Below are 60,948 nucleotides of genomic sequence, written 5' to 3'. Positions count from 1 at the left end.
CATTTCTGGCCCCACCAGCAGGGGATAACAGCCAGGTGCAGTGTTCTTGTCTCCCTCTGCTTGGCCTCCTTGAAGCATTAGCTCCCATGTTACCTCCATCCTGTTTCTAGAGTAAGTCCAGGCTCTTTAAGCAAGCCCTGGCCCCTCCCTTTCCCCTGCACTTGGCATGTGGCACAAGCGTCTCCCACTCCTGCAAGGTCTGGAAGTCCTGTGTCGCACTACCCTTGGCCTGGTTGGCTCAGGATTCTTGTTCCTCCGTGTCCCCCACCAGCCCTCTGCTTGGTATCTCTCTCGAAGCTTGTCATGCATGGACCAGGCCTCAGCCCCTTCCTCTTCCCTGGCATAGGGTTCAGGGTCTTCTTTGGGGTTAGCCATCATTTTGGAGAGATACTGCAGATGCTTCCTTGCCACGGCCGGGTCCAGAAGACATGTGGGCCAGCATCTTTGGCTGCAGGTGGGCCACCGAGGTTGCCCCTCACCCAGGCCTACAGCTGCCCCTCCTGCCTCTCCCCCAACCAAGCCCCTGTGTGGACAGAGAGGCTGGGAGGCAACAGTGCACTTTCCACGGCAGGTCTTTACTGAGGAACTCAGGGAGGCTCCCCGACCCCAGGGCTGAGGGCCCGAAAGGCACACGGCGGCGTGGCAGCAGTGGGGGTCTCCCTCTCAGGTCGGGGCTGCCTTTGCGGACACAGCTTCCCCGCTGACCCCTCTTTGGCACTGGACTGGGCACCACGGTACCCTCATGCCTCATGGCCCCAGGGTCCGTCGCCCCTGGGGCCGGCCCGCCCCCACCCACCCTCTGGTGGTTGGCAGTGTAGGCTGGTGGGGTGGTGGGCGGGCCAGGGGCTGGCTGACTGGGTGCTCCCACTGGCGATGGAGATGTCTACAAAGAGGAATCCAATAAATTAGCTTGAAGAAGGGGATAGGGACGGGGCTACATTCTTATCATGGCTCGGTAGGAAAAGCTGTGCAATTCTTTTCCTTGCAGATTCTATAGAATGATGGGTGAGGGGGCATGAATGAGGGGCTCTGTCTCATTCTGAGGGTCTCACTTGGCCGTTTTTACAGCAACGAGGGCATCCCAGGGGATGGGAGCCTCGCTGGGTCCTTGGGATGATGGCAATAGAGGCATGGACCATGATGTCTCTGCTGCTGGCAGTGGGGTGCACCTCTGGCCACTCTCCCTTCCCCACTCAGGTCCCCAGGAAGGGGGCACGGGTTTCATGGGTGGTCCCCTGGGAGAATGGCGAAGCATGCGATGAGGGGCAGGGGAGGGGGGGCATGGGGCCAGGTTGCACAGGCGCTCTGTCTCCTTCATGTGATCCGAGGGTTGGGGCAGGGGTGGAGGGGGGCAAAGGGCCAAGCAAGAGAGAGCCAGGGCCCCCGGTCAAGTGGCAGCACCCTGGGTGGCCCCAGGACCCTGGCCCAGGATCTGGCAGAGCTCCTGGTGGCGCCGCTGCATCTTGGGGATGCCCGCCAGCTGCTGCTCGAGCCGCTGCTTCTCCTCAGTCAGGCTCAGGCGGGCGGCTGAGTCCAGCTTCTCAAACTTCCAGCCGCCTTCCCCATCGAACTGAAGCAAGTGGGTGTGGTACTTCCTGCGTCAGGAGAGGGACCGGGAGGAGGCACTCAGCGGGACCGCCAGAACCTTCGGCCAGAGTCCTTCGGGAAGGGAGGGCACACCTACCACAGGGAGGGTCGGTGGGTGATGGAAAGCAGCGCAATGCCTGCATCCTTGGCCGCCTGGAAGATCTTCCCTTCCACATCGATGCTCACAGCACTGGTACACTCATCCAGGAGGGCGTACTTGGGCCTTGGGGTAATGGCCATGTGGGTGAGGCTGCAGGCCTCCAGGGCTAATGCCCTGGGATGGCCCCAGCCCCTCAGGCGGAGGCAGGGGGAGCTTGACACCCCCATCCCCCCCATCCCCCCGGGCTGGAGCCAGGCCTCCAAGCAGTTCTGCCTCCCTGCTTTAGGAGGTCCCAGGGAAAGAGGTTCGGGGAACTCCCGGTGCCCGAGGGAGCCCAAGCACCTGGTTACTGGGAGGCTGGCAGCTCACCTGTGGTAGAACATGCGGGCCATGCCAACTCTCTGCTTCTCGCCCCCCGACAGGACATCTTTCCAGTCGCACACGGCCTCCCAACCTGGCACAGAACAAGGGTTGCTGTTCAGTTCAAGAGGGCTGGGCAGCATCTGCAGAAGGGCCCAGGCCCAAGCTCAGGCCCGGGTATGGTGGGTGTTGTGGGAAGGCTTGGGGTTGCTCAGAGGACTACAGACACGAGTGAGAACAGAACACGGCAGGGAAAGGCCGGCCACTGGGGACGTCTGCAGACACTGTATTAATCCAAAAGGACTCGGTCCAGATTTACACACATTTCCTCTGATAAGACACCAGGCAGTCCTCATCTGCAGGCCCTGAGGATGCCACCCACCGCAGGTGGACACTGGGTCTTCTTAGGACTGGTCGAGTTAAAGGGAGGTAACGAGGGTGGCCCTAATCCAATGGGACTGTGTCCTTATAAAAGGGGACACTTGGAGACACAGACACACAAGGAGGAAAGATGACACAGGGTGCAGATGGCCTCTCCCATCCCAGGAGAGAGGCCTGGAACACACCCTCCCTCACGGCCAGTGGGAGGAACTTACCTTGCCCATGCCTGGATCATGGACGTCTGGCCTCCACGACTGGGAGACAATACATTTCTGTTGTTTGCCCCACCCAGTCTCTGGTGCCAGCAAACTAACACAGGACCTAATGGGGCTAATGAAGTGCCAGTGGGCAGCAGACAGTCAAGGCAGAGCCCCAAGAATGGCTCTGGGGGTCTCTCTGGAAACCTTCTCACCCACAGGGACGAGGCCTGTGTGTCCCAGTGTGAAGCATGTCAACAAGGCTCAGGAGAGTTCCTTGGATGAGGAGGGAAGTGGGTGATTCACAAGAAACGCCTCCTGGCTTGCTCCCTCCACTCTCTTTCCAGAGAACTAGAATTTTCGGAAGGGCATGTGGCCACCCACCAAAAAAAAAAAAAAAACACTTCACTGTCCAAGTTGCCCCGATGGGAGGTTTAACCACAGAATTGAATCCTGGCCAATGGGGTGTAAGTTTACGTGTTACACATGTGGCAGCTTCTGGAACTTTCTTTAAAAGACAGCATTCACTCAGTGATTGCCCACACCTTACCTTCTCTATCCTATGGCTCGGGATATGTGATGTGACATGACGCCAAAGCAGCCACCGTGGACTGCGAAGTGACCTCAGGAATGGAGACCACATACAGCAGTGACTCGGGGGCCTTTATGGGGTGGGGCAATCCCCACCAACTGCAGCTTGCCTTCCTCAGGACTTCTACGTCCCAGTAAGATAAACTTGTAAATGATCTGAGCCACTGTTGGTGGGTAGTTCTGTTACTCACAGCTGAACTCAATGCTAACAGGGTGTAACAGCCAGCTCAGGGACCCCAGGCACTCAGGGGCACATGGAGCCCAGGTGGAGGGGAGCACTCCCAGGGTGAGCAAAAGGGGCCCCAGCGGCCAGGAGGAAGTGAAGTGAACTGAAGTTGCTCAGTCGTGGCCGACTCCTTGCGACCCCATGGACTGGAGCCTATCAGGTTCCTCCGTCCATGGGATTTTCCAGGCAAGAAGCCTGTAGTGGGTGGCCATTTCCCTCTCCAGGAGATCTTCCCAACCTAGGGATCGAACCCGGCTCTCCGCATTGCCAGGAGGAAGCTGAGAATAAAGCTTTGCAGGAATCATGGCAACAAGGGGCCCCGGAGGAGCCAGCCCACTGAATCCACTGTCTGCGGCCCCTTTCTGTACAGGTGATGACACCTGTCGGCCCTGAGCTTGAGACTGGCACCTGCCCCTGTTACAGGTGGAGGGCATGTCCAGAGGTCAGGTTTGGCTCAGTCAAGCTGCCCCTCAGTGGCCAAGGCAGGACTCTGACTTCTATCATTCGGCTTTCAGTACAGAAACCCCAAAGCCGGCAGCTGGGCCACCCTCTCCTCCTCCGGGTGCTGTGGGCATTTAAAGACCAACCTGAGAGGCCCCCAAGTACTGGCCTGTCCCTCCTTCCTGTGGTCTCTTCCCAGGGGACACAGCCCCAGGCTGGAGGCAGACACGTGGGAGGGCAGGTGTCCCCTCCATTTCCACTGTCGCCATGCACCTGCCAGGCTGCCCTGCCTACACCTGGGCTCTGTACTCTCACTGAAATGCCTAACGTACCTGTGCATTCCCTGCCTGGCCCGAGGGGGCCTTGCCTGCCTGAGCCCACCGCCCAGAGACAGTGCCCCACAAGATGCCACTGCCAGTGTTGGTTGCTTTCCACGCTCAGTCTGTCTGGGGCTGTGTGCTTCCTGTGGGTCCTCCACCGGGGTGAGGCTCTCCCGACTCCATTGTGCTTTGGACTCCTGAACATTGCTTGGGGTCATTTTCACCCTGGGAGTGGTGCTAGGAGGGAGGAAGGGGCAGCACTGGTGGGGGGGGGGGGATGCCCCTTCCCCTACCTCCTTCCCGCTGCAGGATGTGGTTCAAGTGCACGATGTCTAGGATGCCTTCCAGATGCTCCTCAGAATAGCCCTTCCGGCGCATGTCTTCCACCGAGTCGGGGTAGATAACCTGGTCACGCAAGGAGCCCACGGACATGTAGGGCCTGCAGGAGAGCCGGGTGGCCATGGAGGCAAGGCTGGCACCTCGGCGGGGGACCGATTGGAGGGAAGCACACCCACCCCCTGGCAGGCTCAGACACACTCACGTGTGCACATGTGCCCCACGGTGGTAAGGCTTCTGGGCCAGCAGGTGGGGGCAGGGGGCTGGCAGGTGGAGGTGCCCATCCCCTCCGACCCCAGGGGCAGCCTCTTGCCACCCTCTGTCCCCTCAGATCAGAGGGGGCGGGGGGTGTTGCTCACCTCTGGGGGATGTAGAACATGCGCTGGGGCGGGGGCTTGTAGAGCACACCGCCGTATGTGGGCCACAGCCCACCCAGGATCCGGAACAGGGAGCTCTTGCCGCAGCCATTGGGGCCAGTGATGAGCAGGTGCATGCCTTCTTCTACCTGCAGGGGTGGCAGGCAGCTGTGGGCATGGCCCAGGCCCCCTCCCCTCACCTGTGGCTGACCTGCCGGCCTCAGGTCAGCACCTGGCCCATGCCCACTCTCCATCTCTGGCTGCAGCATGGCAGGGCCCCCAGGGCAGGCTCTGGAGTTCAGCTGCAGGGCCCTGGCTTGTCCCTGATGCACGCCAGAGACCACGGGGACAGCAGGACAGCCTGTCCTGCCGTGGTCCAGCAAACAGTCAGTGGCGCCCCCCCCAGCACACCCGGAGGCCATGTGGGCAGTGAGTGCTTCAGGTTACGCAACGAGCCTGACATCTGCTGATCTGGAGACACCTGGTGGGGGGCTGCTGTCTGCAGGGTAGAGGACGGCACTGAAGGCACAGCTCCCCGATCCGATCCCCACCACCACCACCTTGTGTGATTTCACCGTGACACCCCGGGCCTTCCAGCCAGGGTGGTCCTCTCATTATCCCAGAGCACATGTCCCAGGTGGTCTCCCTCGCCCCCTTCCCTGAACCTCTGCGATCGCCCTTCCTACCCTATCACCTGGCTGAACAGAGCCAGGGGCTCCCTGTCGCTAACCTAACCAGAGCCCAACTCCACCAGTGGCTCTGCCAGGATGGAGAGCCCCTGGCTCAGCCCCCGGCCCCCACTCCCTCGCCTCACCTCACCTTCTAACTAGCTGCCCACCTGGGCCTGCCTGGCAACTGTTCAACTGGGATAAACCGGCCATCAGCAGCACCCCAACCTCCCAAAAGTGACTACTCCCAGGGGTAATGGCAATCATACCACTGCTCTGTGCCCAGCCTCCAGCTGGCCGCCTGCCCACCTGCCTAGAGGCTCCTGGGTGAAGCTTCATGTGATTTCTATGCCCCCAGAGCTGGTGAGCTGGGGTCCTTGCTGAACCTGGAGAGCCATCTGACCCGGGCTCTTTGTAACCCTTAAGGGCTTCCCTGATTACCTCTGGTTTACAGTGCCCAGCCTGGAGCTCAGGGAACATTAGGTGAACAAATGAATGACTTCCATCCCCAGGACGACCCTTCAGTCCATCACTCCGTCCAAAGCCCTGGCACATGGGTGACTGGTGGCTGTCGGCCCCCAGGGAGTCCTGTCCACAGACAGCCTGCATCGTGGATGATAGCTCTCCCAGGGAGCCAGGCCATGCCCACCACTCACTTTCCCTGGGTGCCTCTCACATCAGATGGGTGGGACTGGAAGAACTTCCACCAACCTGGGACCAGAGTTGGACCAGAGTCCCCAGGTCCTGGGCTTCTCAGGGACGGGGTGGGGTGTGGGGTGTGGGGTGCTGGCAACAATACGGCCAGGAACCTGTGGGTGACTCCTGCCCAATCCTGGTAATCACAAGGCTCTTTTATCAGTTCTGACTCCATTGCCCCAGAGTTAATAGGTAGACACATTGCTCTTTCACCTTCAGCTTCAGCTGCCTGCCACGTAGACCTGGGGTCAATGGCTACTGACAACAGAAGGCAGGCTGACCAGGCTGGGTCCTAAGGGCTGAGACTTGTGGGTGGCTTGTGGGTGCAGAAGGCCAGGCCCGGGGCCTCAGGGTTGGCTTCAGCCCCACCCGAGCTTCTGGGCTGGTGCTTGGCCACGCCTTCTACTTACCCTGATGTTGAGACTGGCTACCACCACCTCCCCGGTGGGCGTGATAATGGGGATGTTCTCACACACGATGCCCTGTTCCACATCCACCACTTGGCCTGGAGAGAGGGTGTGAGGCAGAGAGAAGGGGGTGGAGTGCTCCCCCACCTTCTGCTGGCTTCCGTGGGCCCCCACCCCCTAGCAGCCCACCAGTGTGTGGCTTCACCGTGCTTCCCTTGCTGTGCTCGGGGCTGGGGAGAGGGACAGTGTCCGTTCCTGCCCTGCAGCGCCCCCCAACGCCAACTCCAATGCTTGGGGCCTCTTCCACAGTGCACCCCTCCCCCCAGCCCCTACTCCACTCAGGGGCCACCCTCCACCTCTTTTGCAAAGAGAAATCCTGGCCAGGGTTACTGCTCTGGAAGGAGGTCAGTGGGGACCATAACTTGCCCGGGAAGCCCTCCAGGGCACACCAGGCAGTGGTGGGAGGGCAGGGACCCGTGGGCCTCTTTGGGGAGGGCAACCTTACCTCGGATCTGCAGGAGCCCCTCCACGCGGACGCCAGACTTTACGATGGCCCCGGACCCCGCCTGCGCATCCTCCGACTCACCGGGCCTCTTGAAACGGCACTGCCGGACATCTTCGAATACCTGGAACATCTCGTAGACCCTGGCTGTGTAGCCAGCCAGCTCTGTGACCTGCAGGGAGGGTGATCCTGGCTTAGCCTCTGCCAGCAGGGGTGGAGGGGAGAGGGCACGAGTGGGGTGGGGGGAGGGCTGGGTCAGGGGCTGGACTGGGGGCTACCTCCTTGTAGGATGACATGACCCGCTCGATGGCATCCGCGGCAGCAGTGAGGAGGTTGCGGGCGATGGTGAAGGCTTCCGTGCGCTCACTCACCAGTTCCCCCTCCTTCATCACTTGGGCCGCCTTCTTCACCGCCTCCGAGTCTGCAGAGCATGGCAGGGGTTGGGGGGTGGGTGGGGAGGGGGCAAAGACAATGGAAAATCAAAACTGAACCACTAGGGGAAAGAGGAAGTCCCTCTAGCACATGGTGCTTGGACAACCGGGTCTCCACGTGCCAAAGACAAACCTCGACCTCACACAACACACAAAAACAAACTGGAAGCAGAGCCCTGGCCTGCACACAGAGCTGAGACTATGTAACTCTTAGAAGAAAGCACTTGGGCATTAGGTATGGCTCCTTGAATAGGACATCAAAAGCAAAACAGAGAAGGAAGCTTCATCAAAGAGAAAAAGTTGGGGGCACCAAAGTAAATCCACAACGTGAAAACACAGCCTATGAACTGGAAGAAAGTACCTGCAAATCATGAATCTGATAAGGGCCTAGGTCCTAGAATACATAAAGGACTTTGTCAATTCACTAGTAAGGAGATAAACAACACAATTAAACAGTGGGCAAAGGATCTAAATAAACGTTTCCATTTTAAGATACACAGATGGCCAATAAGCACATGAAAAAATGTTGATTGACCCCGTTTTGCCCTCATCTCTCCCCTTGATGCTGTATTCTGTGGCCATCCTCAATGCTGCTATTTCTCTAAAGGAGCCCACTTCTGTCTTGACTTGCTTTTTTCTTTTCTGTCTCAGTTGAGACCTCATGGGTGCCCAGTACAACCCTCTCTTGTCCATGGCTTTGACTCTCTTGATCCTTGGGTCCCCTAGAGGGGCAAGGCTTTTATACAAGAAATGTTCTCTAAATGGTGATGGGAAGCAAAACAAGCTGACTCTGAGGGCTACCTCTATCCACAGGCATAAACAGTTCTGAGGCAGGAGCCCTCAAGGATATGATGGTGAGGGTGGGGTAGGAAGGGGAAGAAAGGTTAGGGCAGGTGCAGTGGGGGGTAGGCAATGCTGGACCGCTGGCCAGAGCACCAGGAATCCAGGGCACTGGGCAGGGGAGGGGACTGGCAATTCTGAGAGTCTAACATCCCAGACCTTCCTTCCAACCATGGTCCTAGGTGGGGCGGGGGAGGGGGGAACACAAACCATCCTCTCTGGACATCCTGAGAGCTTGAAAGGGACTGCACACAAAGGGGAAGGGTCTGCGGAGACCCTGGCAACAGCAGGTACCTCCCTGGAGATGGCATAACTCTCTGCCACTGTCCTCAGTGCCCACAGCTAGACACCCAACAGCTATTCCTGGCCAGGTGGTCCCTCTCTGGCCTTCTAGCTTGGAGGTGCCGGCAGGCCAGAAGGGCAAAGTTAGCTACATCTGTTTCCCCTGGTGATCACCTGCCTCCTTACCTCATTCCCAGCACTCTCCAGTTTGCAGTTACTGGAGACACAGCAGGGACAAAACAGAAACACCTCTGGCTTTCTTGAGTCTGACCATGAAGGTGGGCACAGGAGCTGAGGCCTCTGAATCGCCCACAAAGCCTAACATGGCAGAAGCTCCAGAAAGTCCTAGGCCTGCAGAGGAGGGAACTGGCCGCAAGCGCTTCCTCCCAGAAACCACAGGTTGGTTTCCTCCTGGGTCCCTTCCCATGCTCCTGGCCAAATCAAGGCCACCCCTTGAATAGGTCCATTGGTGGAAACAATGACCACTTCCAACTAGATCTTTCCTCTTGGCAGAGAGAGACAGACAACTGAGGGTACAGAAGCCCCAAGAGAGAGGCACCTATACGGAAAGAGTGAGAGATACTTCATGTTCTGGAAATGTGCACATCAGGCTCCCTCTCTTTACATAGTACTGAAAACTCTCTAACCACCCAACTGCACAAGATACAACACCTTTTCCATCGGAGCTGTGCTTGCAGGAAAGCAAGGGAAATTCCCAGGAGCGAGAAGAGAAGCTAGCAGCTAGTGCTCCTGTGACATCCCTGGAGACGGAGATGGGAGCTGCTGTCACACAGCCACGGCTCAAGATGCAAAGTCTCCTCTCTGAACTGGTAATTATGTGTCTAGGGCTCAAATTAATATCACCTCCAAGTTCAGGAACTCCTCCACCCCAAGTGGAGAAGTTAACAGGAAATGGCCTCCAACTGGTTCATTACCTGGGAGCTCAGCTAAAACCAAAGCCAATGAGTGCTCTGGGGAATCCTACCCTCCAGTGCTTGCTAAGCCCACAAGGACCTTGAGCAAAGAAGACCGGCAGCTGGAAGATGAAGTCGGCTTAGACTCTCAAGAATTCAGACAACCAAATGGCTGGATAAATAGTGAAGTGGCTCAGTCATGTCTGACTCTTAGTGACCCCATGGACTGTAGCCTACCAGGCTCCTCCATCCGTCCATGGGATTTTCCAGGCAGAGTACTGGAGTGGGTTGCCATTTCCTTCTCCAGGGGGATCTTCCTGATCCAGGGATTGAACCCAGGTCTCAATGGCTGGATAGAGACCCTGGGATAAGCATGATTAGTATGGTAGCTGGCTGAAGAGGGGCAGTCAGAGAGATGAGAAAAGCAGACACAAACACAGCTTGAAATTTCTATTTTCAAATGTCTATTTAAAAGAGAATCAAGTATAACTTTACAGAAACATCATTGAAAATGAAAATAATTCAAATTAGATGCAGCCAAAGAGAAAACTAGCCAATGAGTGAATGGGAAAATTGGAAGACCCCTCCCAGAATTTAGCGCAGACAGTGCGAGGTGGGGAAAGGGGCAGACAGAGGCCAGAAGGAAAGAGCACAAAGAACGAGAGAGACAATATTTAAAAAGGGAACAACTGAGAACTTTCCATGATGGAAGCAATCTGAATGATGGAACAGTGGATATTCACAGGACATACAAGAAGTTTCAAGAATAAATGGAAACACACGGGCAAACACCTCCCAGAGAAACTGCAGAGAAAAAGTCTAACCAGGGAGACCATGCAGGCAGCTGAGAGCAGTTAAGCTGATGGCAGGTTTTCCAACAGAGGCAATGGGATGTTGTCAACAGGCTAAAGAGAGACCAACGGACCGCCTCAACTTCCTCATCCAACTAAACTTCAGTTGTGGAGGGGAGGGTAAAATAAAGACATTTTCAGACAACAAAATATTCTCAAAGCTCCCTTGACAAAAGCCTCACGGTAAGAACTTCTGGACGTCTGTCTGAAGGAGGGTTACTGGCCTGTGGGGAAGGGCTTTCCTAGAGAAAACTTCAGAGAAAGAGAACCCAAAAAAAGCAGAAACTCATGGGTGAAATCTGAACATGCAGTGACCCGATAAAGCCATGGCAAACTTGATGGCAGGCTGGTCCTCCAAAGTGTGGTAAGCAAGGGCTGGGATGAGGAGGAGCTATTGATTAACCCAGACTTTTCTCAAGTATGCACATTAACCTTTGAAGGGCAACCATGAAGACTGCAAATAGAATGAATTCCTTGCAAACCAGTAGAGGAACAAACAGAATCCTTCACAGTCCCCCAGGCCTCAGGCAAGAGGGCCCTGCCCTTGACAACCTGCAAGAGCTATTGCAGGTGTGGGAAAGCCCAGGTTTGAGCCAGAAAGGGGCTCCTTGAATGTACTTCCCCATCCTCCCACTGCCAAGATAGGTCAAGACAGGGCCAGGTGGGCAACAGTGTAGATGCCTGTTGAAGGGTGTTCCTGAACTGCCATCCTCGGGCTTGGCTGAGTGGGACCAAGAAGCATGAGATACTATAATGGGTACCCACATGTAGTTTGGCAGAGAGGAGCTCCAGGAGAGTGCAACCTTGGATGTTTCCTAAGGGTGCCAGCTGGGGTCCCCAGCAGTAGAAGAGGCAGGTGGGCCAGCTGGGCACCGAGCCCTCCCAAGCCTAGTCCAGTGGTCCAGAAGGCCAGCCCCCTCTCACCTGACTCTGAGTAACCGGTAGCAGTGATGATAGGGACAGCCACCATAAGCAAGCCTGAGGCGCTCCACACGTACTTCATGAGGAACTGCTCCAGCATGACATACCACAGGCGTTCCAGCAGAATGAGGTTGATCTGGGAAGCCAGGTCCTGGTAGGAGTGCTGCAGAAGGGCCAGCTCCACCTGTGGGGAAGGGGTGCCGGAGACCCAGAGGCATGGCAGTCAGTCCCCCGGGGCAACAGTGATCATCCCTGAGTGCCAGGACACACAGGCCATTCGAGGGCCATATTGGGGCTGAGAGCTGGGGCTTAGGACTGGGCCACGCTTGATGAGTCAAAGCATCGTTTACCAGAATTGGCTTTGTTTAATGGCTCAGCCTAACTGGTCCAAATGCCATGCCTCTTGCCACCTCCAGGCTGTGAGCTGGAGCAGATCACTTTCCCTGTCTGGACTACCATGGACAGAGGGACAGGTCTCAAACTCGGGAGAGGTATGGCATAGACAATGCAGCGCTGGGGTACAGCGGCAGTGAAGGGGCTCACCCCCCCCCATTTCTGAGGCTCCCACCCCCTTTCCACTGTCTCTTCAGTTGGGATGCTCACCATGCCCCCTCTCTGCCCCAGAGAGCTTTTCAACACAGGCCGAGGGCAGCCACCTTGCCCATTCTTTGAGCAACTGCCGAGGGGCCACCCTGAACAAAGGGGACGGGAGCGCAGGAAACCCAAAAGCAATAGCTGGTTTCAAAGAACGTGCTTCGGTCATCTCTACCTCCATAGGCCCTGGCCTCCCTTTCCTTTCCCTCAGTTCCTCTGGGTAACAAACTTGCACTACATCTTCCCACAGAGACAGGTAGGGCACACTCCCAAGCAAACTCATTCAGGAATCATCCTCAGTGGACAGCCCCATGCCCAAGCCAGCTGAGGACGCCAGCCAGGCCGCTAGGGGACCTGCCCTGCCTGCTCCTGCACTGGCTACCACTTGCCATCTCAGAAAGAGTGGGTGAAAAACAGGCTCTCTGGAACAGCAGCAGTTAGATGGGCTGGAGTGGCTAAGAAGCAGTCACAGCAAGGTGGCCACTGGGTCCTGGATGGCTTGGTAGGGGTGTCTGCCCTGATCCTGTCTCCCCACCCAATGGACAAGAGCTGCCAAGCCTGGAATAGTTTCCTTTGCCAATTCACCATGTCATAGCTGACTATCTATTGATTCTCACCACGTCCCATCATATGTGTATCCTCCTGTCCATGGTAGCCCAGACAGGCAAAATGACCTGCTCCAGCTCACACAGCCTGGAGGTGGCAAGACGTATGGCATTTGGACCAGGTAGGCTGAGCCATTAAGCAAAGCCAATTCTTGTGAATGATGCTTTGACTTATTAAGAAAGGTCTACCTGTGCTCAGGCTAATAAGAGGTTGGGTGTGTTGGTATGAGCCCATGTAACAACCCTTTTCCTTGACATCCCAGGAACAGCAAAATACTCGGCGGTCTGCCCTCCAGCCTGCTGATCTGAGCCTGGGCCAGTGTCCATGGGGACATCAGCCAATGGGACTGGGCTGAGTCGCGTGCCCGCACAGTGAGGGCAATCAAGCCACCCATGAAGGCCCATTACATCACACAGCCCTTTGCCCGAGGCCTCCACAGACAGGTTGGGGATGCACGCACAACCAGGCCCCTCCCACCCCTGCCGGTGAATCTTCCCTGTGAACGTGCCATTTCCTGAAACTAGCCCAGAGGAAATCTTTCAAGAAGCTAGCGATTCTCCCTTCTTCCCACCTTCCCTGTCCCCAGCCAGGTCTTGGGCATCGCTTTGCCTTTCCTGAAGTGAGCACGCCTACTCTGAGCGCCCTGGTGATCCAGGCTCGTTTTGGGAGCTGGCAGGCGTGCCAGCTGGGGCTGACAATGTAGCTGCGGGGAATGCGCCAAGTGCCTCACCCAAGGCCACGGCTGCCTGCCAAGACCCTGCGTCCCTGGAGCACAGGGGAGGAGGACGGGGGGTTGCGGCTGCAGAGCCGGCCCTTTTTCTCCTTATCTGGAGCCCAACTGGGAATGCCCCCTATCTGCTCAGGGATAAGTCTTAAAAAAAAAAAATCAGGGACAAGCTTGCCTCCCTGCCTGATAAGATGGGCTGCCAATGAGACAAGGTCGAGGACACAAGGCCATCTGACCTAGGGAGGATCCGCGGGCCTTCAGGAGCTGGATGCCATTGTACCCCTCCCCCAGAAGCACTGGGGAACCGAAACCAGAGTCGCAGAGAACCTAGCTGGAGGCAGCTGCAACCCAGGCAGGAGGAGGGGAGGGGCTGGAGCACTGGCCTGGAGTAACCTCTCCCAGGCCCCGGCTCCTGGCCCTAGCCGGCTGGCCGCTGACCCAGCCTGCTGGGGAGCTGCATGGCTGGGACCTGGGCGGAAGGGCGGCCACGCTGGGGGCAAGGTGGCCGCCGGGAGGGCAGGAAGTGCGTCTTGCAGCAGCTGCGGCTTGGGCCCCGGCACCACCGGCTGGGGCCTCAGGGAGGCAGCCAAGCCCACAGCCAGGCAAGCCTTTGGGCTCCAGAGAGGGGGGAGCTTGACCTGGAGCGCTGAGCTCTGATCAACACACCAGGCACTGCTGCTCGTTAACCTCCGCTTGGGCTGAGTCATGCCCATAATGCCCACTTGCCCGGCCGGACGCCGGTCTTCAAAGGGTCTGGGGGACTAGGAGGGGGGCCAGGCAGCAGGCCACATACTGCTCCCAGATGGCAGGAGCCCCCTCTCTGTTGGCTGCAGGCAGGGGGCAGGCTTGGAGCTCTTGGGTCTCCCATCACTTGGGTCTGTAGCCCTAAGGTTAGGACAAGGGAGGCGGAGAGGAAGCAGAAGTGACCCAGGACAGTCTCCACCCAGCCTTCCTGCTTCTCCATTACTGTGCCAATCTGGGCTGCCCACGGCTCTGGGCGTCCCCAGCCTCCCTCTCCCATGGCCGGCCCACACCTGTGCCGTCAGCCGCAGGCAGCCCCCGGCCTTCCTGCCCTGGACTCCCCCAGCCACGCGCTTTCCGGCCCCACCTCATGGCCCCCGTAGAAGGCAATCTCCTCTGAGTTGGCCACCACTCGGGAGTGCATGTAGCGCAGCTCTCCCTTGCGCCGTGCCTCCTCAGCCACCAGCTCCCCGAACTTGGGCGAGAAGGCTCGCAGCACGTTGGCCGTGAGGAAGACCACGAGGCCAGCGATGGCTGAGGGCCAGGCTGTGCCAGCCCCACGGGAGCGGGCCGCTCGAACCAGGGTGTAGGTGGTCACGGCCACGTCCAGGAGCGGCTTGGTCAGGTTGGAGTAGAGGTGGGCCACAGAGGCAGCGAAGGCCACCACGTCCTCCGTCAGGGACTGGTCTGGGTTGCGAAGCCGCCCGTCCATGTTGCTGACCCGGTAGTAGGTCTGCTGGGAGAAGTAGAGGCCGTAGGCGTGGGCCACCAGCCGGCTGCGGAAACCCAGGGCCAACTGGCCCTCCAGGTAGCGGATGGCACTGTTGATGAAGGTGGCAGGCAGCGCGATGAGCAGCCACTGCACGAGCTGCCAGCTGAAGGCCTGTGGGTCCCTGCGCACGATGCAGCGGGCCAGCCGGCCATCCAGGCGGGCCACGTACACTGACAGGAACGTCCGGCTCACCAGGGCAGCTGAGTGCAGCGCCAGCAGCCCTGTCTCCCGGCACAGGATCCTGGGGAAGAGCAGCCGCAGGAGCCACAGGAGCCGCTGCAAGAACACCCGGTTGACGCTGGCCTTGGCCACTGTGGCCACGGGGGCACCGGAGACGTCCTGTGCAGGCTCCCCAGCCACCGCCGGTGCTTGAGGGCTCCTGGCCGGAGTCAGGCACTGGCGCACCAGAGGATAGAGTTTGTGGGCTCCATAGGCCACGAGGGCCAGGACCACGGCAGTACGCTTCAGCGTGGTCACCCGCGAGGCTCGGGGGGTAGAGAGCACCGTCATGTCACCTGGGCTGGACTCACGGGACTAGGACGGGTGCCTGAGGCGGTAGAGGAGGCAGGTGGCTGCAAGGGTGGTGGCTCTGACCCCGGGCTCGTTGTCTAGGCAACTGGAGACCTCGCAGTGGTCCCTGAGACTGTCGCTTTAGGCCACCCGGGTGGTGCTGGGGCCCCTGGCGCGGGTGGGCTCAGGGCCCTCCTGGGTCGCGGCCTCTTCGGGCGGCCGAAGTGGAGGAACTTGTCAGTCCCTTGGCCCTTGGGGTCAGAGCCTCCAGAGGTCCGGGCCGAGAGGGCGTCTTTTTCTCTCCACCTCCTACTCCTCCTCCCCTGGTGGCGCCCCTCCCCGGGGTACCGGGCGCGTCCGTCCGCTCCGCAGCCCGGCTGAAGCGACTGTGACTCCGCCACCCGCCCAGAATCCCCACCTACCCACCCAGCCACCCCTCCCCAGGGGCGAGTCGGGGGAGGGGGAGGAGGCGGAGGAGGGGCGGGAGGCGGAGCCCAGGCGCGGGGCGCCCCACCCAGTTCTCGCCCCACGGTGGGGCCCCGCCCCCTCCCCGGACCACAGAGACGCGGGAGGACCGCGCGGGCTAGAGAAGCGGCACCTCGCCTTCCCGCCAAGGCCGGGGCCCTGTCGCTCCGTGCGCGCGCGCAAGGCGAGGCTTCTTCCCCAGTCCCAGGTGTCGGGAGCCTCGGCTCGGGGGCGGGGCCTCCGGGGCCCTGTGGCGGTTGGGGGCGGGCCGGGACTAGCCGGGCGCTTCCGGTTCCGGCCGCGGGGGAAGGGGCGGGGCCGGGCTGGTGGTGGGAGAGTTTGGCGGCGACGAAGCGTGCGTGGTGACTGTGGAGAACTCGGTAAGCGGACTCGCGCGCTGTGCTAGGCTCCGGGGCCGTCGAGATCCCCCGGCTCCTCGACGAGGAGGCCTGGGGCGCGAGGTGCGGGGGCGGGACCGGGCGGAGGGAAGTTGGGGTGGCGGCGGGTGGAGCCATCTCCAGGGGTGGGGGGCGACGTCGAAGTCCCTCTGGAGGAGCCAGCGGGGTGGGGCTTGGGAGGGCGTGCCAGGTCGGGGCCCTCTCTTGGGGTCTTCTGGAGCTGGGTAGGCGCCGCTACCGACCTGGGAGGCCGGGAGGGGTTTCTCTGGCTTAGGAGGAGACAGTCTTCTAGAAGTTTCTCTGGATGGGGCCGTGAGGTGCTGGGTTGAGACCCGCGCTTGCCCTTGGCTCCGACTCTCGTCCTCTAGGAGTCGCTCTCGGGAGCTCTCGGAGGTATCGAAAGCCCGAGCCGAAGGGGCGGTGGTTGGGAAGCTTTGGCGTTCCACTCCTGCCCTGGGAGGAGCTGCTCTCTCCTTTTCTTTTGGCCCGGGTGGAAGGGCCTAGAGGCGTCACAGCTTGGGAGGAAGCGCGAAGGCGTTACTAGGACCGAGGCTGCGGTGTGGTGGGTGGTAGCCTCTGGCGCCCCTCAGCGGGGTAGATCTCCGGGCTCCCCGAGCTGCCGATTCCCACCCACTGCTGCTCGGGTTCCGCAGGCGGAGTCTCCCGGACTCCACGGGGAGGAATTGTTTGGGAAGTGTCTCTGGAGGTGTTGGCAGCAAGGCTGCAGGGCTTGAGGGCTGGAAAGACTCAGGTCTAGGGCTGGTGGCTGCCGAGCTGTCACGACGCCTGTTCGTTCTGTGCTCCGTCAGGAACAGGCTCGCATCTTCCCGGTGGAAAGCTGCTAGCAACACGATGAGTCTGCAGTGGACTGCAGTCGCCACCTTCCTCTATGCGGAGGTCTTCGCTGTGCTGCTGCTCTGCATTCCCTTCATTTCTCCCAAAAGGTATGGGCAGGCAAGCCAGGAAGAGTCTCGTTAGCTTGTGCCTGCAGAGTTGGGGGCCCATGGAATTGAAGCTAGCCAGAAACAGGTAGAACCTGTCTGGGATGGGGTGGCAAGGACTGTGTTTATTATCTCCAGCCAGGCCCACAATTCTGCTCAGTCACATCTTGAGAGATCCTTTCCCCTGCACCCTAAGTTCTGGTCTTCAGAGTGTGCCAGAGGGGAGAAGACTGAATGATCGTTCTGGGAACGATGCCCTCCGGGTGTTTAGGGGATAGCATTGTGAGATCTGCAAGACTTGCCCCTGGGTTATGTTCCTGTTGATTTGGTGACTTCTGTCCTCCTAACCAGTCTCTCTGGGGTTGCGTAGTCGCCTCATGAGCATTACTCAGCTTAGGAAGGCTGAAGCCATGTTTCTTTTCAGTGAACAGAGGACTTCTGAAAAGTTATTTTGAAATTCATCGTGGTTACACATACTATAGGAACACATCTGGTCTTAAGTTAGAACATTACAAATAAGACTTTTTACAGATGTTTTCATAAAAGCTTCTTTTTAATGAAAAATCATAGGCCACTATTGTGATAGAAAGTGTACACTGCTTAAGGAATGTTCTTGACAAAAGCTAGATCTGAATCACTTCATACAGTTGACAGGAAATGCAGAGACAGCGGCCCACTTGGAGCTGCTAATGAAAAGCTTTGCAGGACCAACAGCCTGGTTTCTGCAACAGTGAATTGGGAGAGAAAACAAAAGAGGGCAAGGGAGGGGGGAGTTCGTAGAATAAGAGAGGTTTAAGGTACTTATAAACAATGCAGAATTTGAAACTTGTCAGGATTCAAACAGACCAATTGTTAAAAATCGTTGCCTCAATTGGACTTTGGAGTTCTGACTCTGATGATGAGAGATTTTTGTTGACTTTTTTTGAGGCCTGGCGGTGGCATTGCGATTGGTAGCCATTTCTGAAGGCTCTTCTCTGATGGAGCTGTATGCGGAAGTATTTATGGAGGGAAAGGAAAGGAGGTCAGGGGTCTCCTTCATGGTAATTGGGGGTGGTGGGAGTCTAGATGAGCCAAGATTGGGCACATGGGAAAACAGTTTAAAGAAATAATGTGGATTTGGCAAGCATTTTGATACTACAGGGGGGACACTAAGTTTCGCATTTCTCTACCCAGAACCTACCAGTATTTTAAGACTTTTTCTAGAAATTTCTGTACTTGGACAGGTATCTTTTTTTTTTTCTTTTTAACACTGTTGAACGGATGTCATAAGTTGGAGAATTGCAAGCAGCTGAGACTGAATCTGTATGAGATAGTCAGCCTTTGAAGAGAGCAAAACTGTATTTCTGTTTTCAGGGCCCTGGATTCTAGGTGTGTGTTCTTACTCTACTGACCTTAGCCTTTTTGTCTTATTCACAGATGGCAGAAGATCTTCAAGTCCCGCCTTGTGGAGTTGGTAGTGACCTATGGCAACACCTTCTTTGTGGTTCTCATTGTCATCCTTGTGCTGCTGGTTATTGGTGAGTGAGTTGTGGCTGATGGTAGCTACCTGACTTAGACATTTTGCCGTGGCCTCTGCTACAAAGCCCTATGCCATGTGCCATGTTCCATGATTAGAGTACAGCTTTGACTTCTCAGAGACAGACCATTTAGTGCGCCTGTCTTTCTCTTGGGGGAAGAAAAGCTCCCTTCGTCCACAAAGACGTCAGTGTCCCTGCTACTGACTGCTGGCGGGGTCTTCACTTTGACCAGCAGCCTTTGTGCCCCTGGTGCTGACCACCTCGTGTCTCAGGCAGCTCCTTGGGTCCTTCCAGAGCTGAAACCGAGAGAAGCTAATGGACCTGTGCTGACCTTGGTCTCAGTAGGCTGCAGGGTTCAGGAACTGGGTGTGTGTGCTTTTGCTTTTGGGTGTGGGCTGGGTGCAAGAGTTGGGGTGGGGAGGGACCATGCTGGGGGGTGTTCACTTAGAGCTTTGCCCTTCTGCACACCAGATTCCACGAACTCTCCTGGTATGGCAGATTGGGTGGGAGAGGCCCCTTGCAGAAGGTGGTAGTTGGCAAAAGTGCCATTTTTCTTTTCGAGGGGTCAGGGAACTGCCTGAATGTTCTAGAGCAACATCTTGCTATGATAACAGGTTGCTTCATATCTTAATGTAATCTATAGAGGCCTGCCTAAATAAGTTGTTAGCTAGTAGCAAATGCTAGTGACATAGCATAACTAGCTGGAAGCTGCAGCCCTGGCTGGCCCCTAGCCATCCTTGGGAAGGGGCCTAGGGCACATCTCACTGGGGGAGTGGGCTTAATGAGAGTTCAAGGTCAACTGCCTTGGGCTGGAGGCCTGAGATAGAGAGGGTAGCTCTCTGCTGTATGACTTGAGCTTGTTTGGCCCAACGCCCCCATTCCTGGTTGGTTCTTTGCCATTAGTCAAGGTGGACCTTGAGGTGCTGGAGTCTCTGGATGCAGAAGACAGTGTGGGAAAACATGTTTTTTGTTTAAATCACAAAAATAGCACATCTTTAAAAATTTGTAAATTTAACTTACAAAGTTAAAGGTCCCCATAAACCCATGTTTCACAGGTAATTATTTTAACAGTCTGTGTTATGTTTTCCACAGTCATTTTCTCTGTTGCCATGTCCTCACATGGAGGAAGGGACAAGGGAGCTCTCACTAAACCCACTCATGAGGGCCTTGTGCTCATCTCCCAAGGGCCCTGCTTCCTAGTATCATCTGGTTGGGAGTTAAGGTGCCCAAATGGGAATTTTGGGGGCTGGGAACCCACATGTGTGCATGCTGAGTCGCTCAGTTGGGTTCAACTATTTGCGACGCTGTGGACTGTGGCATACCAGGCTCCTCTGTCCATGGGATTTTCCAGGCAAGAATACTGGAGTGGGTTGCCTTTTCCTCCAGAGGATCTTTGCAGCCCAGGGATAGAACACACGTTTTCTGTGTCTCCTGCATTGGCAGGCAGATTCCTTACTTGTTGAGCCACTTGGGAAACCCACGGATGTAACACAAAGATACCAGTAAGTGGAGGTGTGTTTTTATAATGTAAAATCAGCCTAAAAAGCAGTATTGTACCAGAAATTAAGAACCGGATAGTAGCCTTACATTGCCTCTCTCTCATGGGGATCCATTAAGAGCCCTTTTTAGGTAGATCTTTACATATTGACTTAAAAAGATGTCTCAGGTGTTCATTTCAGCAGCACATATTCTGAAATTGAAATGAGACAGAGATGATTATCATGTCTCCTGCATAAGGATGACATACAAACTCATGGAGCATTCCATATTTTTTTAAGCATGTTGTAGGGGATACAGAAATAGAAATAAAAAGTACTAATGAAACTTATATAATGTTACAAATCAGTGTACCTCAGTTGAGAAGAAAATGATAGCAAGGTTGAGGGAGAAAAGCAGTAGGTATGGGATGGTTCCATTTCTAGCCTGCAGACGCACAGATGTGAATATATATATGAGTAGCCAGCAGTGACTCTGTAGAGCAGAGGCTGTTCACTGTTTAGGTGTTTGTGCTCCCCCATATGCCTAGAGCTGTGTTGGGCCTTAGGGATGTAATAGGAAAGGTTTCTGCTCTTGTGGCAGTGTAGTCTAATTTGGGGGACATGGACATTGATTTTTAGGTGTGTGTATTACGAAGAAGATAACATTGACTAATGGGACTGAAAATGACTGCTTTATTTAAGCTGGCCATATGTAGCAGGTTCTGCTGGAGGTGACTGATTATATTATGGGCTTCTCTCTCCTGCATTGAACATTGATGAGAGTGAATTTCTTTTATAAGCAGAATACACCAGTTTAAGTAACTGGTTATAAAGCTTAGACACTTAGAATTGAAAACATTTGAATCTTTAGCAGGCATGCTTCAGGTCTTGACTCCTAGGCAGCTCATGCTGCCTCGTGGGCATTTCCATAAACAGAACTTGCCTGGCTTATCAGTTGGGTGGCTGATGGCCAGCCCAGTTTGTGATAAATAGAACCAAACACCGGGGGTATCGTGGGAAAGGGAGTTGCCCCGGTTGCCGGCAACATCTCAGATTCGGTGAGCTTCTTGACATGGAGAGCAAGCTTGTGGTCTGGGTAGAATGGGTCCAGAGGGTGACATGAGAAAAGCTGGAGGAGAGAACAGGTCGGAGGGCAGCACTTCTGACAAGGCATCCACCAAGATGTGTGTAGAAGGGGAAGACCAGGGGAGATAGTTTAGAGGAAAGCAAGGTTGCCCAGACTTATGCCTTGCATCTCAGCTGGACTGATCTGGGGCTGAACACCTGTATCTCTGCTCTGCCACAGATGCTGTTCGTGAGATTCGAAAGTACGATGATGTGACAGAGAAGGTGAACCTCCAGAACAACCCTGGGGCTGTGGAGCACTTCCACATGAAGCTTTTCCGTGCCCAGAGGAACCTCTACATTGCTGGCTTTTCCTTGCTGCTGTCCTTGTGAGTGGGGAGGGGCGAGGGACTGTGAAGGGACCTATGGGCTAGTCTGTGGCCTTGAATTGGAGGCCCTTTCTGTGTTCAGGGAACCACACAGTTTCTCCAGAGGCAGCATGGAAGATGAGAGAGGGCTGACTGGAAGGTCAGAAGACCATGCTGTGGCTCTGCCATAGCCTGCAACATGTTATTTTAGGGCATGTGTGTTACTATCACCTTGCTCTTCACACAGAGTGAAGAAAGTGATGGGTGTTTTCCCTCCTCTGGAGAGGCCCTATGGAGCCCAGCTTTAAAAGGGAACAACTGAATAGGGCCTTTTTGTGTATGGGGTCCTGTCCTGAGAAAAGTGGGCAGAAAGGGCACAAAACAGGGCGGAGACCAACCATGTCCCCAGGGCCTTCCCCAGTGTAGACCTATCGCAGGAGCATGAGACCTATTGGAATCTGAGGGCTGGCATGCTGCCTCCTGTTCACAGGGGTTCTGATGGAGTGGGGGGCTGGCTATTCTCAAGTGTGCTTACCTGGCAGTGAATAAGACATTGTGCTTGGGACAATGGCTTCCAGGAGTATTGGGAAAAACTTACTGTGAGGTTACTCAGAAGTAGGGTGAGTTTGTGGATTCTTAGGCTGGGCTTTCTTTACTCCAATCGCCTCCTTCACTAGGCATTGAAATGACTATCTTGGTTTCCCTTTTTCACAAAAAACGTCAGTTGCTTAGCTGAGCCTGGCATCTCTGGGTCAGAGTTGGAAAGTGACAAGAGGTGGAGCTGGCAAGGGCTTTTCAGGGGGATACACCTAATCCCAGGAGTGATCTGCAAGCCTGCCGTGTTCCACCTTCCAACAGTCAGAAACTGAGAGTGCTGGGAGGGGTTGGACACAGAGCCCAGAGTTTTAGGGTTTCAGGAAGCTCCAAAAAAGAAGTATGATCTTGTGGATTGAAACTGAAAGGGAAGCAGATCCAGGGGGCTGAGTCCAACCGCAAGTGAGCCAGAGGGTGGGAAGAGAGAGCTGGCTGTATCTGAAGGACCACAGAGGCTCTTGGGGAGGATTTCATCTGGAAGTTAGGAAGGACAGAAAGAAAACTAAGGATTGCACTGGAAGAGGACAGGGAGCTTTAAGAATAGTACTGAGAAGGCAAAAGTCTGGTGAGCACTGGATTGGGAGCACCGTGAGGCCTGGGAAAAAGACAGTCCCCTCAGTGTTTCTGTGTAAAGTAAGGAAGTGGTGGGTAAGGGGTCAGGGCAAAGTAGCCCTGGGATGAGAGAACTGAAATCCCAGATGGGCAAGGAGATACTGGAGCGCCCAGCTTCTCTTAGTTTCCGCTTGGGCTCATGAAATGATGTCCAGAGGCTCTGGAGTTCATTTGCAGCTGAAATCGCCAGTCCTTGAGGAATTGCAGGGTAGGAGAGATTCTGCACGACTGCAAGATACCCAGCATCCCAGTTTCCAAAGGAGGGAGATAGTAGGTGAGGAAACAGACTGGGAGGGTCTGGTCTGACTTTGATGTCAAGCTGTGTTCCAGAAAGAACAGCTTGTATGCTTTTAGAGAAGAGAGAGGGATCATTGGCAACCACTGTGAATGCTTAGGGAACAGGTTCTGTCAGTCTTATCCCTGCCTTTGCCCATTTGGGGTGTGTGGATTTTCTGCAAAAGGTTTGCCAGTCTCCGATTCGAGAAGATTCTTGTGGACCAGGTGCTGAAGTGTGGGCAGGATGCTGGCATAATAGTGTAGTTGGGTGGGGTCCTAAGTCCCAGGAGTGGCTGCTGTATGGGTCAGTTCCATCCAAATAGGGGTCTCAGGAGCTTGCACTCCGCCGCTGGCCTGCTCAGTGCTTCTCTACTGAGGACATTTGTTGTGGTGAGCAGGTACGGGGAGAAATGGAAGTGGGAGGAGTTGAACAACAGGTATGTGAGCTACTGCTCAGAACCCATGGCCATCTAGACAGGTTTGTTGATGGGGCCAACTCGAATGAGACTTGAGTTTTTAACAGGGTTGCGTTTGCAAACGTGCGTGTAGGTTCATAAAGGGCAGCGGAGACGAGGCCAAACAGAAACTCGGAAAGACTTGGGCTTGTGCCTTACTGCAGCTTAGTAGGAGTTCATGGCAGAGCTACTGCAGCAGCTCATGAACTGTTAGTCCCCTCCAGTGAGGGCTGGAAGCACCAGCCTTGCTTGGCTCAGTGTCAGCCAGTGCTGCTTGGCTCAATGTCAGCCAGTGCTGTCTGGAGGGTTGCAGTTGGGGTTCCCACCTTTAAAGAGATTCTGGCAAAGCTCAGGTTGTGAATATAGAAGTAGTCACAGTGCCGGTGCCTGGAATGGTGTTTGTTCCCCGTACAGTGGTTTTGAAGTCTGACTCTCCTGACTGCCTTGCTTTTGTGATCTCTTCCGGAAGAATGCTTCCAGGGCAGGTATTATCTGAGTGAGCCCGGGGACAGTGGGTAGCCAGGTGTATCAGATCAGTGAGTGTGTGATCAGCTCAGTTCTCTGCGACACCATGAAGCTAGGCGTTCTAGCTTAATTTCTGCAGTTGACTTTTAAAAAACAGGCGTAAAGCACAAGTCAGCATCTAGCTCCAGCTTGACCAGTGCAGAGTAGGATAACACCACCACAGTCAGGGTGCAGAGCAGTTGGCAGTCTCCTTTCGAACCCAGACAGGTGAATTTAAAGAAGAGCAGTAGTCTTTTATATCTCTGCCTTTTCCTAAAGGGGGCGTGGAGTCCACAAGAGGAGAGTGAGATCTGGACCGCTGGTCCAGTGCGCTCTGTCCTCTCAGCTGCCTCCCCCACTGTGCCCCACCTCTCCATCTGACAAGCGTGTAAGGAAGGTTTCAGCAAATTCCCTTTAAAATGTGTCAGACAGTAACTTCTTGGGCCTGGTTGTTCCCGCAGCTCCCCATCTGTTCGTTGTCTATCTTGGCTGAAAGAGGCTTTGCTGTACCTGCCACACCCTTCTGCATCCCTGTCCAGTAGCTGATCAAAAAAAAAAAAAAAAAGGATGTGAAGTTGTTCTCATGTGACTTTTTAGAAAAGGAAACAGTGACCCCAAAGATCGGTGTGGATTCACTAGTTGCCCACGGATGATCTGTTTAGTTTCTAGAATTTTCCAAGATGATATACTCCTCCCTAGTCTAGGGGTCAGATCCTGTATGGTGGCTGTGACCCTTGAGGAATTTCTCTCTGTGTGACATTAGCCATAGAACTGTTCTTGTCCAAATACACAGCTCATATGCAGCTTGCAGGAAACGCTTTAAGAACACAACTATCACCTTTGTTATTCTGATTACAGAAGTTATCCCTACTCACTGTAAAAATAAACAAAGCCCCCCAAACTTCAAATAGTAATGTGTGGTGAGAAACTGCAAGTTTTCATTTTCAGAGATAGGTATAGGTAATAAGTGGGATGTTTCTGAAACTTTTAAAAATAATCTTTTACATATATGTTAACTTTTTTCTTATGAGTGCTATGGGTATTTTTTTTCTCTGCTTTGACTTGCCCTTTTCACTCAATTGTCTTGGCAGTTTTTCCAAATGACTTGCACAGACTTCTGTGCTTCATGGCTGTGGAGTGTTCCATGCTGTGAGGGCACCATCATGTATTAAATCAGTTCCCTGGTCACACATATGTGAGATGGTTGGAAATTTTTACCGTTAAAAAACCACTGTCCCACATTGATGCTTTCTAATCTGGCACAGGATGCTTCTCCCCGCCCCCTCCTTTCTCTTTAATAATTGGAAATGGGATCTGTGGGATCCTGGTTCCCTGGCACCTAGCTGCTCTCAACGTGGCCTGTGGCCAGCAGCACTGGCCAGACCTGGGGGCTTGTTGGGAACAGAGACCCTCCGCTCTGCCCCTGGTCTGCTGACAAGAACCTGTGTCTCGCTGTGCTCCCAGTGACCCTGGCATTTAATTGTTAACCATTAACAAAATTCTAACTATAGTTGATTTACAACGTTGTGTTAGTTTCAGGTGTACAGCAAAGTGACTCAGTGGTCAAGTGCATTTAAAACACTTGGTGTACTCTCTCCTCTCCTCGTGTACCTGGTTGGCATTTCCAGAAACCATGCTCTGTCTATCCTGTAATTTTGGAAGTGCTTTCTCTTTGAAGGCTGCCTTGTCTCCTCTGTCTGCCCTACATGGGCTAGTTCCTTTATTGTCCTACATGGCTTTGCTTCCATGCTCCTCTCAACTTTTGTGCACTTTTCTTTTGCATAAATGACCTAACAACTCTTGTTAGCTGTGTGCTAGTCTGTGTGAAAGAACAAGAGAGATACTCTCTGTCACGGCTGGGTCAAGTTTAGGTATATCAGAATTGTTTTGTGGAGTCCCGCTCATGGTCTTAGCTCCATAACCAGAGCATCATTGGGCAGGAGACAGAGCTGCTGCAGGAACACCAAGGGAGAGTAGTTGTGTGTGAACTGCTTGGGTTCTGGTTCAGCTTGAAGTCACTAAGGACTTCTGTAATAGCTTCATAATTCAGGGGGCCTTTTTAAGTGGAAAAGGGCAACCCAGGAGAGAGGAAGCGTTGGAGAGATGGCCTGAGTTGCACAGGTTCTAAGTGGCCAGCCCAAGCCTCTGCCTAGTTCTGATACCAGTTCGGATGCCTGCTTGTTTGTGTTGATGTGAGCTCTTAGTACCAGATTTTTGGCTTATAGTCTGCCTCTGACTGTGGACTGGATAGTAGGCTGTTTGTTCCCCTGGATTTTGGTAGGAAGGTGCCTGGGTCGAGCACATAATCTGTGCATCAGCCTTAGCCTAAGTTTTAGGAGTCCAGTGACTTTAATCTCTTAGTCCCTTTGGCACTCTGAAGATTATTTATTTGGCCACATTGGTCTTACTTGCAGCCTGCAGGATCTTTGCTGTGTTGTGTGGGATCTTTCTTTGTGGCCCATGGGCTCTCTAATTGTGGCACAGTCTCTGGAGTGCACGGGCTTCAGTAGTTGTTACATGAGGGCTCATTTGTCCCAACCAAGGATCGTCATCTGCCTTGCAAGGCGGATTCTTAACCTCTGGACCACCAGGAAAGCCCCCATCTGAAGATTATTAAACCATCTGATAGCATATAGCCTTTGGAGGAAGTTGAGGCTTTAAATAAATAAAATATGTCCTCTAAAATGTCAACCAACGTTGCCACATGCCTTTTTGAATATCTTTCTAGACTGATATCAGCTACCATTTGTTAAGGATTCCATGCGCCAAGCACACAATTTTTATAGTAGTTCTGCAAAGAAGAGGCTGAGGTTCAGAGACCCAAGTTCCCAGAGCTAGTCATCAGCAGAACTGAGAATTCCAATTTAAAGTGATAGGACCTCAGCACCTAGGTTCTTTCCCTACAGCAGCCACATGCATCTTCACATTGGAACTACCACAGGCGAACTTGGATCTTCCAGTGTTCGTCATGAACATTGTTCTAGGACAGCCCATCAGTTTCCAGCGCTGTTACAAATCTACCAGTTCCCCGCTGCTGAACATCAGGTTCATCCCCCCAATTTTCTCTCATAAACGAGGAAAACCCCTCTCAGTTGCCATTTTGCATGCCTCTTAGCTGGACCTCCTGGTCATAGTGTTTGTGTCAGTCTTCCTATCTATTTTTCTCCTCCGAATTTGCACATGTCTCACTAGCAGGTACTGGCCCAGTCCCAGAACCCCAGTGGGATGTTTGAGAAGGAGCACGTGGAGCAGGGTGGATGACTCAGGAGTGGCCAGAGACATGGTGGAGGGTTTTTAATGCCAGTTTCAGAGTGTGTACCCAACCTCTGTGTGGTAGGGCGCTGCGTTTTTCCAGCAGTTCTGCACCGTGGTCTGAGTTGCACATTTGTACTTGGCAGCAGCACCTGGGGTGGGGTAGTTTTTAGCGCAGGAGCACCTAGAAGCAGGGGGCACAAAGGGGAGATCACTGAATTGGGAGATGCTGGTTGCCTGAAGCAGGTTTCCAAGATGCTGGTGGGAGAAAGGGGGGGAGCTAGTGGGGACCCCAAGCCTCGGAGGCAGAGGCAGTGGTGGTTCTGCTGTGGGTGCCCGCAGAGTGGCAAAACCCAGAGGAAGACTGGCACACGCACATGCATGTGGGGGAAGGGAGCTCGAGAGCCCTGCTGGAAGGCGCGAGGAAGCAGGGGCCAGGCAGTGGAGGGAGTGGCTTCACAGAGGGGTCGAAGGATGGCGGATGGGTGAGAGGGCTGGGCGACCACTCCCTGGAAGCCAGGTTAAGGGTAATGAAGACTGATTCAGGGAGAGGCAAGACTAGGGGAGAGAGACAGCAGGTTAGTGGTGAGGGGACCGCAGAGGGAGGGACCAAGGCTAGGAGAAGAGCCTGGGAGTGGTGTTGGCTCCTCCTGGGTCTGGGGTTAAGAGCACGCAGCAGGGAGTATTCCCTGGTGGTGGTCCAGTGGTTAAGAATCCGTGGTTTGACTGCTGAGGGCTTGGGTTCAATCCCTGGTCAGGGAGCTCAGTTATGCGGACGACCACCACCAACCGAAAAAGAGCACATGGTGGCGGGGAGCCTTGAGCAGCCCTCGTGATTGCAGATGGGGGCCGCAGACTTAAAAGAATGCATCACATCATTAAACAAGTATGTCCTTCCCCACAAAGCTCTGCCCTGCTGCTCCATGATTGCTGTGACATGGGGCAGCTTGCTACCTTTTCAGGTCTCAGTGCTTCCTGCCCTGTGAGCTCGGCTGCGAAGTTCAAGAACAGCTGTCTCCACACAGAAGCCTGGGGAAGCTCTGCCCGTTTTTCTCATCACAGGTGATTCCCCAGCTCCTGTGGTATCTTTTTCATTCGTTTGTTTGTAATTGTCAAACGTACATAGCATCAAGTGGGCTATCTGAACCCCTTTTTGGTTCTTCTGTCATATATGAGATTGTCAGACAGACTTTCTCATACTCGTCAGTTGCTGTTTTGGCCTGGCTGTGTGGCTTGTAGGACTCTAGTTCCCCTACCAGGGATTGAACCTAGGTCCTTGGCAGTGAAAGCACAGAGTCCTAACCACTGGACCGCCAGGGAAGTACCCGCCCCCCAAACCATTTTTAGGTGTGCAGCTCTGGAGTGTAGTTCAGAAGATGAACTCTTCATCTTCAAAACATTAAACTCCATCCCCACTCCACAAACCAGGGAGCTTACCTCCTGAGTTTCTCTTCCTCGGTATCCAGAAAGCACTGTGTCATCTCAGGTAGGCTTCCTGCCCCAGAGTTGCCCTCGTAGCCTGTCTGCGCTGCCTGGTGCAGCCAAGCAAGCTTTCTGATGGTATAAAACCACCCCACAGCCCCTGCTTCCAGTGTCTTCAGAGCGGCTTTGACATCAAGGCCTGATCCCAAGACCTTCGGGATGTGACCCCTTCCTGCAGCCCTCTGAGTCTTTGCTTTGGTCTCTCTGTCACGAACCAGCCACATGGGGCTCCTTCCCTATTTCCGTGGCCTCAGCCTGGACCCCCCACCCCTACCCCCTGGCCTGCCAGTCCAGCCCAGACCCCCTGTTTATGCTTCCTGCCTTCCTGATTCTGCGGTGCGAGGCCTGTACTGTGCTGACCTCAAAGGCCCTGGTGGCCTGGGACATGGAGACCTGGGGTCAACCCCTCTAGTCTTGCCAGCTCCGTGCCAAAGGCCAGACACACACAGGGCTGCCTTCCCCTTTGGGCCTGAAGGGAGTGTCCTGGGCAGATAGGGCTGGCTTCAGGCCCATTTCTAGGTTGAACTCCTCGAGCTGCTGTGCCGACTGTTCTAGGGTGGACGCCCAGCTCTTCAGGTCTCCTGAGCACTGGGAGCAGGAATGCTGGGGCTTGGGGGAGTGCGTGTGGAGACACACGTGTTGAGGACACGGATGCTGCTGGTTCTGGCACTGCACTCGGGGTCTCTGGTCTGTGAGGGCACGGTGTAGGTCACCATTTAGTACGGGCCCAGGCAGTGTGCACTGTGTCTCATCCATTGCCTTTGTGTCTTCTTCCCTGTGCTGAGTGGGGCTGCAACTGACTGGTGTCCCTCTGCAGTTGTGGATGTGGCTGCCCGGCAGCTCTTGCTGGGCTGAGGTTTGCAGGTTCTAAGAGTCAAGCTCTGTTTTCTTTGCCTTTGAGGAAATGTGAATGGTCAGGACCAAAGTAGTAATTGCATCCAGACCCGGGAAGGGCCTTGTGTGTGAAATTGCTCCATCTATAACGACTTGAACTTGATTCGCGGTTCCCTCTTGTTTTCTGCCTACTCCTTTGAGGCTGGGTTCTGTCACCACAGTCAGTACAGATGGGGCGGCCTGGGCTTTGTTGCAAAGTTCCCTTGCCCAGGGGACCGTAACAGCCAACAATGGCCCTGAGAAGCAGATGGCTCTAGTGAGAGTGGTGTTGGAATTAGCTGGGTTTGGGCCCTGGGTCTGTTACTGTTGAGCCATGTCATCTTGAGGAAATCACTTAGTCTCTGGAGCTTTTTCCCTCCCCTGTTAAACGGCTGAGGATTCCTTTTCACAAGCTTGGTGTAAGGATCGAGGTGACCGGGGCTGTGTTCTTGGCATCCTGCCTGGCGTATGGGAGTGCTTCATAAACAGTGACTGTTCTTGGTATTACCCCAAATAGTGAGAGAGTTTTGTGGGATTTTCCCCACTCGTGTGGTGGGCTGTGCTACAGAGAATGCAGGCCTGGCCCTCAGGATCTTACATTCCAGGCTGGGCACAGGGTGGGGAGAGTGAGTGCAGGGGGACAAGTGGAGGGCCGGGAGAGGCCGGCTGAGGAAGGGCTGGGAGGGGGACACACCGAGGAAGCCTCAGGGCCCTGGCGTCTGGTTGGATGTTGCTGGGGGTTCTCAGGCCTGCCTGAGCACTGGAGGCAGCAGAAAAGAGCAGCCCCCCGGGGGTGTCACTCGGTTTCAACGGTGAGCATCTCCTTGGCCAGGCTAGTTTGATCGCCCCTGTTATCCTCTGGAGGATTTTGGCCTATTGCTTTGAAAAGAGAGGGACTTGGTTAAAAAGTCTTAAGCACGCTAGCATCTTGTGTGTGAGAACCTTAGAGTAACTTCATAGACCAACTCAGCGGTGATTGGTTACATTCCCCAGATTACTTTGCAGGTTTTGCTTATACTTTTTTGAAAGTGACTGTGAAAGTGGTTCAGTCATGTCTGACTCTCTGTGACCCCATGGGCTATACAGTCCATGGAACTCTCCAGGCCAGAATATTGGAGTGGGTAGCCTTTCCCTTCTCCAGGGGATTGTCCCAGCCCAGGGATCAAACCCAGGTCTCCCACATTGCAGGTAGATTCTTTACCAGCTGAGTCACAAGGGAAACCTAAAAAAGTATACTTTTTTTACTCTTACTTTAGTTTGCATCTAAATAAGGTAACTGAGGGGTTTTTAAAATCTGACGTTCGAGATCATCCCAGAGATAAAGTGATTTAACTGGAGGGCTGACCTTAGAAGGCCAGGTAGAGGGATTTTTGGCCTTTATTTCCTCTTGATCTGTCAGTCAGCTGCCATCATTTTCTGAGACTCCAAATATAATACTGCTTCAGAGCTAAGCACTGAGTAACAGCCTTTTTGATAAGTCCATTGATTTCTAGTCCCCTCCTCCTCCAGCCAAAGTCCCACAGCTGCATTAGTGTGCTGGTGTCCTGTGGGTGCTAGGCCCAGCAGGGGCTCTGATAAAGTGGGGACTGCGGTAAAGTGGGGGGAGTTGCATATGAAGAGATCACGGAAGACTATCTGACATGCATCAGCTTCTTTTAAAATTGGATTGTTTGCTCAGCCACTTGGTTTTGGCCAGAGAATTCTCTTCCTCATACTCTAAAGGTCCTCATACTCTAAAGGCAAATGGCAAAAGAGCAGTTTGGGGGGCAAGGTGCCAAACAATAGGGGTTGAGTCTTCCTGATTCCAAGGTCATGGGATGGAAGCCTGATGTTCCAGCAGGGCCCCTTTCTCGGAAGGCAGAGGGCTGGAGGTGTGGAGATGGGAAGGACTGTGGGCTCCTCCATCTCAGCACAGTCTGACCAGTTGCCTCCAGGCTGGAAACATGCTCACTGTGAACAAGTGTGGCTGCTGTGACTGAGGAGCTGGATTTTTCATTTAATATCATTTCAGTTCAGTTGCTCGGTTGTGTCCAACTCTTCATGACCCACAGACTGCAGCACGCCAGGCTTCCCTGTCCATCACCATCTCCCAGAGCTTACTCAAACTCCTGTCCATCGAGTTGGTGATGCCATCCAACCATCTCATCCTCTGTCGTCCCCTTTCTCCTGCCTTCAGTCTTTCCCAGCATCAGGGTCTTTTCCAGTGAGTCAGTTCTTTGCATCAGGTGGCCAAAGTATTGGAGCTTCAGCATCAGTCCTTCCAATGAATATTCAGGGTTGATTTCTTTTAGGATTGACTGGTTTGATCTCCTTGCTATCCAAGAGACTCTTAAGAGTCTTCTTCAACACCACAATTCAAAAGCATCAATTTTTCGGCACTCAGCATTCTTTATAGTCCAACTCTCACATCCATACGTGACCACTGGAAAAACCATAGCTTTGACTAGACAGACCTTTGTTGGCAAAATAATGTCTCTGCTTTTTAACATGCTGTCTAGGTTGGTCATAGCTTTTCTTCCAAGGAGTGAGCGTCTTTTAATTTCATGGATGCAGTTACCATCTGCAGTGATTTTGGAGCCCAAGGATGTAAAGTCTGTCAGTGTTTCCATTGTTCCCCATCTATTTGCCATGAAGTGATAGGACCAAAATTTGAATTTATTTGAACAGAAAGGCCACCAGTGGCCTCTGTGTTGTATGGAGTAGCTGATACCACCTCTAGTCCTTTGCTTTGTTCCCTATTTGGGCCAGGCCTCTTTCCTGGGCTCATTGCCTTGCAAGAGACACTTTGCTTTGGATTAGAGTACTGTTGGGGCTTTCCTGGTAGCTCAGTTGGTAAAGAATCTGTCTGCAGTGCAGGAGACCTGGGTTCGATCCCTGGGTTGGGAAGATCCCCCATGGAGAAGGAAATGGCAACCCACTCCAGTATCCTTGCCTGAAAAATCTCATGGACAGAGGAGCCTGGTGGGCTGCAGTCCATGGGGTCGCAAAGAGTCAGGCACGACTGAGCGACTAACACTTACTTACTGTGTGGGGCACATCTCGGGTGACTGCTCCCTCCCTCTGAAAAGTTGCTGCTGCAAGCCGAGCCTTGACCTCCAGAGGAGAGGATTTTGATCCAGGGTCAGAGACGAGGCTTGACTACTTGGAGCTTTTTGTGTAGCAAAGTTTTATTAAAGTATAATAGAGATAGGGAAAGCTTCTGACATAGACATCAGAAGGGGACAGAAAGAGTGCCCCCTTGCTAGTTTTTAGCAAGGTGTTTTATGTCTGTTAGAAAGCTATTAATCAGATAAGAGAGACACCTCAAGGCTGAGGGAGTTTCACCAGGCCCCTCTCCCACAATATGCATTTTTGAGATAGGATGGCACAAGGTGTGTCATCCCCCCCCCCCCCAGCCATAAAACAATTGACATGAATACTGGTTTGTTGAGCCATTATCAGCCCAAGGTTTGAGAAAAGAAAAATAGTTAATCTTGAACCACTTCGAAGAAAGGCAGATTCTAAAGCGAATACATACTTTCACTAAGAAAAACATTTCCATAAGAAAAACACTTTTGTATGTGAAAGTTACTCAATCCTGTCCGACTCTTTGTGACCCCATGGACTACACAGTCCCTGGAATTCTCCAGGCCAGAATACTGGAGTGGGTAGCCTTTCCCTTCTCCAGGGGATCTTCCCAACCCAGGTCTCCTGCATTGCAGGTGGATTCTTTACCAGCTGAGCCACAAGGGAAGCCCAAGAATACTGGAGTGGGTAGCCTATCCCTTCTCCAGCAGATCTTCCCGACCCAGGAATCAAACCTGGGGTCTTTTGCATTGCAGGTGGATTCCCTGATAGCTCAGTTGGTAAAGAATCTGCCTGCAACTGGGGTCTCCTGCATGGCAGGTGGATTCCCTGATAGTTGAGTTCCATGTCCGGTTCTAGCTGTTGCTTCTTGACCTGCATACAGATTTCTCAGGAGGTAGGTAAAGTGGTCTGGTATTCCCATCTCTTGAAGAATTTTCCACAGTTTGTTGTGATCCACACAGTCAAAGGCTTTGGCGTAGTCAGTAAAGCAGAAGTAGATGTTTTTCTGGAACTCTCTTGCTTTTTCAATGATCCAGCGGATGTTGGCAATTTGATCTCTGGTTCCTTTGCCTTTTCTCAAGCTAGCTTGAGCATCTGGAAGTTTTTGGTTCATGTACTGTTGAAGCCTCACTTGGAGAATTTTGAGCATTACTTTGCTAATGTGTAAGATGAGCAATTTCGCGGTAGTTTGAACATTCTTTGGCATTGCCTTTCCCTGGGATTGGAATGAAAACTGGCCCTTTCCAGTCCTGTGGCCACTGCTGAGTTTTCCAAATTTGCTGGCATATTGAGTGCAGCACTTTAGCAGCATCATCTTTTAGGACTTGAAATAGCTTAGCTGGAATTCTATCACCTCCACTAGCTTTGTTCTAGTGATGCTTCCTAAGGCCCACTTGACTTCACACTCCAGGATGTCTGGCTTTAGGTGAGTGATCACACCATTGTGGTTATCTGGGTCATTAAGATCTTTTTTGTATAGTTCTTCTGTGTATTCTTGCCACCTTTTCTTAATATCTTCTGTTTCTGTTAGGTCCACACAGTTTCTGTCCTTTATTGTGCCCATCTTTGCATGAAATGTTCCCTTGGTATCTCCAATTTTCTTGAAGAGATCGCTAGTCTTTCCCATTCTACCATTTTCCTGTTTTTCTTTGCATTGATCACTGACGAAGGCTTTCTTATCTCTCCTTGCTATTCTTTGGAACTCTGCATTCAGATGGATATCTTTCCTTTTCTCCTTTGCCTTTAGCTTCTTTTCTTTTCTCAGCTATTTGGAAGGTTGTGGTGGAGAATTCTGACAAAACATGGTCCACTGGAGAAGGAAATGGCAAACCACTCCAGTATTTTTGCCTTGAGAACCCCATGAACAGCATGAAAAGGCCAAAAGAATGGCCACTGAAAGATGAACTCCCCAGGTTGGTAGGTGCCCAATATGCTACTGGAGATCAGTGGAGAAATAACTCCAGAAAGAATGAAGAGATGGAGCCAAAGCAAAAACAACACCCAGTTGTGGATGTGACTGGTGATGGAAGTAAAGTCCAATGCTGTAAAGAGCAATATTGCATAGGAACCTGGAATGTTAGGTCCATGAATCAAGGCAAATTGGAAGTGGTCAAATAGGAGATGGCAAGAGTGAATGTCAATATTTTAGGAATCAGTGAACTAAAATGGACTGGAATGGGTGAATTTAACTCAGATGACCATTATATCTACTACTGTGGGCAAGAATCCCTTAGAAGAAATGGAGTAGCCATCATAGTCAACAAGAGTCCAAAATGCAGTACTTGGATGCAGTCTCAAAAATGATAGACTGATCTCTGTTCGTTTCCAAGGCAAACCATTCAATATCACAGTAATCCAAGTCTATGCCCCAACCAGTAACAGAAGCTGAAATTGAACGGTTCTGTGAAGACCTACAAGACCTTCTAGAACTAACACCAAAAAAAGATGTCCTTTTCATCATAGGGGACTGGAATGCAAAAGTAGGAAGTCAAGAGATACCTGGAGTAACAGGCAAATTTGGCCTTGGAGTACAGAATGAAGCAGGGCAAAGGCTAATAGAGTTTTACCAAGAGAACGCACTGGTCATAGCAAACATCCTCTTTCAACAACACAAGAGAAGACTCTACACGTGGACATCATCAGATGGTCAACACCGAAATCAGATTGATTATATTATTTGCAGCCGAAGATGGAGCTCTATACAGTCAGTAAAAACAAGACCGGGAGCTGACTATGGCTCAGATCACAAACTCCTTATTGCCAAATTCAGACTTAAATTGAAGAAAGTAGGGAAAGCCACTAGGCCATTCAGGTATGACCTAAATCAAATCTCTTATGATTATACAGTGGAAGTGACAAATAGATTCAAGGGATTAGATCTGATAGACAGAGTGCCTGAAGAACTATGGACGGAGGTTTGTGACATTGTACAGGAGGCAGTGATCAAAACCATCCCCAAGAAAAAGAAATGCAAAAAGGCAAAATGGCTGTCTGAGGAGGCCTTACAAATAGCTGAGAAAAGAAGAGAAGTGAAAGGCAAAGGAGAAAAGGAAAGATACACCCATCTGAATTTTGTGTAGAGAAGGCAAAAAACCCTGCACTTTATTTCCTCCTGCTGCTTGGGGAGCTCTGGCCTCCCTACCTGTTAGACACTCACCTCCCATTCTGTCCAAGTAGCCAGAGTGCCCCCAGTGTATTTCAGCACTAGAGCATCTACCTGGGGTGTGTAGCCTCTTTTGGTTGCTCTCTGTCCCTGGTTTCAAGAAGGCAACGTGACAAGCTTGCTCCTGTTCACGGCTTCTCTTCAGCTCCAGAGGGCCTGCCACCCTTGCGCTCTGTATCTGGACTTGCTGTCCCCAGGGTGGACATTGGGGCTTAAGCTTGAGTTGCTGCAGGACCTTGGCCTTTCCCTGACCCCCTCCCATTTTTTCTGACTTCACGGGTGAAGAGGACCTCTGAGGGCTGAAATGTACTCCTGAGATGAATGGATGGGGGCAGCCTTCAGATTTTTTCCTGGACAGTTTCTGAGTCAGCTCTCCTTCCACTTCTGCCGCCTCCTTATTTCTGTGACTCCAGACTCATTAGGGCAAGAGTTCCCTGAGGCCACTTCAGCCCTGCTATTAGATTTTGCCTGTCTCCTTTGCCTCAAGCTTTTGCTGGGGCGGCACCTGGCTTTCGGCTCCTCGCCAGGGTGGCCACCTCCCCGTGCGTCTGCACCGCACGCAGCCTCTCTGTTTTGTCTTGGCATCCACCTGCGGTGCAGGGTTGTAGTTGGCCTGAAATGTCAACAGGTGGCGCTGTGACCCCAGCTTCCTGCTTGCCTGGTGCAGCAGGGTGAGGTAAGGTGCCTGCCCATTTGTCTTGTCCTGTCGTGTCCTGAGGGCCGAGTGACCTGGTAAATGCTCGTGGCAGGATTGGCAACAGCCAGGGTGGAGCGGGGTGGCCACAGGCCTAGAATATTCCATTTGGGATGTGTGAGGACCCTCCTTCTTGCTCTCTTGTCACTTCCTATGAAGCCAGTGTCTGCCCTCCCCTCCATTTTACCCAGAGGAGGCAGACAGGATTGGTGGAGAGCACCTGTGAAGCACATCCCTGCTGCTTGATATGCTTGGCTCTCTCCTGCCGACTCTTGTTTACTCAACCTTTTAGAAAAGCAGGAAAGCCCTCCTCAGCGTCCAGAAGCATCTTACCAGGTCTCTGGGGATGATGTTTGTCCGCCAAGGCCACTTTTGGATTCTCTTACGGTTCGGGCCCTGATGTCTCCCTCTGTCACTGGGTGCATTTATAACCCAGACCCCGGGCCCCTCTGCCAGCCCTGTGCTTCTGGGAAATCCCTTTGGCGGTGGCTTCTCACCTGTTGTCCAGAAACACCTAAAAATAGGTACCTGCAGAACAGGACTTGGGCGGTCGAGCCTAGCATGATGGAGCGGTGCCAGCAGGCATGGGGAGAGCAGGCTGCCAGCCTTCTCTCTAGGCTAACTGCTGTTTCTGCGCTGTTGAGACTTGGAGATTCTGAAGTGGAGTGCCTTCCGCCGTGTGCCCTGCTCTGTCCTGGGTCTGGGTCCCAGGGGAGACTCAGAGCATTCAGGAGACAGACAGAAAAAGGGTGCACTGATGTGCCTGAGAGGGAGTGGAGGGTTCGGAGCTTTGGAGCTGGATCTTAGGTGAATGAAGGGCAGGCCCAGGAGCATGGGCCTAACATGTCAGGGGCAGTAAGAAGTTCTAGAATGCCGACTCCTGGGTAGCCCTGGGTGGCCATGCTAGGGAGTGTTGCTGTTGCTGGGTACCCAGCAGGGGCACCCTTTGGACTTGGGCCGGGGCACTGGGCTCTGCCCCCAGCTTTGATGATGAATGTTTTTCCAAGTGCCTTCTCAGCTACCACGGCAGTCACAAGCCTAGCTGGCTCATCACCATGGGTCTGACATGGCACCTTTCTGTTACCATTTGCTGTCACCCTGTGGTTCAACTGACGGGCAAGCCCTGCTTGTGTCCCCCTTCGCCGTGGCCGGGCTGAGGGAAGGCTGAGTCTGGGGAGAGCCAGGGCCCCAGACCCACGTTCTGTCCTGGCCAGAGGTGTGGTCTCACAGCTGCGGGGGAGCAGGAGACGTCATTTGCTGGGCCCCTTCCCGGTGGACCCGGGACAGGAGGGTTGGGAGATTGAGGGTGCCGTCCTGGGCCCGAAGGCATCTGTAGCTGGGCAGCCAGGTGAGGAGCAAGTGACACAGTGATATTGGGAGATGATCAGGAGAGAGCAGGGACCATGCAACAGGCGGAGGGGACCCTGGGCATTCAAGAGAGGCTTTGAGGGGGGAGAGGGGTTGAGCAGGCTGGCTCTTGAGTCATCAGTGAGTGTGCTCCACCAGGCGGGGGGACTGCCGCGGGCCAACATGCAGCGGCATGGAGATGAGGCAAGCGAGGACTGGTGTGTTCACGCGCAGCCAGCGGTTTGGTGTTACTGGAGCAGAGGGCCACGCAGGTGGGGAGGGGACAAGAGCTAGCTTGCCGAGGGCCGTGTACCAGCCAGAGGCAGTAGGCGGGCATCAGGGATCACAGCAGAGGGGTGACATGGTCAGACTGTCTTGGAGAAGGGTCGCTGGCTTTCTTTGGGGTTGTGGTTTGCAAAACTGTATGATCAAGGGTAGGGAGGAGGCCGGTTAGGAGCTGTTAAAGTCACCCAGGAGAGAAGCAGTGAGGCCTCAGGAGGACTGGGGCCCCAGGTGACATGTAAGTCTGGGAGCTTAGGTAGATCAGCAATGCCATCTACTGCAGGGCTGGTTGGCTTGTCTTGGATGGGCTGAGTCGACCATACCTTGGGGATACACAGGAGCCACCAGAGGGTAGGCCGCTGGATGTCGGGGTCTGGTCGAGATCCTGAAGGCAGGCAGTTGGGGTGTTGGAGGGAAGGGGAGGGGAGAATTGCAAGGGGGTGACCTGTTAGCCGCCCCAGACGCTACAGACAGGCTGCTTCTGGGATGCGGCAGTTACTGCTGGTGGTGTGGTCAAGGCATGGCTCAGGTCAGTGTAGGTTGGGGCATGGAGGGGCCAGGGAAGTCACGAGGGGCTTGGGCTGCTGGGCAGGAGAGCCTGGAGGGCTGAGGCTCCTGGCAGAGGGAATTACCCGGAATCGCCAGGGGCTGGGTTGGAGGAACAGGTCTAACAAGAAAGGAGAGGACAAGGATGAAGATCGGTGGCCTGAAAGACACATGGCGGGGGCAGGGCCCTGATCCTGGAGGCTCCTGACCTGAGTCCGGGAGGCCCTCACGGTGGGCATTTCTGGGGCTCGGTACCACATGTTCACTCTTGCTGCTCACTCTGGTTCTCCGTAAGCAGGGCTGGGCTGGGAGGGCCCCGAGCAGAGCTGGGCCTGGCCTCCCCAGCTCGGCCTCTGCGGTCACTCACAGTCCTGCCGCAGTCGGCCCGTGGGGGCTGGCGAAGAGGGAGCGTCATTTCGGGTTGGCCCGCCCTGTGGTTGCCGGCTGGGTCTGCCAGGTGGCACACGTGCCCTCCCCCCTAACCCAGTCTCCAGCTGGGAGGAGCAGCCGGCTCTACCCCGCCAGGATCGTCTCGGGGCTGCCTGTGGGCTTGGGGTTGAATGAGACTTGCCTTTCCTGCGGGGCTCCTCCGGGGACCGCCACTCTGCCTGTGTGCCTCAGGCACGTTGCTTCTCTCTCTCTGGCTCCCGGGGCGCTTGAGAGGTCCCTGTATCTCCAGGGCTCCAGCCCGGTGGGGGGCAGGCTGGTGGGCAGTCGGGGCTGAGACAGGGAAACCTGAGCCCCAGGCCACGAGGTCCCGCTTGCTAATTTTAGAGAGCACATGTCACTGGAAACTCTTCCTTCCTGCCAGGAATCAGTCGCCTGGCTCCCCATCCTGACAGGGGCCCCTGGAGCCGTTTTCTGAACCAGGAAGCGTGATGGGTCCCTCGCAGCCCCCGTGAGCCACTTCACCTCAGGCTCATCCCTGGCAGGGGCTCGGCCAGTGCCTGGCCAGGGTGAGCTGGGTGTCTCGTTGGCCCTCCCGTCTCTCCCTGCTCCTCTTGGCCGGTGTGAGTAGCAGGTGTCCACAAGAGCCCTGCAGAGGCTGGAGATGATGCCTCAGAGCAGGCGGCCTCGGTTGCTTTGTCTCCTCTGAGTGAGCACTTCGTTGGGGAAATACCCTCTCTGAGTCCTCCCCTCGCCCCTGGGGCCCTGGCTGTCCCGCACCCTCCTTGGGGCAGTGACTGAGCAGGTCCATCCTAGCCTTTACCCTGCTACATTCTGTACTCCAAGGCCAAACTTGCCTGTTCCTCCAGGTGTTTCTTGACTTCCTACTTTGGCATTCCAGTCCCCTGTAATGAAAAGGATATCTATTTTGGGTGTTAGTTCTAAAAGGTCTTCATAGAACCATTGAACTTCAGCTTCTTCAGCATTATGGGTCAGGGCATTGACTTTGATTACCGTGATTTTGAACAGTTGGCCTTGGAGACGAACAGAGATCCTTCTGGCTGGCAATGGCGTGGCTAGTCTGGACCTGAGATGTATGCCTGGGCCCTGATCCCTCATCCTCTGTCCCCCTCGCCCTGGGAGACCGCAGGGTGGTGATCCTGTCTAACACATGTGTTCTGGCAGCCACCTGTGGACTGCCCATGGGAAGGGGCTGAGAGAAGAGGTGTCTCCATCTCGCGGTTGCCCTGGGGCGTGGTTCCCTGGAAACTGAGAACATGGCATGGTTGCCAGTCTGGGCCTTGGGGTCAGAACGGGCAGGAGTGCACATTCCAGCCACTTTGGTTTCTGGCTCGTAAGTGATGGCTTCAGCTGCCTGAGTCTCTTCCCCTCTGTAAAATGGGGGCAGCATTAGTGTCTGCCTCCCCAGGTGGGCTGGATGATTCAGCTGGCCTGTTTGAAGTGCCCCCAGCACGGGCTGCTCTGGGTGATCAAGGCAAGCGCAATCTTGCAGCAAGGAAAGGAGCAGCAGGGCTGCTTTGGCATGTCTGGGCCCCGCCCTGCAAAGTGCCAGGTTCTGGGCCTCCAGGCTGGATGTAGACCTGGTCCCCATTGTCCTGTCAGGCCCCTGCTGCCTGTGCCTTCAAGGCTGGAAGAGAGTCCCAGGGCTGCAAGCAGCCTTTTGGGGGCGGTAGCAATCATGGTGGCAGAGGACAGCTCCCAGCTCCATCTTTGCCCTCGTGTTGGCAGTACATTGCTCTTCTCCAGGCTGGCGATCCAGAAGGACAGGTCTTGGTTGGAGGCAGGTGGAGGGTGGGCGCAACTCAAAGAAATTCATGTGAGCCATTTTTTCCTCCCCCTTCATTTTATCAACAATTATAGCCTGCTTAGACGCCTGGTGACTCTCATCTCCCAGCAGGCCACACTGTTGGCCTCCAACGAAGCCTTTAAAAAGCAGGCAGAGAGCGCCAGTGATGCGGCCAAGAAATACATGGAGGAGAATGACCTGCTCAAGAAGGTGAGTTGGGTCCGCTTGACCCCCTTCCTTCCCCCCTGCCACGTGACATTCTTTGTGGGCCTCGGAAATGTGTGTCGCTGCTGTTGTCCGAAAAGTGAAGCAGTCGGGCAGATGGACGAACGGACATTTCTCAGTGTGGAGGGCGGGTGTTCGGGAGGGGTCTGGGGGTCGTGTTGGCCAAGGGGGCACCCTGGCTGCTCTGTTGGCTCAGCTGCAGCCAGGCCAGACTCTTCCCTGATAAAACCGACTCCCTAAGGAGCTGAGCGCTGGGTATTGAGCATGCAGCAAGTTAGCACAGAAACACCCAAGATAAGACCCCCCTGGTCTTCCCGAGTATGGCTATCAGCTGGAGATGAGGTGGGGCAGTCCTCGAAGGCTTGTCCGAGGAGGTGAGGTGTGAGCCAAACTGGGGAGGAGGAGATGGACGGAGCTGGATTCAGAGGCAGAAGACAGTTGGCTGGGCAGTGCTGCTTGGGGGCTTCTTGACTAGAGTGAAGGGTGGCCCTTGGGGAGAGGAAGACGGGAGGGCCTGAGTCAGTTGGGGGTAACTGGCCGCAGTCCCCAAATGACAGCAAATTGAGTTGTTGGCTAGCTTGGGGGTAAACTTGGAGGCGCTGCTAAGAATGGGGCCAGGGCAGGCAGGGCATGTAGTCTGTGAGCTGTAGCAGGTGGCTGGGAACACTCAGTGGCTTGATTCTGCCCTGACATTTCTGAAGGGGCAAGTGCCCAGGGCAGCTTGAGGAATCCCAGCTCAGTGGGGAGGACGGACGAGGCCTCCTTTCCCTCCCTCCCTCCCCCTCTCCACCTGAGTGACCCGGATCCTTGGCGCTCTTCCTAGGAAGCTGGCGGTATCACCAAGTTGGGTGGCAGGGACAGTGAAGTGAAGGTGCAGGAAGAGAACAGGAGCCTGAAGGCTGATCTCAAGAGGCTGAAGGATGAGCTGGCTGTCAACAAGCAAAGTGAGCACTACCCTCAGGTCACCCGTGGCCCCCAGAACTCCGGAGCTTCCACGGGTGGCTGCCGCACCTTCTGTACCAAAGGATTCATACCAAACTCGCACACAGGCTGAAGAGCTGGGTGAAAGTAAACAGTGGCTCCCAGCTTGCACAGCCCAAGCCCAGCTGGGGTTGGCCTCAGCCAGTGGGGCTTTGTGGTTTAGCTGTCTGTGCAGGGTCCCACCAAGGAGGGCCCAGGCACCACCCAGGCACCCCAGAGATGCAGGGGCTACCTCCAGAGCATCTCAGCCAGTGCCAGGCATGGGGAGTGGCACTCTGTGTCTTGTCAGCAGGGGCCTGGTGGGTGGGGAAGGCAGGCTAAACCAGAGCCGCTAGAGATGCTCCTATGTGCTTCCTTCCTAAAGGTCTCTCTTGACATGTCTCTTGTTCCCAGCTTCAAGACTGGGGTCCCACTGCTGCTGTCGCCCCCAACCTTTTCAGAATGTCTCTCCCAGGCCCCCAACCCCCCTGAAGTCACTCCTACTGAGAGCCATGCAGGGTCTCTCCATGACAGGGATTGGGGGGAAGGAGTCCCGATGTCTTCCTGTTGCCCCAGGTTTGTTGGCCAGGCCTCTCCCACTTCTGGAGACTCTGCTTCTGGATGCTTCCACAGCAGCTGGCAGAAGAGTCTTCTTGAGAGCAGGGGTCTCCCAGACACCCTCACTGGGGACAGACCTGGGGCAGCCGCATCTGCTGTCTCCAGCAAATGGGACTTTTCAACCTCAACCTGATCTTTTCATTTTCCTTCCTTCGCCACTTGTGCTCCCCCCAGAATTGGAGAAGGCGGAAAATGAAGCTTTGGCCATGCGGAAGCAGTCTGAGGGCCTCACCAAGGAGTACGACCGCCTGTTGGAGGAGCACGCGAAGCTGCAGGTCAGCCCCTCAGCCTCCGGGCCGACCTGTCTGCTTGACGAGGCCTTGGAAGCAAGCTGGCCGCAGTCTCTCCCAGTTCCCCTGATTTCCTCTAGTGCTGCTCCGGCCAGTGCCAGTCTGGGCCCCAATAGCCAGAACTCCTCCTTGGGCAAGAGGGCTGTGGCCTGGTAGATGGCAGTCACTTAGCAAGGTGGCCTTGGCCTCCAGGCTAGCCTTCTGCACTGTGGGCCTTCCCAGCCTCGTGCCCAGCATCAGTGCCCTCGAGAAGAGATCCTTTCCTGCCGTGTACCCCTGGTGCACAGTTTGGAGCCCCCCTGACTCCCGTTCACTGAAGGGCCCCAGCAAGTACCAGAGAGGTTCATGGGAAACTCCCCTCCCTGCCCCTGGCCTTCCTGCGCTGAGGCAGAGAGTGGGGAGCATCACAGGTCCTAGTCACTTGCCCGGTGTCCAGATGCTCCAGGAGACCGGAAACTGGGCCTGAGGGCTACGGAAGTACCCCTGAGCTCTGACAGCTTGACCGAGTGCTTGGGGGCCCAAGTTGGGGCACCACGGAGGGCTGGGTCTTCGGGGCTGAGGGGACTGGAAGGCAAAGGGGAGGAGTGCGCCTTGCCCGCCCCCCACCACTTTGCAATCTTCTGTCCCCTCTGCAGGCGGCAGTAGACGGCCCCTCGGACAAGAAGGAGGAGTGATGCTCCCTGCCCGCCCGCAGCCGGCTGCCACCCGAGGGCCCGGCCTCACTCGGTACTGCAGCTCGCTCCTTTGTGCTTCTGTTCCCTCGCGCTGCTTGCCGTTTCACATGCTGCTTGCATTCCTTAGGGGACCCGGGTTCCCCCCAGAATGAGCCAGGCTGCGGCAGGGCTTGCTTCCCACTGGGCTAAGCCCCTCAATGTCATATGCTGATATTTTGGGCTCCTAAGGCCCCTCTTCTCTGGTCCTGCCGCAAGGCAGGCAGAGCAGGAAAAATAGCTTCTTGGGGGGCAATAAAGTTTGTTGTGTTGTGTCTGTGCCGCGTGCGTGTGACTGAGGCCGCAGGGAGGCCGCCTTGTGATCCCCCCCACCTGGACCAGCTGAGATGCTGATGGCAGGCAGCTCGGACAGAGACCCCGGCCCCAGAGGCCTGCAGGATGCTTTTCCCTGCCATTGTTCTAACTCCCAAAGGCTCCCTCCTCCCCAGCCAGGCGTGGGCTCGCACTTGCCCCATCTGTGTCCTGCCTCGGGCACCCCAGGCCAGGCCTGGCTTGACGGCCACGCGGGGCGTGTTGGTCCCGAGGCCCAGGGGAGCTCGGGAGACTCAGGGAACCCACTGGACTTCCGGGTGGCAGCCTTGCCCGCCTCCTCTGGGTCCTGTTCATCACATCGAGGCCAGATAGAGCATGGCAGACTGCCACCAGTCCCTCCCTGCCCCGCCCCCTCCTGAAGGTTTCCAGGATGACCTCTGACTAATGCCAGCAAGAGCGAAGATGTGCCCTTGGCGGTGACCTACGCCTGGCCCAGGGCAAACGGAGGCAGTGGGCAGAGCCTCCGGGTGGCTCTGGGGCCCCCTCCGCCACCCCATGAGCCTGCTCTGGTCTGGGCACCGCCTGGGCTGGCTTGGCAGGTGGCCGCCATCACAGAGGCTCTAGTGTTTCTCCTCTGCTGCTCCTGAGGACTGGGTGAGGGGGTTGGGGGCAGGTCGGAGGTGTTTTCTGCTGGCATTTGGGGGCCCCTGGAAACGGGGGTGCAGCCAGCCAGTCTTGGGCACTGGCTCCTCCCACCAGGCTCAGGCTGGTAGCTCCCTTCAGCAGTGTTCTTTGCCCATGTTCTCGTGGGGAGTGCCACCCCCGTTTCCAGGCAGCCTTCTAGGTGGTGTCTGCTGTGGAGGGAGGCTGCAGGTGACACCCTCTGGTTGCTATGCCAAGGCTGAGAGCTTGTCCCACTTTTCCAGGAAGTGTTCCCTGACTACCTCAGCCTCCCTGAGCTCGCCTTGCTCTGAACTCCTGCAGGCCAAAGTCCACACTGTGGGCCCTTAGGTTCTTCCCCGGGCTGGGCGGAGGGGAAGCAGCTAGCTGGGGATGAGAAGAGAGTGACAGGGATGGCCAACTCTTAAAAATGGAAAGCATGGTGTCACCTCGCTTAAGACTGGAGGGCCAGCTGTGGGCACTGTCCACTCTGGCCCATTCTGAGGGCAGCTTTCAGCCGGCAGCCTCTGCTCTAAGTGGGGCTGTAAGCCACTGTACCCAGTAGTCTTCCCTGCCTTGCTTGCACCTCTGGTAATCTTGTGGGCACCATGGGGCTGGGCTGATCCATCTCCTGGCCTGTCTCTCCCACTGCTGGTCCGCATGTCCTCCATCTACCACAGGGACGGGTTCCTGAGTTAACAGGACCCAGCCAAGCAGCATGACCTCTGTCAAGTGCCCCTTACTGCACTGTTGATGTTTTCTGAGTCTTTGGTGGCCTGGTGGCAGGTGGCCTGCAGGCCATTTGGCAAGAGGTGACAAGGATGTGAGCCAAGGCACGGCCACAGCTAGAAGAATGGAGATGTGAAGGAGTTGGTGTGACTCACAGTCGGAAGATCCCCTGGAGGAGGAAACAGCAACCCACTCCAGTATTCTGGCCTGGGAACTCCCCCGGACAGAGGAGCCTGGCAGCTGCAGTCCATGGGATCATGAAGAGGCAGATACGACTGAGCACATGCAGGGTGGGGAGTGGCGAGGGCCTAGGGCAGCAGGGACTGTTGACGGAGGAGGTGGGGGGTGCAGGGGCCTTCTTGGGAAAGCCACACTGGTGGTTTGGGGAGCTGCCAGCGCACAGGCTTGGGATTGTGGGTGCGGCGAGAGCAGAAGCTTGTAGGATGAGGAGCCTTTCAGAGAAGGGTGAGACAAGGGTTGGGTTGGCAGGCCAGGCGTTGGCACCGCAGGGGCTGGGCCACCACCTCGCCAGGGAGGCGCCTCCGCCAGCCGAGGCTCCAGAGGCCCAGGTTGGCTTGGGGTGGGGCCTACTCAGCTGATATTCCTCCACAGGCTCTGGTGACCCACACCCCGTCCAGGTTCTTGGTGACCACTGGAACGTTTGCTTATGATTCGCACAAGTTAGAGCCCACCCCTGGCTGTTCAGTTGAGAACTCAGGCCCTCCCCTCACTAAGGGGTCGCTGCCTGGCTAAACAGGGGGACTGGCGTGTGAGGGACTGAAGAGGAGCCAGTTGTCCACTTTCTCTGAAGGGCCACCCCTTCCCTTCTGCCCAGGCTGGCATTCTGAGCAGGCAGCTGGTGCCCTACTTTGATGCCCACCCCGGAAAGACCCACCTCAGCTGATGAGCAGACTGGCCCTGTCCACCCCTGTATCTGTGTCCCACCCCGCCCTCCCTCCTGTTACTCTGGATGGAGCCTGAATGGGTTTCCCTAGTCCACTTCTTCCCCGCCCCTCTGAAACCTCATGCCAAAACTTCCCCTGGAGCTGTTTTCAGGATGGCAGTTGAATGGCAGTAAGTGCATTTCCATCCTGTGCAGCCATCCCCATTGTGTGTCTGCTGAACTGTTACCTCTCTCCAAATGGACACTGTCCCCGTTGAACACCAACTTCCCCTCTCCCCTTGCCCTCTGTCTTGGAATTGGACTCCTCAGAGAAGACACAGGATGTGTCTTCGGCTGCTTTCCACTGTGTGTCATGTCCCAGAGGTTCATCCATCTTGTCGCAGGTGTCAGAATTTCCCTCATTTTTCAGGATGGAGCTCTTTTTCTTTGTTCCTGTCTGTGGAGACTTGGGTTGTTTCCACCCCATTCTTAATACCATCAAGTTTTTGCCTTTCCCCTCACCCCAGATTTCTCTTGTCCTGTGTGATCTTATCACCGAAGCTCCATCACCCCCCCCCCCCCCCCGACACCTGGAGGGGGTGATTGCAGGCGCTTGTTTGTGTTCCAGGTGGTGGAGGGTGTCCCTCCCAACCTTCCTGACTCTACAGCCAGCTCCCCCTCTGCTCTGCTGCGTCTGGGAGTATCTCGGGGCTCAGTGCCTGGGCCATTGCTCCCTCTCCAGCTGCCCAGGTTCTCATCCAGGCTCGGGGCTGTCTTTATGTAATGAGAACTCCCAAAGTTCTGTGTGCAGTGCAGACTTTGCAGAATTTCAAACTCCTTGCCTATCTGCTGACTAGACACACCACACTTGGGATCCCAGCCATTCACAAACCTGTTGGTTGTTCAGTTGCCAAGTCGTGCCCAACTCTTTGCAACCCTATGGACTGCAGCATGTCCACAGGGTCAGTGATGCCATCCATCTCATCATCCATCGCCCCCTTCTGCCCTCCACCTTCCCCAGCATCAGGGCCTTTTCCAGTGAGTCAGCTCTTCGCATCAGGTGCAGGCAGGTCACTTACCTGGAGACTTTGTACCTGCTAGTGCCTTGGTCCTGCCCAGTGACCAACCTTCCCCCGGGCCCTACCTGCTCTCAGAGGAGCACCCTTGAGAAGTTACAGAGCCTGGACTTGACATCCCCCTTCCCTGCTCAGTGCGTTCCTCTTTAGTTGTCCTTGGTCCCCAAGTATGTCAGCTCCCTGCACTGTTCCTGGAACTGTGCTGGGTGTAGAGACCTCAGAACCAACACTTGCCCAGGGAAGCCGCTCAAGGTGGGGAGGACCCCCCCCCCAATCCCCTGACCACCCCCAACACCTGACAAGCAGGAGCCAGCTTTGGAAAATGGCGTCTTTATTGCTATGTTTGCAGTGGCTTTTAGCACAGTAAGGGCATCCCCACTGGACCCTGGCCCTCCCCCAGCCCCACCCATCCAGCCCTTGTCAGGGTGTGAAGGAAGCCCCTCAAGGGCCCCCTCGGGACTGGACATGACAGACACACGGGGTTCAGTGAACCTGCCACATGGAGGATTTGAGACATGGACAGGGCATCAGCCTGAAGCTCTCAGGTGGGAGCCATACCTAGGCAGGTGCCCACCTCGGGTCCCTACAGTAGTGGTGCCCATCCCAGAGGGCAGGGTGGGGGCAAGCCTGAGCAGGCCAGGTGGGCAGTCCCAGGCCCCCATGATGATGCATCGGCCAACCCCACTGACTTGTGGGGACACCCAGTGAGGCTCCCCCCAACCTTGCACTTTTCCACTGGTCTGGGGCTGGGGACTGCACATGCATACCCACGCGACGGACCTGCACACTTGATAGCTTGAAGCTTCTGTTTTGCCTATGAAAATTAGATCTAGAAATTCACACTCCTTGGCTGGGGGGCAGAGGTAAAAGAGGGGCTGAAAGGGATGGGGCGTGGCAAGGAGAGGGACATCGGGGTGTTTCTCTTAGAAATATACAAGCAGAAATCTCTCAAGTTTTTATAAAATGTGCAAAATACAAACCTCATTTGCCCACAGGCACAACTTACACCTGGTATTCACCGTTGCTAAGAGAGAAGAGATCTATACCCTACGTACTCACGCACACGTGCAATCGTACACAAGCTCACACAATTGATATTGGTGGCAATTGGCGCAGGAACCGAAGGTCCCGTTGCTGGCTGGCTCTCTAAGCATCTAGATTTGGGATGGGGAGAGGGGTCTAGCCCAGCTGAAGTATCTGCCTTGGTTCTGCGACTGTGCCCACCTTCCCCCTCTGCTCTCCAATCCTGGGCCCCACACTGCCACCTCTGGGGTGGGGGCCACCCAAGGGTGTGTCAGGCAGAACCTGGAGGCAGGCAGGGAGCAGCAGGCTCAGGTGAGAAGTGACTGCAGCGGGTTCTAGCGGAGGGCTGGGGAGAAGCGTGTGCACCAGCTTGGTTATGGGGGTGGGGGAGGCATCTATTTTTGGTGGGTTGTGGTATTTTTTTTGGTGTTTTATTAAAAATGGAAAAAAAAGTGAGTTATAAGCACTCTGGTGCTTCCTCCCCTCCCCCCAATCCAGGCAGGCAGATCCCCCCCCACTGAATGGCAGGGAAAGGCAAGCCCCCTGGGAGGGGTGGGGGGGCTAAAGCAGGGGTGCTATGGCTACAAGAGAGGGAGCTGGTGCTGGGGGCCCATCACATGACGCTCTCCACCACCACCACCTTGCTGCTCTCAGACACTGGGGTCGGGGTGGTCAGGCCCCCGACATCTGAGTCTTGAGCTCTGTATTCCAGGTGGTGGAGGCCCCAGATGGGCTGCGTCAGCTGCTGCCAGCGCTGTGGGAGAGAGGGGGGCACCTTGAGTGCCTGGGGAGGGGCCCCCACTCACCCTGGGCCTCTGGCCACTTCCCGCCACCTGCCACCAACTTGGAGCCCCAGGCCAGCCCTCCTGGGGTCGCTGGCCAGGCTGGACGTTTGCACTAGGGAAACCAGGTTCGGGGGAGGGTTGAGTGAGTGAAGTCGGTCAGTTGACTGCAACCCCATGGACTGTCGCCCACCAGGCTCCTCTGTCCATGGGATTTTTCCAGGCAAGGGTACTGGAGTGCATTGCCATTTCCTTCTCCAGGGGGATCTTCCCGACCCAGGGATCCAACCCAGGTCTCCCATATGGCAGGAAATGCTTTACTGTCTGAGCCACCAGGGAAGCCAGTGGAGGGTTGAGTGGCTGTAAAAACAGAGGCCGGGGACAGGTCTCTTGTCTACATGACCTGAGGCCCTGGAGGGCCCACTTCTCTCCACCTATACCCCATTGAGGGTGCATGCCCTGGTCACCTCTCCTGGCAGCTGGTGGGACAGGCACCCTGGAGGTCCTGTCTGGACCCAAGAAGGGGGGGGCATGGATGGAGGCGGGCACGGAGCACTGACCTCAGCCATGGTCCCCTTAGCCCCGAGGAGGCAGCCCAGGAGGTGGAGGGGCACACACAGCATGGAGGAAAGCGCGAAGGCCCAGCCCACGGCTTCGCCCCACCACGGGTACACGTAGGTGTTGTTGTAGACCAGCGGCTCGTGGTAGACCATGTTGAAGATGAAAATGCCCTGCGAGTGAGAGAAGCTTGGCACTCACCCCCAGCAAACTTGGCCAGCCGGCCCCTGGGTGCCCTGCACCCTGCCCGGCCTTCTCCCTTACCATGCACACCAGTGGGGTGAAGAAAGACCAGCACCATTTCATCCAGGGGCAAGGTCGGTACCCGATCATACAGGCCACATCATCCATGAAGCGATCAGCTCCTGGGGAGACAGGAGGGCCAGAGCTCACGACACCCCTCACCACCACCCCAAACTGTGCCCCCGCCCTGGCTCGCCTGTTGACCCCGACCTACCGTACACCCAGGCGACCACCACACACTCCCAGAAGGCCTGCCAGAGCAGCGTGGTGCCGCTGGCCGAGTAGTAGTCAAATAGCTGGAAGACATACATCCCGCCCTGCAGAGGGGGCCAGGTCAGGGGGGGCCAGCAGGTGGTCACCTGCAAGGCAGGGTGGGGGTGGGCAGCCCATGTCCCACTCACACTCACATCGGTCACCATGGAGAGGTCGATGACAAAGCAGAGGGTGCAGCAGAGGGCCACGGAGATCTCCCTTTGGAACCGGAAGTAGTAGGAGGCCGGGAGGAGGTCCAACAGGCCGGTGATGAAGCCTTCAACACCTACAAACTATGGCCGGGCAACTCAGGCCAGGCCCCTCCCAATGCCTACCCACTGTCTCCTGGCGCCCAGGGTGCCCTAGGCCCACGACCACCCCCCACCACACACCTCGTAGGCCTATAACCCCTTGCAAACCTGGCTGTCGAGACCAAGCAGCAACAGCATAAAGAAAAACAGGGCTGCCCAGAGCGGGGCCACGGGCATCAGCGTGACGGCCCGTGGATAGGCGATGAAAGCCAGGCCAGGCCCTGAGGGGGAAGATGCGGGGTGTGGACATCCAGAGCTCCCCACCCACATCTTGTCCCCCACCCCACCCTGCCCTCCAACACCAGGGTAATGAACTATGGCAGGGTAGCCTGTGGACAGAGGCCTTTCCACTTGTGGTAAAGCATCACTGGGCCACTCCCACCCCAGTGTGCGCATCATGCCAGGGACCACGATGGTAGGTTCCTGCAGGCCCTTGGTGAACCAACACCCATAATGGGGATGTCTGGCTCAGCCTTTGGGGTCTAGGTTCCAGCAGCCATTGTGGTTACAGGTCCCCACAGACCCAGAAAAAGCCACCCTTGCCCTGGGCAACACTAGCATGGAGGCAAGGAGGACACGCCCCAAGGTCCCTACAGAGAGACAGATGGGGGCTTGGGGCTCTGGCCCTGAGCTGGAGGCACAGCTGTGCCTCCCAGCTGCTCAGCCAGGCCTCCTCCTGGCCCATGCTGATGGGACAAAGAAGGGTTGGCTATTTGTGTGTTCATATCCGTGGTCCAGCTGCAGTTTCAGAAGCCTGGCTGGGGCTTGGGGGGTGGTGTCTTTACCTGATTCTGCTACCTTGGAGATGTGCACGCCCTGTTCTGTGGCCATGAAACCCAGGATGGAGAACACCACGAAGCCTGCAAAGAAGCTGGTCCCGCTGTTGATGAGGGCGAGTATGATGGCGTCCCTGTGGATGGGGAACATGGAGGCTCTTGAGACTGCCTGCCACCCACAGGTGGGTAGGGTAGGGCAGGGGCGGCTGGCTGTGGTGCCTACTTGTAGCAGTTGTTGTTGAAGCGATTGTAGCTGCCCAGGGCGGTGAGGGCCCCCAAGCCAATGGCGTAAGAGAAGAAGATCTGTGTCCCTGCATCGATCCATACCTGGAGGTGAGCCAGGGAAGAGGTGTGGGGAGCCCTGCTGGAGTACCTGCCCCCCACCACCATGTTGCCCGCCACCACTGTGTCCCCTCCCTCCACTCTCCCTCACCTGAGGGGATGCCAGCTTTGACCAGTCAGGCTTGAGATAGTAGATGATGCCATCTAAAGCGCCAGGTAGCAACACTCCACGCACCAGCAGTACAACAAGGACCACATAGGGGAATGTAGCGGTGAAATACACGATCTGGGTGGAGGGGGTTGGGCTGCTCAGAGGGGGGTCCTGCTGGGAAGGCCACGGTCCCCCCCACACTGGCCACTCAAACCACCACCCTCCACGCTGCCTTCTATTCAGAGCCATGGCTCTCAAAGGAGGCTGTGCTCAGCTGAGGTATTGGCAGCCCCAAAGCAAGCAAGGTTAGCTGCAGGGAGGGGAGACAGGGTCAGGTCACATGCTCCCTGGGCCCGAGTTTAGGTCATGTGCTCGCAAGGTCTTTGGGATTAGAACTCAGCCCACCAGAGACAGGTAAGAGCGAGGTAACAGCAAAGGCATCTGCCTCCTGTCTGAGCAGGGCAGCCTGTTCAGCACGCTATCTTATTTTGTGTATGTTCAGTGGTCCCCCCAGCTGGACAGTGGACCCTCGAGGGAGCTATGTGTCCAGGCTCCCTGCTGGGGTCCTTTAGGCCACACAGCAGGGGACAGACACAGGCAGTAGACTGGGTCTACCCGCACCCTAAAACTTACCAGAACCCTAAACTAGAGCTAGAATCAGAAACGGGGAGGGTGGGAAGGCGGGACAGGGATGCCCCACCCCCAGAGAAGGGGCAGCCACTGCAGGGGCCTCTCCCCCTCCACTGGGTGGGGCTCAGGGGCCAGACTGAAGTACAGCCCCTGATGCAGTCACCTCCCGTGGCAGCAGTGGTTCCCTGGCAGCTGCACCCCATGCCCAGGCAATGGTGCCCCAGCTCTGTGGTCTCCCCTGGCTGTACCTTGCCTGTTGACTTGACCCCCTTCCAGACACAGAAGTAGAGCCAGCACCCAGCAGGTCAGCAGACACAGGGTCACCTCCCAGTTGAGGGCCCCTGGCACCTCCAGCCCTCCGGAGAGCCGCAAGACTTTGTTCCTGGAGAGGGAAAGCCCATGAGAGTTGTGCCAGCAGAGGGCAAGACACTGCGGGTGTCCTGGGTGGCACTGCTCTTCTGGAAGCTCTTGAGTCTAAGCTGGTCCCACTGGTGCTTCTGGGGGGCCTGGTGTAAGTCCCCAGCCTGGGGTCCCTGCAGTCTATGTGCCTGGGCCCCAGGCGGCCCAGCGTCATGCCATCCCCAGTGGGCCCAACAGCAGTTCCCACTTCCCTCCCCAGGTGGGCAGGCACAGCCTGCTCTGCATCCCTGGTCAAATGCCTCCAGGGCGGGGCCTGGGACACACCCCTGTGCATGTACCTGTGCTGGCATGCACGTACACACATGCACGTACACAAGCTACATGCAGGAGGCAAGACAGACTAGGCCTGGCTCCGAGGCACTTTGACTCACTCCCAGAATTCGATGACCGGGGACCGGCGGTCGGCAAGCTGGTCACATGTGAGGTTGGCCATGGTGGCATTGGCACAGTCTTCATGGCGGAAGATCTCCACGCAATCAGGAGTGTTCCACGTGTGGCCACATGTGGCCCAGGGCAGCGTGGTAGTAAAGGACTTCACCAGATAATAGAAGCCCCAGGCCAGCACCATGATGTAATAGGTGTTGCAGTAGAAGACGATCACCATGGAGGCGTAGCCCAGGCCTGGGGAGCAGGGGAGAGTCTCTGTCCAGGCTCATCCTTGGCCAGCCCCCCATTGCTCTCCTGACCAAGCACTGCCGGGGGTCCCTGCTGGGCCCCTAACATCCTGCTCCCTGCATCTGCTGACCTTGACCCCCCTCGGTGCAACCAGACCTTTCTGTTGATGTCTACCCAGACCCCTCCGAGCCCCCAACTCTCCTTGTATAAGTGCCCCATGCCAGGCAGACCTCTCAATCTGTGGCCAAAAATCAGGCCCTGTTCCTCCCCCAGCCCCCTGCTTCTTCCCCAGCCTTTGGACAAGCACACATCCCAGCATCAGAGACGCAAGTCCAGTTTCCCTAGTCTCACACCTGTCATCCCCTGAGTCCCACTGCCAGCATGATGGGTGAAGGAAGGGCAAGCCTTCACCTGTTTCCCATCGCCCCCCAACAGCAACCTTCCATACTCAGCAGCTGCGGGGTTTTCTGGGGACCTGGGGCAGGGTGGGAGACAGTCACCATCTCAGGGGCAACCTCAGCCAATCACTTCATGAGTCTGTGCCACAGCCTTGGGTCAGCTCCTTTCGGCTTCTCCTGCCATCGCGTCTCACACACAGCCACCCTCCTTTCAGCCCTAAGGGTGCTGGGCAGGGCTTTCTCGCCCAGGGTGTGGGCAGAGGTCCATCCCCCAATCAAGTCTCTGCCCCTGCCAAGGTCACCCAGGTAGGTGGTCTTCAAGTCCTTGCAGCTTGGGGGCCACATGCCAAGCCTGGTGCTCAGACAGGATGAGGCTTTCTGTAGTGGGTACCAGCTTTGTCCCAGGAGTGGAGAAAGGCAGAGGTCTGCGAGGGTCACACAGGGGCTGCCAGGGCTGCTCACCTTTGAACAGGGGGCAGATATTCCAGACGTTGATGCTGCCGGCCTTCATGAACTGGCCCAGCGAGATCTCCAAGAAGAAGATAGGGATTCCTCCGATGAGGGCAATCAGAACATAGGGAATAAGGAACACACCTGGGGGACAAAGCTGGAGGTGGGCACTTGCACAGGGTTGCCCCTTGGCCAGGCAGGGGACTTGACCAGAACTGCACAGACAGGGAAAGACAGCCCTCGGCCTCCCCAAGCCCTGGGGGGTGGGTGGAGCCCCACCTCCAGGCTCCGCCCATGCCATGATAACTTCCCACCGAGTGAATCAGTATAAGGGGTGGCCGCTGACTCAGGGGCCCAAGGTGAACAGTCTTGGAGGTGAGGGGTGGGCAGCGAGCAGAGCCCCACTTCCTTCTCATTTCCTGAGAGCCCCTTTCCCCTGTACGGCTTCGGCCCCTACTCACTGAGGGTGAGCTAACTGACGGGCATGGCAAACACGCACTTGTGGATACAAGCCACCCCTTGAGCTGCAGTTTGCTGGGCGGCAGAGGAAGGAACTGTGAGGGCATGAATGAGTGTGCATGCTCACGCCTGTTGGCTGTGGTTGGCACTCGGGCCCGGGGGCCTGCTGGGCTTGGGTAAGGGAAGAGAGCCTCTTGCCCGCACATCTGAAGGCCCAGGAAGAAGAGGGTGGGTGGGTGGAGTTGTCCACCAGTGAGCAGAGTGCAGGGTATCTGAAAGGGTTGCTAAGCAAGGACACGAAGTGACCAAGTTAGGGGAGCCTGGCAGGTACAACAAGACAGGAGCACCCGGGATGGGAGTGGGGGACCCCTCCCCCTCCAGGTCCCCAATCCTTGCCCCAGCTCACCAGGTGACTACTCAAAAGCCTAAGCTTTGACTGCCGCTTGGCTGGGCCTGCGGTCTCCGCATCCTCCTGCTGTGACCTTGGGCCAAGGCCTTTGCTCTGGGCCTCAGTTTCCCACCCACCACCTTGTCTCTGCGGCTTTTCCCACCACCCCCCTGGGGCTGCTTTACAGTCACAGGACACACGCGTGCCCATCGCTGTTGCTAAGCTGGGCTGGGGCGGGCGGGCATGGGGTGTGCATGCAGTGTGTCCAGCGATGGCGCCAGGCGGCCCGGGCTGCCGGCTTCCCAAGCCTGGCTCCGGCACCCAGTGTTCCAGGCCCAGGCTCGAGGGGAGGGGAGGGGAGGGGAGGGGAGGCAAGAGGAAGAGAGAGAAAGGAAGGGAGGGGAAGGCAGGGGGAGGGACAGAGTGGCCCATTGTGTGTGTGTTCATGTGTGCACACGTGGGGGGCCGCACAATGTGCCACTTGTGTGCCTGATCAGCGGGGGCAGCCAGGGATCCTCACCTCTGGAGGCCTCCCCCCAGGCGGGAGGCCTCGCCCGGCCACCTTGGTGGCCAACCACTTGCGGGTGGTGGTGCTGGGGGGGCGGCGGACACAGCTCGAGGCTTCCTTCGCAGGCCCCCTCCCCCCCCACGTTGCCAGGCACATGACCGGCCGGGGGTGGGGGTGGCCGCCCGGCTGGGCCATCGAGCGGTGACGGCGGGCGAGGGGAGGCCCCCTGACCCCCCTCCCTCGCCGCCCCGGGGGCCTCCCCACCCCCTGGACTTCGCCCGGCCGCCCCGGTGGGGCCAGGGAGGGGCCCGGCACTCACCTCCGCCGTTCTTGTAGCACAGGTAGGGGAAGCGCCACACGTTGCCCAGGCCCACGGCGAAGCCCACGCACGACATGATGAAGTCCATCTGGCGCGTCCAGGTCTCGCGCGGCGGAACGGCCAGGAGGCTGCCGGGCGCCCCCAGGGCCGCGGGGCCGTCGCCCTTGGCCGGGGCTCCGTCGGGCCCGGGCGCGATCAGGGGGCCCTTCTTCTCCTCGCCGGACACGCTGTAGATGCCGTTCTCCGTGCTCTTGTTGGCCATGGCCGGGGGCACGGCAGCCCGCGGGGGCGGGCGGGCGGACAGGCGCGGGGTCGCCAGCGGCGCAGGGGGGGATAAAGGCCCCGAAGGCGCGGGCCCACCGGGGGCCGAGGACGGCCGGACCGAGGGGTCGGGGCGGCGGGCGGGAGGCGGGCGGGGTGCGGGACGGCGGGGGCGGCGCGGTCAGAAGCAGTCCACGAAGCACTTGAAAGTGAGCCTAAAGAATCTCATGTGTGTCGGGGGCCCGGGGGCTCGCGGGCGGCGGCGGGGCCCGATCGGGCGGCGGCGGCGGCTCCCGAAGCTCCTGCCCGCAGCTCCCGCGGCGGCGGCGGCGGCGGCGGCTCGCCCGGCCCGAGACTCAGCCTAGCGGGGGCGCGGGCGGCATCCGCAGCCCCCTGTCTGCAAGCGGCGGCCGGAGCAGGAGCCTGCGGCCCGCACCTCCCGCGCGCCACCCCCCCCCCTGCTCCGGCCCGGCCCGGCGCGGCGCGGCTGCCGGACTAGCCTGCGGCTCCCGCGGCGGCGGCGGCCTAGGCGCTCGCCCCTCCTTCCCGGCGGCGGCGGCGGCTTCAGCCGCTCTTCGGGCCGCAGCGGGCTCAGCGACTCACCACCGCGCTCTGATCTCGCCTCTCCTCCTTGGCCGGACCGCTGGCTGCTTATGAACGGTCTCCAGGGTGACGTCACTCTCGCCCCGCCCCCCCCGCGGACGGGGCGCGCCCCTCCCCCTCCCCGCGCCCGCCCCCCCCCCCCGTCACCCCGCCCACCTCCTCCCGCCCTTCTCCAGAGCCGGAGACGCCGCTCCCGCGGGAGGCCGCCCGCTACCTGGGGCGCCCTCCAGCGCCTCCTTCCCGGGGCCCAGCCGCCCCTGATCCCGGGTTCCTCCAGGCCCGGCGCACCGTCCACCCACCTCACTTGCCCTTCCCGCTTCGAGGCCAGCCGCTGGCCCGGCTACCTTCTCGGACATCCTGGGGCAGCCCCCGCCCCAACCTTCTTGCAGCCTGGCCCATCTCTGAGTCCCAGCCGAGGTTGGGTACCAAGGCCTCCAGCTTCCGGGTGCTGCGACACCAACTCAGGGGTGCAGGCTGCTTCCACGTGCTGAGGCGCTGGGCCCAGCGAGCCCCCTCAGAAAGGCTGTGGTGGCGGTGCGGGTGTCTGTCTCCAGGGGTGCTGAGGGGCTTTGCCGAGACCCTGTCTCCTGCCCTTGGGCCCCCCACACGCCCCAGGGAGACAGCCTTGATGAGTCAGTGTCCCGGCTGTCGGAGTGACAGCGCTTGCTGACTCTCCTCAACAGGCCGAGGGAAGCCTGACTGGCCGACGGACAAGGCCGCACTTTTTCACCCAAGTGGACGGTGGGAGGGACTCCTGCGGCCCCTCTGCGTGCCCGACCTGCAAGAGACTGTGGCACTATAGGGTAAGGGTGCCCTCTGGTGCTTGGCAGGTGCACGGACCCTCCCCCAAAGGCCTCCGCTCCACGCTTTTCTCTCTCCAGGGATCGGCAGGACCCAGGTTGTTCAGCTGCTTCCCCAGCAGCCCTTGAGCCGCCTGTTTGGAATTTTCCAGGACTGAGAGCAGCCCCAGGATGGGGTAGGGAGGGGTCACCATCATGGCTGCAGATGTGCACTGTGCCCACTCGCAACCCCCTGCCCCCAGTCCCAGGCTCTCCCGAGCGCGCCACCCTGCAGTCCCCAGATGGCTCATCCCGTTAAGCTAAACCCTCGGCCTTCCTGGCGGCTTTAGGAAGAAAAGCAGTTCCGGTCCCAGCCAGCTTGAGCCTGTTAGGTGAGGGAGGGGCAGCATCTCCACCCGGGCTCGCTGGGGGAGCCTTGACTGGCCGCTGGGGGAGATGGGCAGGGTCTCAGGGCTCAGGCTGGGGGCGGGGCCTGGAGCTCAGGGAATCCCCCTCTTCCCGAGGTGATGGGGGTCCACTGACTTCTCAGAAGCCCGGATCTGGAGCTCTGGCCCAGCCTCAGAGCGAAGCTGCTCGGGAGACAGGCAAATGAGGAGTACTGGACCCAAAGATGGCCTGAGGAAGCCGGGGGCCACCCTGCCTGCCAAGCGAGGACCGAGGGGGGATAGGACGAGGCCAATTAAGTGCAGGCACCCCCAGACACGTTGGAGAGAGCAAAAGAGGATCTAAGTGGAGCGGGCAGAGGGGAAGGGGCAGGGCACCACTTGCAGGCTGGGTGGGGTGACGCCTCTGAGGGGAGGCGTCAGCTGTGGCGGGGACCTGGGTGACGTGATTACTGGGACAAGTTCGGGGATGGTGAGGTCCTGGTTGGGGCAAGGAGCCTCCAGAATGTAACAACTTGCTTGTTCTGAGGAGGTTGGCAGGGAGAGGGATCATAGGGCCGGAGGAGGATGTGGTGAACTGCTGGCACTTTCTGAGGAGGACACAGGGTGAACCGAGCAAAGCCAAGAGTGGGGACTGCCTGTGACCTTGCTGGGAGGGCAGGGGACATATGTCAAGGCCAGTGGCAGGATGGGAGGGAACTGTCACCTGTCACGATCATGGTGGGGTCAGAGGCTTCTCAGGGGTAGGTGACTGGGTCCCAGAGAACTCTCGAGGGTGAGCTGGCTGTGGAAATGGCTCCAGCTCCTTCAGGGACTACCTCCAGCCACTCGGAGCCAGGGTGTCCACATTCAGGGGCTGCAACAGGCAGCCTGTGGCCTATGCTTCTCTCGGTGGCACAAATCTGACCAGGCCCTCCCCACGTGTCCTCTCCTGTCGTTTCCTCTGCACCAATGTCAGATCCACCTGACATTCGTGGAGCCCATGGGCCGTGACCCAGGGTGCCTCTTCCTTGCCTACCACCTTCCAGTCCTGCAGGGTTCAGCTCAGCTGCCACCTGGCCCAGGAAGCTGGAGAGGAGGCTGGGGGTGCCCTTGACCCACGTGCATGCCCACACAGCCTCCTGCGTCCAACTGAGGTGAGCTGGCCTTCGGAGACACACGAAATTCATGGACCGGTCCTCTGGTGTGTGTTAGGCAAGCGCGATGACCACTACACTACGGAAACTTACTCTCTGGTGTGTGGACCCAAGCAGCCTGTGGGAGTGTCCCAGTGGACAGGGAGGTCTCCAGTGTTCAAACACAGGCAGAGGGGTTTCCAACCCTCGGTGGGGTCTCAGGGTTTTGCCAGCACATCCCTCTGCTGCAGCAGAACCTCAGCTGAAAGCCAGGAGGCTGTCCTCCACTGGGCCCAGGTACTGATGGCCCTTCCAGTCAGTTCAGTCGCTCAGTCGTGTCCGACTTTTTGAGACCCCATGGACTGCAGCACGCCAGGCCTCCCTGTCCATCACCAATTCCCAGAGCTTGCTCAAACTCATGTCCATTGAGTCGGTGATGCCATCCAACCATCTCATCATCTCATCCTCTGTCATCCTCCCTCCTGCCTTCTTTCCCAGCATCAGGGTCTTTTCCAGTGAGTCAGTTCTTTGCATCAGGTGGCCAAAGTATTGGAGCTTCAGCTTCAGCATCAGTCCTTCCAATGAATATTCAGGACTGATTTCCTTTAGGATTGACTGATTGGATCTCCTTGCTGTCCAAGGGACTCTCAAGAGTCTTCTCCAACACCACAGTTCAAAAGCATCAATTCTTTGGCACTCAGCTTTCTTTATGGTCCAACTCTCACATCCATACATGACTACTGGAAAAACCATAGCTTTGACTAGATGGACCTTTGTCGGCAAAGTAATGTCTCTGCTTTTTAATATGCTGTCTAGGTTGGTCATAGCTTTTCTTCCAAGGAGCAAGCGTCTTTTAATTTCATGGCTGCAGTCACCATCTGCAGTGCCATCTATTTGCCATGAAGTGATGGGACCGGATGCCATGATCTTTGTTTTTTGAATGTTGAGTTTTAAGCCAGCTTTTTCACTTTCCTCTTTCACCTTCATCAAGAGGCTCTTTAGTTCTTCACGCTTTCTGCCATAAGGTTGGCCCTTCCAGGTGGGTTCCCAATCACTCCTCCCCGGTGAGACAGTGAGACGCAAAGCATTCCCCAGGCAGAAGCCAAAATTAGACTGTGGGTGAGAGGTAGGAGGTGAAGAGGAAGGGGAGGGGAGGAGGGGAGAACTGGAAAGAGGGAAGGCCAACCCGGAGGGCTCCCATTGTCCAGGGAGGCCTAGGAATTTGGGCTGGGGATTGGACCCAGTGCTGGTCACAACTGGGGTCCTCAGAGTAGTGGGTTGAGTGGGAGGGCACCCTGCCCTGGGGTGACTGGTTATGCCAAGAGGGTCTCGCAGCTGGAGACAGGGTGGGGGCAGATTGGGGGCTCCCCCTCTTTCGAGGCTGCCAGGCACAGGAAGCTTTGGAGTTAGAATTAGCTGGGAATAAAGGAAAAACTGGAGTCTACCTTGAAGGGCTTTGTGCTTCCAACCACTGGGAAGGGGAAGAGAGGTGCAGGCTGCCCGGTGGGCTGGGGGGAGGGCCACCCAAGAGGCTGGAAGCCTGCAGAGGCAGATGGTGGGCAACCTACCCCTCCCCAGCCCACACAGCATGCTGGTCCACCAGCTGTGCTCATCCACACAGATCTCCCCCAACAGGATTTTAAAAATTGGTTTCTGTGTTGTAAATGAACTCTCTTTATATCAGAAGAGCTTTAGAGGCATAAACCAACGGTGGAGCTAGTAGTGAGAATTCCCACCCCCACCCCCAGCTTCCCCTGTTACTAACACTCTCTGTTGTGTGCTCCTGTTGTTACAATAATCAACCAATGTTCTATATTGTCACCCACTGAGGTCCAGTTTTCCCCTTTTGTTCTGGTGCCTGAAACTTC

The 60,948-nt window shown here is 56.3% G+C and overlaps 3 protein-coding genes and 2 non-coding genes across 6 annotated transcripts in view; 2 read left to right on the top strand and 3 right to left on the bottom strand.

Moving 5' to 3' along the window:
• Positions 1 to 554: 554 nt before the first annotated feature.
• Positions 555 to 16,027, bottom strand: ABCD1 (ATP binding cassette subfamily D member 1). Its single transcript, XM_020891820.2, has 10 exons — positions 14,443 to 16,027; positions 11,411 to 11,591; positions 7,447 to 7,589; positions 7,172 to 7,340; positions 6,670 to 6,764; positions 4,899 to 5,044; positions 4,497 to 4,642; positions 2,057 to 2,141; positions 1,685 to 1,810; positions 555 to 1,595 (listed from the first exon to the last, which is right to left on the bottom strand). The coding sequence occupies exons 1-10, from the start codon at positions 15,355 to 15,357 to the stop codon at positions 1,388 to 1,390; spliced, it is 2,214 nt and encodes a 737-aa protein (XP_020747479.1). The 5' UTR covers positions 15,358 to 16,027; the 3' UTR covers positions 555 to 1,387.
• An 84-nt stretch (positions 16,028 to 16,111) lies between these two features.
• On the top strand, positions 16,112 to 44,009 carry BCAP31 (B cell receptor associated protein 31). 2 transcript variants are annotated; one of them, XM_020891818.2, is made up of 8 exons: positions 16,112 to 16,202; positions 17,030 to 17,164; positions 18,578 to 18,678; positions 21,463 to 21,610; positions 41,004 to 41,139; positions 41,978 to 42,098; positions 42,907 to 43,007; positions 43,658 to 44,009. In XM_020891818.2, exons 2-8 carry the CDS (start codon positions 17,073 to 17,075, stop codon positions 43,694 to 43,696), a joined length of 738 nt encoding a protein of 245 aa, XP_020747477.1. In that variant the 5' UTR covers positions 16,112 to 16,202; positions 17,030 to 17,072; the 3' UTR covers positions 43,697 to 44,009. The 2 variants fall into 2 exon arrangements, with proteins under 2 accessions (XP_020747477.1, XP_020747478.1); XM_020891819.2 differs by lacking the exon at positions 16,112 to 16,202 and adding an exon at positions 16,260 to 16,283.
• Positions 20,345 to 20,451, top strand: LOC139033570 (U6 spliceosomal RNA). Its single transcript, XR_011486121.1, has one exon. It is a non-coding gene; the product is annotated as a U6 spliceosomal RNA (small nuclear RNA).
• Positions 44,010 to 49,461: 5,452 nt separating the features above from the next.
• On the bottom strand, positions 49,462 to 56,830 carry SLC6A8 (solute carrier family 6 member 8). Its single transcript, XM_020891817.2, is given in 13 exon segments — positions 49,462 to 49,889; positions 49,981 to 50,081; positions 50,174 to 50,276; positions 50,367 to 50,504; positions 50,631 to 50,743; positions 51,308 to 51,432; positions 51,522 to 51,625; positions 51,732 to 51,866; positions 52,610 to 52,651; positions 52,653 to 52,743; positions 53,153 to 53,402; positions 54,257 to 54,388; positions 55,919 to 56,830. Coding segments are annotated over 13 exon segments (1,893 nt in total). The 5' UTR covers positions 56,181 to 56,830; the 3' UTR covers positions 49,462 to 49,592.
• A 4,094-nt stretch (positions 56,831 to 60,924) lies between these two features.
• LOC139033572 (small nucleolar RNA SNORA57) overlaps positions 60,925 to 60,948 on the bottom strand; it is a 128-nt gene continuing 104 nt past the window's right edge. The window contains exon 1 of the small nucleolar RNA XR_011486123.1: positions 60,925 to 60,948. This exon is cut by the window's right edge and continues 104 nt beyond it. This is a non-coding gene — a small nucleolar RNA (small nucleolar RNA SNORA57).

This window comes from Odocoileus virginianus, unplaced genomic scaffold (genome assembly GCF_023699985.2).
Source record: "Odocoileus virginianus isolate 20LAN1187 ecotype Illinois unplaced genomic scaffold, Ovbor_1.2 Unplaced_Scaffold_18, whole genome shotgun sequence".
NCBI lineage: Eukaryota > Metazoa > Chordata > Mammalia > Artiodactyla > Cervidae > Odocoileus > Odocoileus virginianus.
The sequence above is the reverse complement of the archived record's forward strand: the minus strand, read 5'-3'. Positions and strand labels throughout refer to the sequence as shown.

Bases quoted from the DNA above. Each gene is read 5' to 3' on its own strand.
- ABCD1 (XM_020891820.2), bottom strand. From the start codon at position 15,357: ATGACGGTGCTCTCTACCCCCCGAGCCTCGCGGGTGACCACGCTGAAG. The intron at 2,142-4,496 runs GTAGGGGAAGGG...GTTCTGTGCCAG, and splicing joins CATCCTGCAGCGGGAAGGAG to GTTGGGAGGCCGTGTGCGAC. The intron at 1,596-1,684 runs GTAGGTGTGCCC...CTCCTGACGCAG, and splicing joins ACCCACCGACCCTCCCTGTG to GAAGTACCACACCCACTTGC.
- BCAP31 (XM_020891818.2), top strand. From the start codon at position 17,073: ATGAGTCTGCAGTGGACTGCAGTCGCCACCTTCCTCTATGCGGAGGTC. The intron at 21,611-41,003 runs GTGAGTGGGGAG...CAACAATTATAG, and splicing joins TTTTCCTTGCTGCTGTCCTT to CCTGCTTAGACGCCTGGTGA. The intron at 42,099-42,906 runs GTGAGCACTACC...TGCTCCCCCCAG, and splicing joins GCTGGCTGTCAACAAGCAAA to AATTGGAGAAGGCGGAAAAT.